Genomic DNA, 69,356 nt, shown 5'->3' on the forward strand with positions numbered 1-69,356 from the left:
CGGAGAACTCAGGATTTGATATAGATGATATGGAAACAAAGCTATTCTGACATGAGAAGAGCTGGTGTATGTGTAGTTTCAAAGGCCTGTGAGAAGAGAAGAAGAGTTTTCCCAGATCAGCCAAAGGGAGAGCTGGGTGGGAGGTTGCTGTATAGAGAATGCCGTGTTTGAGCTGGGCCTAGTAGAGGGAGTAAGAGCTCATCCCATAAATAGGGTAGGGGGGGTGGGGGTGGGACTAAGGGCTGCCAGTGCTAGTCCTATCGAGGGAGGGGTCAGAGGGCAGCATTGCCAGAGTGAAGGCTGTGTTGGGGCAGGGGGGGCAGTAGGCAGGTTGTGAAGGGCCCTGTGTCTGTGCTTTATCCTGGTGGGGGTGGGGTCCTGCAGAGTCTGGAGGTGATTAGATTCCTGCCTTGCCTTAGAAGGACTAACGGCTCCTGAGGAGGAAGGGCTGGAGTGAGGCTAGGGTGGAGGCAGGGAGTTCTATTAGGAGAGGGCAGAAGGGCCCAGAAAAGGCAGAGTGAGGGTCTGAACAGAGGATGATGAGGAGGGGAGAGGGAGGAGGCAGAGAAATCACCCTGAGCTGCGGACATGAATGGAGGTAGTTTGGGGCAGGGGTAGGGAGCATAATGTGGTTCCAGATAGGTGAGTTTCAGGTGCTGGCAGACACCTTGGTAGAGACATTCACAGTTGGAAGAAGAGTTCTGGAGCTCAAGAGACAGAGTTTGGTGTTGGCCAAGGGAGACCTCGGGAGCAGGATGTCCCCAGGGAGAGAGGAGAGAGGCTGAGAACAGAGCCCTGGGAACACGGCTTCTTAAGGAGTAAGAGGAGGAAGAAGAGCCTCCCAAGAGAGGAGAGGCCAGAAAGGGAGGATTACAAACCAGGTTGGAGGAGGCAGTGATGGGCAGCTTGGGCTCTGCTGGGGGATCATGGAAGGCCAGGACCAAGAAACACCCACGGGGCTCAGCAGTGAGAGCAGTGGCTGAAAGTTGCCCGCCATGGGGCTGTAAATCACAGTTTGGGAGCGGCTTCAACCCAAATCATCGGATTGTGCAGGATTTTTAAGCCACTTTTGGCAACAGAGCTGGTGGTTGGATTGATCTGGGGCTGGGGATTGTCAGGGTGGGGCGCTGATGGGACGGCGGAAATGGCATGGGGTGCGGTGGGAAGGGAAATGAGCTTGGGCGGGTTGCCCTGGAGAGGCCTGTACCTACTGACTGAGTAGGTGGAAAGTCAGGTTTCCCAGGTGAGTGAATGGAGAGGGAGGGAGGGAGGAGCTGTGATCCGAGAAAGGTTCCTGCAGGCTCTGGTATTCTAACCCAGGATAGCTTATGTGAAATGGGTTCAAACTGTCAAGTGTCATTCGCTGTTGCGAGTCTATTATTAGGAGAGCTGTGTCTAAAAGGATTTATGCAGCACTGGATGTAGAGAATGGAGTGAAAGTTGGGGCGAGGTGAGAAACCAGCCCCCAGCTCGCAGGAAAGAGCTGAGAGTCTGGATTAAGACCGGAGGAGGTGCCGAGGAGGCTTCAGGATTGAGGGGGGTGCAGAGGGGTAGTCTCTAGAGTGGATAGTGACACTCCAGTTGGGACAGCCGTCCAGGAGGAACAGCGGACGTGAGAGTGCTGGGCTTGGACCTGTCGAGATTGGGTGCTGTGGTGTTGGGGTGTAGGGGTGGGAGGTTGGAGGGCGCTGAGGCTCTCCGGGCGCCCCCAGCACACTGACCTGTCTCCCGCACAGGGCTCGTGGGCTTCCAAGAAGGAGCCGTACTCCCGGGAGATGCTGGCGATCTCCTTCATCTCGGCGGTCAACCGCAAGAGGAAGAAGCGGCGGGAGGCGCGGGGGCTGGGCAGCAGCACGGACGACGACTCGGAGCAGGAGGCGCACAAGCCCGAGGCGGGGGCGCCGGCGCCGGGGGCCCAGGACCGGCCGGAGGGGCAGCGGCCGGGCGCCGCCGCCCTCGAGGCCCCCGGGCGCCTCAGCCCCCCGGCGGCGCTGGAGGAGCGGCCGGCCGCGGACACGCGCTCCATCGTCTCGGGCTACTCCACCCTGTCCACCATGGACCGCAGCGTGTGCTCGGGCGCCGGGGGCCGGCGAGCGGGCGCGGGGGACGAGGCGGACGACGAGCGCAGCGAGCTGAGCCACGTGGAGACGGACACGGAGGGAGGCGCGGGGCCCGGGGGGCTCCCGGAGCGCCAGCCCTCGTTCAGCTCGCACCACCTGATGCCCGGCGACACCCTGGCGCGGCGCCGCCTGGCCCGGAGCCGAGCGGACGGCGAGGGCGCGGGCGCGGCCGTCGGGCTGCCGGGCTCCGCCTCGTCCAGCAGCCAGGAGTCGCTGCGTCCCCCGGCGGCCCTGGCGGCGGCGGCGGCGGCGGCGCTGGGCTCGCGGCCCTCGCGCCTCGAGGCGCTGCGGCTGCGCCTCCGCGGCACCGCGGACGACATGCTGCCGGTGCGGCTGAGGCGGCCGCTGTCTCCCGAGACGCGGCGGCGCCGGAGCAGCTGGCGCCGCCACACGGTGGTGGTGCAGAGCCCGCTGACCGACCTCAACTTCAACGAGTGGAAGGAGCTGGGCGGAGGGGGCCCCCCGGAGCCCGTGGGCCCGCGGGCGCACAGCGACAACAAGGACTCGGGCCTCAGCAGCCTGGAGTCCACCAAGGCGCGGGCCCCGTCGACCGCCGCCTCGTTGCCGCCCGCGCCCGGGGACCCGGGGGCGCTGCAGAGCCAGGCCCCGCGCCGCTCGGCCGCCTCCCGCCTCCATCAGTGTCTGTGACCGCCCCTCCCTCCCCGCCTCCCCGCCCCAAGCGCCCCTTCGACCCACCCGGAGCCCCTTGGTTTCCCAGGAATCGCCTCTGCTTGCACCTCCACCCTGCCTTGTTGCCCCTGGGAGCATCCGGGTGCAAGTGGGAGGCGCTGAGGCCGTGTCTCTGGTTTGTGCGCTGGAATTGGTAGGGGGCGGGCAGAGGAGAAGTCGCGACTGGACGCAGAGTGTGAGTGGGAGGGAGGGGGGCCCCGGGGCTGAGGAGACGGAGAGGGGGTAGGCTGCTGGGGCTCTGTGCAGGGCTCCTGGTTGTGGGCGGGGGGGGGGCTCTGTCTCTTGGATAAGTGACAGAGTGTGCCCTTCTGGGCCTTTGTGTCTGCACTTAGGGACCCTTGTCGGCCATGAGGTGTGGATAGGGAACCCCTAAGCCTCAGACTAAAGAAAAGACAGTGGGTGATGCTGGCTCTTCACTCCTTTCCTCTGCCCACCTCCCCCCAGTTAGCTCCTAGCTGCCAGCTAAGGGAGGGCGGTTGTGTATGTATGTCTGGGGAGAGGAGGTGTAGGGTGGTGGTGTCCTTGGGGGGAGGGGCGTGGTGTGTGCGAGTGTGTGTAGTCACTGTCCCAAAGTGTTCCCAGTAGCAACTTCTGCCACTCCTGCCCCCTTCAAACCCAGCTCCCACCGGGGCTCCCTGCCTTCAGTGCACACAGGGATCCTGCCTCCCTGCTGCTTGTCAGCGCCAGAGAAGGGGGTTGGGACTTCTCAACCTTCTCAAGAGGCAGGACTGAGACTTTCGCCAGGGTTATTCCCCGCCCCCTCACCTTTTTCCAATCTATAAATCACACTCCCCAAGCGCTTTGACCACAGGGAGCTGCCTGTTCCCCAGACGGTTTGGGGAGGGTCCAGGGTCACCCCTGCTAGACCTCTTGCCCCTCTATTTGTTCTTCCAGCTGTGCCTGCTCCTTCCAAAGCTCAGGCACACAGGCCCTCACCTTCTTCCCTTTAGGAGGGGGCATAGAAAACATCCCTGGTGTCTGTCTGTCTCTCTCCCCCCACTCATAACACACACGCACTCGCACGCGCAGGCGGACACACTGATTGATGAGCTCTCAGCCGGGCTGCTCCTTCTGGAAGGGTGGGTGGGACCCAGCCCCCTCTTCTCCCCACAAGTTGTAAATAGACCTCAGATCACAGGCCTCCCCACACACGCCCTCACTCATTCCAGGGAAGCCCAGGTGGGGTTGTGAACCCACTGCCACGTCTATCAGTCCTCTTGTTTTATGCAAAGATTTGCTGTAAAGTAGATTTCTCGCTCCTCCCTCCCTCATCCTTTATTGTAAATATTGTCTCTAAATGTGTAACATATTATAAAGAATTTATAAGGATTTTTAAAGATGTTTTGCTCATTTAAAAAAGTGTTGTAACAGTGTTGGATAAGCCTCTGCTCCACGTCCGCATGTCTCCTTTCACTGTGTCCTTGACACACCTCTCTAGGCGACAACTAAGATTTCCTGCTTCTGAAAAGTCCTGTCTGAAAAGTATAGTCTATATCTTGGAAATAAATGGCCTTCCTCGAGGCGTGAGTCAGCTGTCTCACTTGTTTGGAGGGAGGAGAGGGCAAGAACGGGGCTAGGATGGGGGAAGGGTGAGGTACCTGGCCCACCGAAGGAGGGCAGTGGGGCTGGACCAGGTGGTGGCAGATGGAGACAAACCTTTGCTTCCTGGTGGCTTATAGGTGTCCTGGGAGACTGGCCTGAGCAATGACTTGGGCACAGAAACAAGATGGAAGGGCACTGACCCTCATTGCTGCAGGAGATTTTCATGCACCCGTTCTCTCTTTTCCTGTAGAGACCAGGAAGGTGCACAGGCACCTTCCTTCTCAGGTCTGTCTGGAACTTCAGAATGGTCCAGAAGTGCTGCCGAGCAGAGAGGAGGCTTGGGCAAGGCCCAGGCCACTGATGGGGTCCATCCTGAACAGCTGTCATCATAGGCATTCCAGATCCAGGCGATATCCCAAGAGGACAGTATGGGTTTTGCCCTTTGTCTTATTCACATGTGTAGGCCTTACAACCTGGGATGGGCTTCCTTCCATGTCATGTCTCTATAGTTGCCCCTGCCAGCTTCCAGGCTGCCTGTGATGAGCCTAGTAGCCACCTGTGGGAAAAACAGATGACAGTTGTCAAAGAGAACCTAGGGAAGAGCCCTGGAGCTGGGAAGTGAGCTAGAGCCAGTGTTATTGTGGGCCCACACCAGCCCCAAGGGCTTTATATGTCCTAAGCTAATCCTCCAACACTCGTTGGGGCTCTGGCCACAACACTGTAATCTCCATTTTATATATGAGGAAACTAAGGCACGGAGAGGTGACATACTTGTCCAAGGTCACACAGCTAGTAAGTGGTGAAGCCAGGATAAATCTAAGCCCTGAGAAAAGACATAAAGACAGGGTTACTGCCAGCTGGGCCACCTTCAAGCTGTAGTAGGTTTTGGATGAGAATGGATCAAAACCTTGTGTCCTTCTTCAAAAACAAAGAGAAATGAAGACATCTCCAGTAAAGAAAAACAGAGAATTTGTCGTTAGCAGACGTGCCCTATAAGAAATACTGAAGGGAGTCCTGCAAGCTGAAGTGAAATACACTAGATCAGGGGTCTCCAGTCCCCAGTACAGGTCCGTGGCCTGTTAGGAACCCGGCTGCACAGCAGGAGGTGAGCGGCAGGCAGGCAAGTAAAGTTTCATCTGCTGCTCAGCATGGCTCACATTACCACCTGAACCATTGCTCGAGTTAACTGCCTGAACCCTGAACCATTCCCCCCCCCCGACCCCCCAACCCCGCCGCAGTCCGTGAAAAAATTGTCTTCCATGAAACCGGTCCCTGGTGCCGAAAATGTTGGGGACCACTGCACTAGATGGTAACTTGAATCCACACAAAGAAATAAAGAACACCAGTAAGGGAAACACATAGGCATTATAAAAGACAGTATAAACATTTTTATTTGTAAATCTTTTTTTGTCTTTAACCCTTTGTCTTTTTTTTAGAAATATATATTTTTAATATATATATATTTTAAAATTAATTAATTAATTTGTTTTTATTTTTGGCTGTGTTGGGTCTTCCTTTCTGTGCGAGGGCTTTCTCCAGTTGCGGCAAGCGGGGGCCACTCTTCATCGCGGTGCGCGGGCGTCTCACTATCGCGGCCTCTCGTTGTGGAGCATAGGCTCCAGACGCGCAGGCTCAGTAGTTGTGGCTCACCGGCATAGTTGCTCCGCGGCATGTGGGATCTTCCCAGACCAGGGCTCGAACCCGTGTCCACTAGCATTGGCAGGCAGACTCTCAACCACTGCGCCACCAGGGAAGCCCCTTTAACTCTTTGTCTTTAAAAGGCAATTGCATTAACTGATAATTACAAGACTGTGTTGTCAGGCTTATAATGTATAAAGAGCAAATTTTTATTTGCTCTTTATAGCATGAAGGAGTCAGGAGGGAATGGAGCTATAATGAAGCAAAGTTTTTGTACACTATGAAAATTAAGTTAATATTAATCTGAACTATACATATACATATATATATATTTTTGGCTGCATCTGGTCTTAGTTGCGGCATGCAGGATCTTTGCTGGGGCATGCCGTATCTTCCGTTGCAGCATGCAGGCTCAGTAGTTGTGGCGCACGGGCTTAGTTGCCCTGCAGCATGTGGGATCTTAGTTCCCCGACCAGGGATCAAACCCTCATCCCATGCATTGGAAGGCGGATTCTTAACCACTGCACCACCAGGGAAGTCCCTGAACTATATTGTTTTAAATTAGGATGCAAATTGTGATCCCCAGGGCAATGGCTAAGAAAATAACTCTCCCAGGACTTACCCGCTTGCTGAAACTAGAGAAAGCCTGCGCCCAGCAACAAAAACCCAATGCAGCCAATAAATAAATAAATAAATAAATTTATATTAAAAAAAGAAAATAACTCTCCCAAAATATTGTAAATGAAACAAACATGAATTTAAAAGATACACTAGAAAATATCTATTTTACACAAAAAAGGCAAGAATCACAGACTAGAAGAACAACAACAAAAAATGATATATTTAAAAAGAAAAGCAAAATGGCAGGCATAAATCCTACCTTATCAGTAATTATATTGAATGTAAATGGAGTAAACACCCTAATCAAAAGGCAGAGATTGGCAGAATAGATTAAAAAACATGCTCTGACTACATGTTGTTCACAAAAAATATACCTGAGATTCAAAGACAAAAAATTGTTGAAAGTGAAAGAATGGAAAAAGATATGATGAAAAGAGTTACCAAAGAGAGCTAGAGTGGTTATACATGTAGCAGATAAAATAGGCTTTAAAGACAAAAATCATTACTAGAGACAAGAAGGACATTTCATAAGAATAAAAGGGTCAATCTATCAAGAAGACAACATGATTATAAATATATACACTTCTAACAACAAAAACCTGAAGTAAAAACTAACAGAATTGAAGGGAAGGTAGACAATTCCAAATACTAGTTGGAGGAAATTCCCTGGCGGTCCAGTGGTTAGGACGCCACACTTTCACTGCTGAGGGTGTGGGTTCAATCCCTGGTTGGGGAACTAAGATCCTGCAAGCCATGCGTCTCAGCCAAAAAAAAAAAAAAAAACCCAAACAAAAAACCCCCAAATAATAGCTGGAAATTGCCACTTTCAATAATGGCTAGAGGGCTTCCTTCGTGGCGCAGTGGTTTAGAATCTGCCTGCTAATGTACGGGACACAGGTTCGAGCCCTGGTCAAGGAAGATTCCACATGCTGCGGAGCAACTAAGCCCATGTGCCACAACTACTGAGCCTGCGCTCTGGAGCCCGTGAGCCACAACTACTGAGCCTGCATGCCACATCTACTGAAGCCTGTGCACCTAGAGCCCATGCTCCACAAGAGAAGCCACCGCAATGAGAAGCCTGTGCACTGTAACGAAGAGTAGCCCCTGCTCGCTGCAACTAGAGAAAGCCTGTGCACAGCAGTGAAGACCCAGCGCAGCCAAAAAAAAATTAATTAATTAATAAAAAAAAGATAATGGCTAGAATAACTGGGCAGAAGATCAACAAGGAAGTAGAAAATGTGAACAATACTACACACCAACTAGACCTAACAGATATCTAAAGAATATTCTACCCAAAAACAGCAGAATAAACATTTTTCTCAAGTATACATGGAACATTCTTCAGGATAGACCAAATGCTAGGCCATAAAACATGCCTCAATAAATTTAAAAGGTTTGACATCATACAAAGTTTGTCCTCCAAACACAATGGAATTAAATTAGAAGTTAACAACAGGAGATTTTGTGAAGTTCACAAATATGTGAAAATATAAAAGCACACTACTAAATAACCAATGAATCAAAGAAGAAATCACAGGGGAAATTAGAAATACCTTAAGATGAATGAAAGCAAAAACAACGTATCAAAGCTTATGGGATGAAGCTGAAGTGGTGCTTAGAGGGAACTTTATAGCTGTAAACATCATATTGGAAAAGAAGAAAGATTTCAAGTCAATATACTAACCTTTCACCTTAAGAAAATAGAAAAAGAAGAGCAAACTAAACCCAAAGCAAGCCAAAGGAAGGAAATAATAAAGAGTGGAAATAAATGAAATAGGAAATAGAAAAAATAGAGAAAATTAATGAAACTAAAAGTTGGTTCTTGGAAAAGATCAATAAAATTGACAAATATTTAGCTTTTTTTCTTGGTCAGTCTAGCTAAATGTTTATCAGTTTTGTCACTCTCTTCCAAAAACTAACTTTTAGTCTTATTAATTTTTTATTAATGTTCTCTATTTTTCTATTTTCATTGGTCATTAAAGAAATGCAAATCACAACCACAGTGAGATACCATTTCACACCCAGCAAGATAAATTAAATCAAGAAAATAGAAAACAAGTGTTGGTGAGGATATGGAGAAATAGGAACGCTGGTACATTGCTGGTGGGAGTATAAAATAATACAGCCACTATGAGAAACAGTTTGGTGGTTCCTCAAAAAGTTCAACATAAAATACCAATGACCCAGCAATTCTACTCCCAGGTTTATACCCAGTAGAAATGAAAAGATATTATGTCCCAACAGTAACTTGTATGTGAATGTTTTAGCAGCATTATTCGTAATAGCCAAAAGGTGGAAATAGCCCAAAGGTCCATAATGGATAAACAGATCATTGTATATACATATAATGAAATATTATTTGGCCATAAAAAAGAAGGAAATCTTGGCATTTTGACAACATGGATAGACCTTGAGGGCATTATGCTACGTGAAACAAGTCAGATAGAGAAGACAAATACAGTATGCTCTCACACTTTTATGGGGAATCTAAAAAAAAAAAGAAGAAATCTCACAGATACAGAGAACAGATTGGTGGTTGCCAGAAGTGGGGGGTGGGGAATGGGGCGAAATGGAAGAAGGGAGTCAAAAGGTACAAACTTTCAGTTATAAAATAAGTCCTGGGGATGTAATGCACACCGTGGCAACTATAGTTAATAACACCATATTGCATATTTGAAAGTTGTTAAGAGAGTAAATCTTTTCCTTTGGCCGCACTCTGAGGCATGTGGGATCTTAGTTCCCCAAGCAGGGATCAAACCCATGCCTCCTGCATTGGAAGGGCGGCGTCTTAACCACTGGACCACCAGGGAAGTCCTGAGAGTAAATCTTAAAAGTTCTCATCACAGGACTTCCCTGGTAGCGCAGTGGATAAGAATCAGCCTGCCAATGCAGGGCACACGGGTTCTATCTGTGGTCTGGGAAGATCCCACAAGCCGCGGAGCAACTAAGCCCGTGCGCCACAACTACTGAGCCTGCAAGCCACAACTACTGAAGCCCGCGTTCCTAGAGCCTGTGCTCCTCAACAGGAGAAGCCACCGCAATGAGAAGCCTGCGCACCGCAACAGAGTAGCCTCCGCTCACCACAACTAGAGAAAGACCATGCGCAGCAACGAAGAACCAACACAGCCAAATATAAATAAATAAATAAAAATTAAATTAAAAAAAAAGTTCACGTCACAAGAAAAAAATTTTCTGTAACTAGGGATGGTGACAGATGTTAACTAGACTTATTGTGGTGATCATTTCACAATACATACGAATATTCAATCATTATGTTGTATACCTGAAACTAATAGAATGTTGTATGTCAATGGTACCTCAAGAAAAAAACTTTATTGCTCCTACCATTTTATTTCTGTAAGCAATGAACAATTTAAAAATGGAATTAAGAAAATAATTCTATTTAAATAATAAAATACCTAGGAATAAATTTAACAAAAGAAGTGCAAAATTTGTACCAAGAAAACTAAAACATTGTTGGAAGGAATTTTAAAAGATCTAAGTAAATGGAAAGATTTTCCATGTTGCAGAAGACCTTTTGTTGTTAAGATGGCAGATTCAACAAAATCCCCATTAAAATCCCATCTTTTTGTCTTTTTGGCAGAAATTGACAAGCCGATCCTAAAATTCCTATGGAAATGCAAGGGACCCAGCACAGCCAAAACAATCTCGAAAAAGAAAACAAAGTTGAAAGTTCCCAATTTCAAAACTTACTACCAATCAAGACATGTGGTACTGGCATAAGGATAGACATCTATTTCACAGGAAACATTTCTCTGGAAAACTCCAAATCTTTTTGGGTTGAACTAAGAGGAATAAAGATTTTTCCTTGACGTGGGCATGATGGAGGCCTGAGCTGAAGCGGAGAGTCTGTGGATTTTGAGTGAAATTTCTGGCACTGTGGCCAGGGGAATGGGATGGAGCTTCCTGCCAGGTGTCATTATGAGCGCTGTCAATCATTCGGCATCAGGGAGTGTCAGGGGAGCCTGTGTCAGCTAATGGGCATGGTGGCCTCGTGGCCAGGGCCCCAGCGCTGTGGATGGTGCTTAGCTACCCTGTGAGCTCCAGGATCGCTTAAGCCACTCAGAGGTCAAAGAGGAAGAACACACCCAGAGGACTCAGAGATGTGCAGTGAGGGAGAGAAGATGTGGGTTTCCCACGTTTCTATTTGTAAAGCAGCCCCTTTTCTCCTATGAATTAGGATCCGGCTCTGAGGCTAACCTGAGGTCAGTCAAATCCTTTACTCAGTCACTCTCCCCATCAGTAGACTGGAGGTAACAATACCAATAGCCCACGTGATGAAGATTAAACGAACACTTAATAAGCGTAGTGATGAGTATTATAAAGCACTAAGAAAGCGTGGCTATTGGGAGAGAGAAGTCGTGGGTTTAAGTCTTAGCTCCATCACTTTGTAGCTACAAAGTCTCTGAGATTCAGTTTCCCTCCCTCAGCCCTCAGACTGTTTGCTTTGAGTGAGTCCAGGGAGTCGTCATCTGTACCTGCCCCTAAATAACAGCCCTGCTCTCACTCCTGCCCTGCCCTCGCCCCATCTCATCACGCCACAGCCACAGGTAACTTCTGAAACAGCATCAGATCACGTCACTTTCTGACTTGAAACCCTCCTATTGGTTCAACGGCTCTGAAAAGAAATCCACTTTCCTCCCAACATTCACCCAAGACCCCTTTGATGGGGCTTTGCTCACACTTCCATGTCATGTCGTGCCCCCTTTCCCCTTCTCAATTTCCTTGGGTTTCATTCATTTTCTAGAACCCACAGATGACTTCCCATCTCAGGGCCTTCTGTGTGGGACACTCAGCCACCAGCTCCCATACAGCCACCCTGTCCATTCTGAAGATCTCCCCACAAACGTGACCTCAGGGCCTGGTCGCACTCTCTGAAGTGGTCCCCATTACTCAAGGCCACAGCCGTTGCACGCCTGCTTCCCTGGGGCACGACCCACCGTCTGCCTCGATTTTGCTCAGGTATTTGTGTTTTGGCTGAGCCCCCTCCTAGGCGCTCAGCCATAGTCCCAGTGAGTCAACGAGCAGCGCCGGCAAGGAGGAGACAGTCGGGAGGCATTTGAAGGACGAATGAAGTGCCTGGCATAGTTCCTGCCATGCACTGATGGTCCCATTTATTACTTGATCTTGAACTGTCAGTGACTGAGGTGATTCTAGAAGATGAGGGGGTTTTGGCTACTGGCCCAGCTTTCTGGGAATAGAGTGGGAGAGAGAAGGCAAGATCTGCTGACATTTAAAAAGGGACAAAAGGGATGAGGTCTGGCTGAGAGTCTGAAGGGCTGCTTGGTAAGTGGGTGACCCATGGAGTGGGGCATTGCCTGCAGACAGCGAGCACATCCTCACCTCAGCCTACAGTGAGGCCTGGAAGAGGGTGGCGTAGGCCATTGATGTTACCTCATGGGATGGAAGGGATGGTTTGCGGGAGGCGGGGGTAGAGGAGACCCAGTAATACCCCAGGTCTCAGCCAAGCTGGATAATGCCTGGAAGGGCAGTCTCAAGGACCCTTAGAACATGCTGGGACAGTGGCACAGCCTTCAGAATTCCAGGAAAACCTGAAAAACCCAAGCAGGACGTCTGGCCCACTCGATGGCGGGGCAGGCTAGACTCTGATGTGGTAGCCTTGGAAGGGGCCAGGCAGCTCACTGGCTACAGGGCCAGGGTCCAGGGCTCCCACCCAACCAGAATCGAGGGTAAATCTCCTCTCAGGGGTCTTTTAATCTCATAGGCGACCATGGAGTAAGTGGAGCCAGTAGGCCTTTGAGAAGGACAAAGCAGAGATGCAGCATGATTGGGGCTAAATCTTCAGGCGAGTATTTTTCAAACTGTAGGTTCTAACCCATTCAAGGGTCATGAAGTCACGATTCATGATTGAACCCAATTCAGTGGGTTGTCACCAAATGTTTAGACTATAACAGAAAATAGCAGAGTACATTGTATATAGTAGGTGCTGTTTCACTAAATACATGGGTGTTTGTGTGTGGACATGTCTAAATCATTGAGATGTAAAATGGATTTCTTTCTTTTTTTTTGGCTGTGCCACATGGTATGCAGGATCTTAGTTCCCCGACCAAGGATCGAACCCGTGCCCCCTGCAATAGAAGTGCGGAGTCTTAACTACTGGACCACCAGGGAAGTCCCTAAAATGGATTTCTTACTGTGAGCTATAGTTTTAAAAAAGTTTGAAAGCTGATGTTCTTGATAGGATGGGTGGATACCATTAAAGGGTCATCCCACCCAAAGGGCAGGAGGCCAAGACCCGATCCAGGGGACTGCTGGAGGTAAGCAGACCCGACTTGGCTTTGGGGGAAAGCACTGGGTTTGGAGTCGGGCAGAGCTGGACTCCAATCCTGACTCTGCATCCAACTAGTTGTGTGACTCTGGGCAAGACGCCTAACGCCTCTGGCTTTGTCACTTGCAGGTGTAAGTGACGCCAGTACCTTCCTCGCTGATGGTGGAGAGCTGGCGCCCCGTCGGTTAGCGGTGCTCTTCTCCAGCATCTGGATGAGGTCGGTTCTCACGGGCTCTTGCAGGCAGCAGCAGCCCCAGGGCCCCTGTTTCGGCCCCTCCCTTTTCGCGCTCTGCCAGCTCAGCTGAGGGGCAGTGGCTGCCAGGGATTCCCCATCCTCCATCCCACCCACCCCAGCACCTTCTAGGATGAAGATGAGAAATAATGAGACAGCAGCCTCTAGGAAGGAGATTCAGGAGAGGAAAAAGAAACAAGTTTTATTTAAGCCCCAAACACTCGGCTAGAAAAACCGAAAAGGAAAGAGAGCAGGAAAGTGGGAGAAGAAAAGGGACATTAAAAAAGAGAGACAGAGAAAACACAGCAACCCTTTTCCATTTAGAAATTGTCAAGTTACACTGACAGAGGTCACAGAATATCCACAGAAGCCATCACTGCTACACCAACACGGGCCCTACAGGGTGGACAGGGCGGGGTGCGGAGCCGGACTCGCCCTGGGGGGGTCCCACCTGGGACCCCTCTCAGAGCCTCGGGCCTGAGGCTCCTGGGGAAACAGCATATTGTGGAAGGGGCGGGAGAGAAACCCCCCATGCGAGTAACACAGCACAGTGGGCAGGGGCTGGGGGGACCAGCTACAGGGGTTCCCCCAGACGTCTTGGTTTTCTCTTGGTCAAGCACACACTGATGGACAGAGCAGCGAGGCGCATGCAGCTGGGGGGGCCTTGACGTGCTGGGGGCTTTGAGAGGGCCCAGGGGCTGGGGGCTTGGGAGGGGAGCCGGAGCGAGTGGTGCAGGGACAAGGGACCATACACACAGGCGCTCCCACGCGCGGGGTCTACACGCATGTGCACGTGCATGCGCAGCTCACACGCCCCTCCACGTACACCCTTCTGTCCACACACATACAGGTCACACATTACACGCGTTCTCACAGGCCAAGCTCCTCCACGTCAATGTGCAGGTGGGCACATGCCAATGCCCAGGCCAGTTACATGCACCGCTGTGTGCACGCCTCCCTACACACGTGTGGGAGGTCACGCCTGTGCACTCTCATGCTTCCTTCCCTCCGCACACTGGTGAATGGACTTGTGCCAGTGGATACACACACACACACACACACACACACACACACACACAGAGGCTGCGTACAACTCCTCCTGTAAATGTGCAGGCACCAAAATGAAAGATGCAGATTCCACTGGGCTCCACGTGAGTGGGTGGGGTGGGGCACAGGACTCCCTCCATTTGCTCCCTTGTGGATGGACACGCCCTTCCTCCCCCGCCACCCCCAAGAGACATTCAACTCAGGACAATGACGGTGGGGCAAACGTTCAGGGCACAGGGTTGAGGGTGGGAGGTGCGGCAAGGGAAAAGTAGCAAGCAGAGAGTAATGGAGTGGAGGGAGGAGGGGGCACCACTGCCCACTTCCCTCCCAAGTCAGGGTGTCTCTGTACAGCCGAATCAAACCAAACCGTTTCACTGGACCACAGAAGCCAGGCCAATGTGCCCACCCTCTAGCCCCCTCCCCTGCCAAAACAGCGGCCAGGGAGAGAGTGCCGTGGTTTTCTTTTTTTTTTTTCTTTTTTAAATATTTATATATATTTATATTACGTATATTATATATATATATATAATATGTAAATATATTTTTAAAACAATATAAAATGTTAAGACACTTCACTTAAATGTAAAGAGTTGCCTGCAATTAAAAGTAATTGCATCATTTATGAGGTCCCTTTTTTTTTTTTCTATTTTCCAGGGTTTTTTTTTTTTCAGGACGGATTTTTTTTTTTACCTCTTCTTTTGTTATTTTTCAAAAAGGCTTGCTTGCCTTTGTACAAAAATGATCCAAAGCTAGAAAACAAGGATGAGCCAACAAAAACAACAACAGAAAAAGAAAGAAATGAAGGAACACAACCCAATTCCCCCTCCCGCCCCAACCCTCAACAGCTCCCCCTGGCTCTTCCCAAACGCCAGGCTCCGGGGTCTAGGAGGTTCTGCCCCTTCGATGGCTCCTTCTTTCTGTGCTTACTTGGGAACACTAACCCCAACGCCCCCTCCCCTGTGCTTACCCCACTTTGTGCTCCAAATAGGAATCCTGCTCCCTGGGGACCCCACGCCCTCTTCCTCCTCCTCCCCCATCCACATACTCTCCCGGCTGGCCTCTCACTGTGCCCTGGGGGGAGCGGGGCTAAGAGCCAAAACTGGTCTCTCCCGCTCCTTCTCAGGACCCCACTAAAAGAAAGCCTCACTGCCCACAGCCTCTGCAAAGCAGGCGCCCACAGGTTGGGGGGGTGCTGGCTGGCTGGTCAGGCTTCAGGGACCCTCGAGGATCTCACCAGGGGTCCCCAGCCCTTCCCTGAAAACCCTCAAATCTCAAAGAGGATGGTTGAAGGTCAAGTCACCCCACCTGTGGGGTCAGAGCTGTCCTCGCTGCCCCCCATGAAGCCCCTCTCTATTGCCCCCACTTCCCTCACAACCAGCCCCTCCCCACCCTCCAGGCCTCAAAATCTAATTTGCTATAGGCCTTTCATTCTTGCCCACCCCACCCCCGTTAAATAAGTTAATGTCACTTAAAGTGCTAAATTAGGAAACTAAAAGTACCAAATACCCCTCCTCGGGGCTGCCCTCTCCCAGGGCAGTATCCCCAGTGTCAGGCTGTCTGCTCAACCCCCCATCCACCACCAGCAGTCCAAAGGTGCCCCCTCCTCCCATCAGCGCCAGCCAGGCAGCTCCTCACCGCAGGAAGGTGGTCCCGGGAAGCCAGCTCCTCTCCGAGGACACACAGATTCCACGGCCTCACACCACCCTGAGGCCCCTCCACCTCTGGCCTCCCTCTCCAGCCCGTCTGTCTCGACTCCAGGCCCACCAGGCATGAGTGGACGGGAGCAGAGAAGCAGCGGTGTTGAGACACATCCCGAGGTTGGACAGGTGGGGCGCCTCCAGGGCCAAAGTCTCCCTACGTCCCATTTTCCAGCCTGATTTTGGGGTTGGTCCAATGTCCAGGTTTTCCTCCAGGAAGGCTCCCAAGGAAGGGGAGAGGGGGTGTCTGGCTGCTCCAAGTCTCCACGGCGCAGAGTTTGTTTGGAGTGCTCTGGGGAGGAGTGTGTGGGAGACGAGGAGGTGGGGCAGGGGTGCAGGAACTTCAGGACGGACTTGGGAGGGAAAGCGGGGAAAGAGAAAAGGAGGCGTGATGACAGGAAGTGTGCCATTCTGGAACAGGAAATCAAGGGAAAGTGTCATGTTTTGGTTTTTAGTTTTACTGGTTTGCTTTTTCTTCTTCTTTTTTTTTTTTTTTTTTTTTAAAAAAAAAGATAATTAAAAGTGAATCATTAAAAAAACCAAAAACACCAACAGGGGATGGGCAGAGAGAGCTGAGGACGGGCCCCCTTCAGGGGGTCTGGAGAATGGTGTCGGGGTGGGGTGGAGATGAAGGGAAGCGAGGGGAGAAATGGCAGGGAGGAGGGAGGGGGCAGGCGGGGGTGGGGGGTAAGGGAGTTTCTAGAAGGAGATGGAAGAATTCCTCGCCCCAAAGGAAGTCAATACGGGGATGGAGGTTCTGGAAGCCGAGGGCTTTTCTGAGACTGGGCTTGAGGTCTCATTCGACCCGCTCATCTCTTTAGACGGTTTAGTGGCCTGGAACAAAAACAGAGGTCAGGGGTCAGAGAGAGGAAGGGGAGCCTTCGTGCTGGCCCCCAGTTACAGTTTTAAAAAGTGAAAAATCTCCACAAATTCAAGAGAAAATTAACTGCAAACAGTAGAAATCAGAGGAGGATCTGGAGAGAGTGAGTGGTCCCCTGAGACAGGGGAGGAGGGAGGGCCACAGCAGGGGCAGAAAGGGGGCACGGGGTTGGAACAGAGGGCCTGGGGTGGGAGGGTAGGTCCACGGTTACTGATAGGAAAGAGAGAAGGCAGGAGAGAGAGACCAGAGAAGCACAAGGGAGGGCAGCCCAGGGCCAGGATGGGGACCAGGACAGGACCAGGAGCAGACGGGGTGGGGAGCAGGGAGAGGGCAGGAGAAGGGAGGAAGAGGTGAAACGTTAGCTGTCAAAGGGGAGGCGGGAGGGGGGCAGCCCAGGCTGGGAGTAGGGCCCAACCAGCCAGCAGCCCAGTCAGGGCCCCTTCCAGCCTCAGCAGGTCTTACAGGGGCAACTGAGGAATGAGCTTGTCCTCCTGGGGGGCGCTTCTTTAAAGACCCTCCCCCCGCCGCCTCCTGCCCCACAAGTGTTCCTCCAGCTCTGAGCTGTGCCTTGTGGGTAATGGGAGGTCACCCCCTCATGAGGTATCCGGCACTCACGGGTCACCTCTGACAGAAACAGCTGTGCCCCCTCCTCACCTCCAACAGACCCCTTGCATTTACACTGGTCCTGGAGGGGATGGCCTGTCACAAATGCAGACTCCAGGGCCCCGCCCCAGGGTCCATCTCTAGCGTGAGCTCAGGAATCTGCATTTTAGGCAGGAGCCCCACGTGATCCTGAGGCACAGAACTCTGAGATCACTCGATTAGGGCAACATAGACCAGGTTTTCTCTCTGTAGTTGTATCCACCGTCCCTCCTGGCCTTGCTTAGCTACCGACCCATCCTGGTGAAAACAGACAGAAGGGATTAGGACCAGAAGCAGAGTGCTGTGGCACACTGACAGAGGCCTCCTGCAGGCCAGGCGTGGGCACGGTCATGCCCTTTCTCCCCGACCTACATTCTCACCCAGCTGCTGGGCAGCCTCTATCAGATGCTTCGCAGGGGGAAACCCAGACGGTGCCTCCCGCAGCCTGGAAGGGAACCAAGGAGACCGTATGTACCTGACTGGCTGACAGTGAACCCGCCCTTGAGGTTGCTGGTCACATTTCTTCTTCCACACGTGCACAGCAATCCATCTCTGGGTTATGCTCACCACCCTGCAGTCTGAGGTCTACATTTTCCCCTTTATGAAAATCTAGGCAAGAGTTCCCCGTTTGGGTCTTCTCACCCCACTCGTCGTGACGGGCTGCTCATTCCTTACTCAGAGGGGTTCCAGGCCCGCAGCCCCACATCCTAACAACCACTCAGCCCTTGGCCGAGTGCCACGTGCCAGGCATGGCCTGTGTTCGCAGGGTCCGGGTACCCGGGCCTGGAGACAGACTCATTTAAAGACAACCTAGAGGGGACTTCCCCGTTGGTGCAGTGGTTAAGAATCCGCCTGCCAATGGAGGGGACATGGGTTCAAGCCCTGGTCTGGGAAGATCCCACATGCCGTGGAGCAACTAAGCCCGTGCGCCACAACTACTGAGCCTGCGTGCCACAACTACTGAAGCCCGCACACCTAGAGCCCGTGCTCCGCAACAAGAGAAGCCCCCGCTCGCTGCAACTAGAGAAAGCCCGCGCACAGCAACGAAGACCCAACGCAGCCAAAAATAGAAATTAATTAATTTAAAAAATAATTTTAAAAAATACAGCAACCAAGAGCTCTCTTCCTCCCTTATCACTTACTTTGGGCTCCAGTCCCACCCCTCCCCACCCATCATTTCCCGTTTAGAGTTCTTTCTCCCAAAGCCAGGTGGAAGGGGAGCACATCCGCTTTCTCCTGTGTCCCTTCACATCCCACTGCGTCCCAAGCCAGCTGTTGGTTCCCTCCTGGCTGTCCTCTTTGGTCTCAGCTCGCCTCTCTAGTTAAAAGCTTTTTCCATTCCTTCCCTTTAGCATTTGTCAAGAGCCTCGGTCTACTCTGAGCTTTGGTCTTTGGAACACCCACCCGCCTTCTGGCTTGTGCCGCCACCTGACTCCTGCATTCACTCAGGTGATGTGTCCTCGCCTAGGCGATGTCCCCCTTCTCCTACAGCCGGTGCAAGGCCTTTAAACTTCAGCAAGCAGCAGCGTTCACCGGCTTACGTGGATACCCCCCTTCTGCATGGAGACCTCTTATACTTGCTCTGTGAGCATTTGTTTTGTTACAACTTCTCAGGCCATCTTCCCTCCCAGGAGACTGGCCGCAGCAGCGTCCAAAACCCACTCTTCTGAAGCTGAGGGAGCATGTCCAACTGTGTCCAGTGACCATGTCCTGTGCTGCTCAGTTCTCAGTTGGCACAGCTGCTGTCTCTGAAGGTTCTCGTCGCTTCCGTGTCACCAGCCAGTCCTCCCCCCGTTGCTCTTAATTATGTACAGAGAAACAGAGCTTTGTCACCTTTGTGACAGGCAGAAACCTCATAGATGGTCAGCTTTAGCTTGGGGAGACTGGAACCGTTCGCCAGACCCAAAGGGCTGAACCGCACACCCCTCCTCTTCCTGTGGGTCAGAGTCTAGCCCCCTCTCTGCGCCCTGAGCCTGCTGACCTGTCCCTCTGGGCTATGAGGCGCAGATTTCCACACAAGCGTAGGTCATCTTGATGCTGCCAAACCTGTTGGCGCCTCCTCCAGGGCCATTCCCAGGGCCACCTCCTCCTGCCCATATGCCCTTCTTCCTAGCTATTTGCCTGAATCAGACACTGGGCTGGCAGAAGAGGTGGGGCTTCCCCCAGCCCAAGGGGAATGGGTCCTGATAAAACCTATGGCAATTCAAGCCGTTCCCTTCTCCTAGCCAGTGACTGATCTAGAGACAGGCAATGAGAAGAGAGGGGAGGTCAGTTGGGGGCCTCTGGGGAAGGTTCTCCTGCTCCTAAAATGATCTGTGTGCCTAGGAGCCCTGGAACGAAGGCAGATGTGTTCGGGTGGGGTGGGATGATGGGCCAACAGAACAGAAATACGGAAGGAACCCTGGTCTTGATGTCCTTGAGCTGCTGAGTTCCCCAACCCTGGAGCCTCCCTGATTCTTGTTTCATTAGCTAATACCTTTCCTTGTCGTTTAAGCCATTTTGGAGTTTCTGTTATGTGCAGCTAAAACCGCTTAGACTGCTACGTGTGAGGCCCACCATTGTTCCCCTAATGTTTTTGTCAACAGCGTTCCCGTCACAAGTGCCGTCTCCCCAAGGGTTGGCGGCGCCCACGGAGTTACGCTTCCCAGCAAAGCAGTAGAATCCAGCATCAGGACAAGCAGAATTTGTATCTGGCAGACCTGGGTTTGAGTCCCAGCTCTGTCAGTTCCTAACCGTGTGACCTTAGGCAGGTACCTCTCTGGGTCTTCGTGTCGTTACTCGCAAAGCAGGGATAACAGCACCTACAGCACCAGAATCACGTGAGACGATCGATGCACACAGAGCACGAGGCCCAGTGCCTGCACTCAGGACGCAGGCAATAAATGGTAGCTATTATTATTATTATTATTATTATATAATTAGTATATTAACATTTCAAGTCTGCATTGTCTAGTTCCATCTGGACTGGGCCTAATCAGTGGCAAATTCATTCATTCATTCATCCATTCATTCACCTAATCAACAAATATTTATTGAGTGCCTATGCGTGCCAAGTACTGTTCTAGGTGCTGTAGGGATGTAGCAGTGACAAAGGGGTTAATGCACAGATTTTTAAAGATATAAAGTTGCGGGCTTCCCTGGTGGCGCAGTGGTTGAGAGTCTGCCTGCCAATGCAGGGGACACGGGTTCGAGCCCTGGTCTGGGAAGATCCCACATGCCACGGAGCAACTGGGCCCGTGAGCCACAACTAACTGAGCCTGCGCGTCTGGAGCCTGTGCTCCGCAACAAGAGAGGCCACGGCAGTGAGAGGCCCGCGCGCCACGATGAAGAGCGGCCCCTGCTCGCCGCACCTAGAGAAAGCCCTCGCACAGAAACGAAGACCCCACACAGCCAAAATAAACATAAATAAATAAATAAAATTTTAAAAAAAGATATAAAGTTACGAGGATTAAATAAGATACTTAAAATTAGTACAGAAGAGGGGTGCTATTTTCTATTTGCCTCTCCATCCCCAGATCTGATTTCTGCCCTGCTCTGCACCCTGGTTGGCTGACCCCACCATACCTTGGCTGGCTGGCTTGGCTGGGTTTGCCCACTGGGGATTATGACAGGGCGGAAAGAGAGAGGGGGTAAAGTTTCTTCCTTACTCCCTCCCCACTTGGTGCCATGTCGCTGGCATGCTGTGCCCTCCATAACTATAGCACCTACTGTCCAGCTCTCACAGACTCCCTAAACCCTATGTCCCCAGACCCCTCTCCCCAGGGAGGTCCAGCTTGCTGCTCTCACTGGTCCCTGAGTGCCTCAGCATCTCTTGCTGGTCCCTTCATTACAGTCTCTTCACTGGAACCAATGGAGAAGATACACTAGGCGTCCAACAGTTGCTTAGCCCTAGTAGAAGAGGGGGTGTCCACAGTTTCATGCCTGCACCAAGCCCTTGATCCTTGTCCCCTGGGAATCTGGCTCTCATCCCAGCCCTGAATCTTGAGCACAACATCCAAGAGCTTTTCCTCAATCATTTCCTCTGATTTCTCTGTGGTATCAGGCACTGTGGCACCCCCTCTTGGAACTTTCTCCACTCCTCCACCCCTATTTCTCTGTCTGGTCCTGGCACTTCTATTCTCCTCCCCCTCATCATTGTCAAGGCAGCTTCGAGCTCCTAGCGTCAGAACCATGAGATGAAGGAGAGGCCTCTGTCCAGCCCTTGGCCCTGACAAAGGTACAGTGCAGCCAAGCATGGTGGTGACTCCTTCCCTTTGGAGAGCGCTCTGTGGCTTTCGAAGCTCTTTCCCACACACGGTATCGTATTACATGAACTCAGAAGCCTGCCTCTGGGTTTTTGTCCCCATTGTACGGATGAGGAAAGAGCCTGCAGAAGGCAGAGGACTTTGACCAGGGTCACAGACTAAGCTGGGATGGAACGGTGACCTGGCCTGAGGATGGAGGGCCAGGTGATATGGGCGACTGGAGCAACTGGAGGGACTGGGCGGGGGGGGCGCGTGCAGGGAGAACAGGGCTGAGGGAGCCGAGGTTGGTCAGGAAGCGCCAGGGCGGCCACTGAGGGAGTTTTGATTTCCTTACCCGGCCAGGGCTGGAGGGCACGGGTGGTATGCTGGGGGAGTGATAAAATCAAATCCGCATTTTACAAACAACGCTCCCCACCCCGCAGGTCTGGGAAGATAGGTTAGGGGTCACAGAAGTTGCAGGGAAACCTTAGAAGGGCACGCACTGGGGTACCGAGGAGGCACAGGATAATTTTTTCCCCTGCTGCTTTATAACATTTCTTTACTTTAAAACATTTCTGCAAAGAACGTGTAATACTTCATTAGAGAGAAGATGCTTTTTTAAAGGAAGGTTTCTAGAAAAGTGAAAGTGAGAGAGATACAGCCACACCAGTCATGTGGGAAGAGAGAAGCACCATGTAGCTGGGGAAGGTGAGGGAGGGGGGAGCTCAGGGGACCCCTCAGCATCGGTGGATGGCCGGGGCGGACAGTGAGCAACAGGGGCGGGCGTGAGCTCAGAACAGAGACCTGGGCAGGGACAGATGGCGCCTGGCGCCCAAGGAGAGGAGCACGTGGTGTGAGCAGTAAAGAGGCTGTGGAAGAAGATGGACGAGGGGGAGTGAAGAGGTGGGCAGAGGAGAGGCGCCCAGGAGGGCCAGCGAGGGACGACAAGGGAGGAGAGGATGCCAAGGGGCGGAGGGGCCCACGGCCCCCCAGTGCATGTAGGGGGGGCAGGGTATGTGCCCAACATGCTGCAGAGAGGTGGGTAGAGCACGGTGCAAAGAGGCCATTTGGAGGCCACTGGAGACCTAGCCAAGCCCAGGGGTGAGGCTGGAAGGAAGCAGGAGGAGGGGGTGGGTTGAGGAATGAATGGAGGAGAGGGCGTGGAGGCGATGGAGGTGACTGGAGGGGCAAGAGAGAGGGCAATAGGCAGAGGAGCTGGGTGCTGGGGGAGCTGGGAGTCAGGGTGAGAGGTGGGGAGCATAATTCCAGAGGAGGGAGGCGCCCGCTGAAGAGGCTGAAGCAACTCTGTGCGGGGCTGGGGCCTGGGTGTCAGTCTGGATGTGAACCCTGCTCCAGCACTTGCCGGCCCTGTGACCTTGGGTAAAGCCTCAGTTTCCCCATCTGTCAACTGGGGATAATAAGGCCCATCCTCAGAGTAGTGAGTGTGCAATGAATTAATGTGTGTGTCTGGCACAAGTGAACACCCCGGGAATGTCAGCAGCCATTCTAGACACCGAAGAGAGACCAGCCTGGACGGGATGAGGGGAACTCATCCTTGGCGGTGGCAGGAAAAAGAGCTGGGGGTGGGATTGGCAGGATGTGTCTGGGGGCCCATGAGGAAGATGGTTGGCCAGCAGGGAGCTAGTGAGGGGCCTGGCCGGCCCGTCTCCACTGGACTCTCCAGAGGACCAGCAGGCAGGCCTGTGTGCCCAGGGCTGGGCAGAGCCATGTGGTGGGAAGCGCTTCGGGATCCCTGGGTCCCAGTCCTGGCTTTGATGCCACCTTGCTCTGGGCCCGTGGGAAGTCCCTTTCCTTCTCTGAGCTGTCCCCTCATCTGTAAAGGAGGTGGCTAGACTTGCCCATCTCTCACCTCCTGCCTCTGAGCCTAGAACCTTCTTCAAGTCACAGCATCTGGACATTTCATGACCCCCACTCCCACCCAGCACTCAGAATGGACCTGGCATACAGGAACTGCTCGGAAATATTTACTGAACCAAATGAGTGCGCTAAAGGTCTCTCTAAACATCTAGGTCTGAGGACCATCTGCGTCTTCCGACCGGGTCACAGGTGAGCCACAGGGCAGAAACATCCACGGGTGAGGCTGTCAACTCTATATACCGTCCCAGGCCCACTCATTAAATCTGAAAGAGGGTGCGGCGCCTCCACCACTACTATGGCACCCACCGGGGGGCCGGAGTACTTCTCCTCTTTCTCCCCCTCCCCATTAAACACGAGACGGAAAAGCAGATGCAAAACTGGCTTCTCGCTTAGTTGGGAGGTGGCCTAAGAGCTAAGAGGGAGGCTGAGATGAGAGTGGGGACCCCAAAGAGCAGGTGGGACCTGAGAGCAGAGGGAAGGAAGCAGAGGAGGGGAGTGGAGTGGCAGGAAAACAGGCATAAAGGCCCCTTCCACACCCCGGGGCCACCAGCCTTAGCAGGGTCTTGTCCAGGAGCGGCTGAGGAGACAGCCCTCTCTGGTCCTGAGTGAGGGGCCTTCTGAGAGAGGAGCCATCTGGCTGAGAACCAGATCCTGAGCACTGGCACTGGAGAGAGGAGGAGAAGGTGGCTTAAGGGACCGGTGGGGCAGTCCTGGCAGGGAGGACCTCTCTGGGCAGCCGGCAGGAAGGTGGTCACAGGAATACTGGCAGGAGATGGCCAGCACACAGCAGGAGCACACAGCACTGCCAGTGGGGAGGGGGAGGGGGAGGGGGAGGGCGTCTGGATGGGGCCCAGGCCCCGCCCCCGTGGTGCCCAGGCTTACCTGCTGCTGGGCCTGGATCCTCATGTACTCGGCCCTCTGCTTGCCATGCTTGCCTTTGTCGGGGCTGCCTGCCTGGCCCTGGGCCGCCTTCAGCCGAGAGGTCCCCAGAGTCACCACCTTCATGGGAGGCACACTGCCACCGCCACTCTGCAGGAAGAGGAACAGGGTCAGGATTGGAGGTGGGCTCACACAGGCACCCCAGGCGCGGTGGGGGCCCTCTGAGACCCGGAGAGCCCTCCCTGGCTCCACATCCCCACCCAGGAATCAGGCCCACTCTCTGAGGCCAGGTTTAAGGCCTCCCTGCAGGAGAGGGGACGGGGCCCCCGACCAGGTTCCCAACAGCTCCTGGGTGAGAACCCTGGTGGCTTCCTTGAGTAGCCCGGGGGCAGCTGGTGGTGCCCTTCTCGGGGGCCATTTTTAAGGTGAAGGTCCCTGGCACCACCACCACCACTCCTGGCCCGAGAGAACGTGCCTGAGATTTGGGGGAGGGGCCTTTTCAATGGCAGACAAAGTAGGATTGGCAGCCCCAGGCCCACATCTTCCTCTGAACGGGAGGATGGGGGCGAAGTCTCCCTAGAGATGGACAAGTCCAGCCCCCTTGAACCACCCCAGGGACCAGGCCCGCCCAGAAGGGCTCTGGGGATCCAGAGGCGCAGGCAGAGAAACAGCAGAGACAGAGAGAGTCAGACAGGAGCGGAGGAGGGGAGTGTGGGGATGCAGAAGGGGGAAAGAACTTTATTGGTCGGTTTACAGATACAGAGCAGAGGGGAGAGGCCCTGGTCCCTGCCACGGCTGGTTAGGCTGATCCCTGGGCAGGCCAGCTTCCCAGCCTGCCAGGGGCTCTGCCTGCAAACCCAGCCTGGCACCGGGCTCCCAGGAGGGTGGCGGGGCTGAGAGAAGGCCAGCGGGAGGAGGGGGCTGGCGTGGTACTCCTGCAGCCTCGCACTCCCTCCAGCTCTGAAGACTGGAGCAGGAAGATAAGAGGAGAGGATGGGGCAGGAGGCAGCCACCTGGGGACCAGGGGGCAGGGGTGGGGGGCTGCCAGGGGATCCCACGGCAGGGCCCGTGCCCATCTGGCTCAGGGTGGCTTCCAGCTCACGGAGCGTCTCCTCCAGGCTGTCCATCCGCTGGGTGGTGGCACCGCGCCCCGTGCAGCCCAGGCCAGCAGCACGCTGACCCCTGCACTCCCCGCTGCAGGGTTGGGCGTCGTGTCCAGAGTCCTTGAGGGTCTCCTCTGGGTAGGTCTCGGCAGTGGAGGGCTCCTGGGTCCTGTCTGGGGCAGGTCCCCGAGAACAGGGGATCCCAGCTCCTCCCTTTTCTGGGTTGCAACTCCCTGTCCCCTGTCTCTTCAGAGCCTCCCCTTCCTTCTCCAGCATCGAGCTGTTCCCGGGCTGGGAAACCTCAGCCATTAGGCCTGGCGGGGCCCGTGGATTAGCCCAGCCCCTCCTGCTACCAGCCAGGGTCCGGGGTCTTGGGGTAGGGGTTGTCCTGAGACCGGGTTCCTCAAGCCTGGCCTCTGGTGGAGAGGGAGGTTTGGGGGCACACTCTGTCAAGATGATCCGGGGGACGCAGAAGGGCCTGGGGCCTGTGGCAGCCTGCGGAGAGAGGAAAGATGAGGGAGAGTGTGATCCCTGCAACCAAAGCACCCTGAGCTGGGATGGGGGGGTCACATGTGGGTGAGCCCAGCCCCTTCCTTTCACAGATAGGGAAACCAAGGCAGGGGAGGGTCCTGACTGAGTTTACCCAGCAAGTTAGAGGCAAAGCTGGGACTAGAACTCAGGCCTTTTCCCACCACACCCTACGGTCTCCCACTTTCTGGCAAAGATGCCAGTTTACCTAGAAGCACAGACACATGTTTACATCTCATCACCCACGTTAAACTCTGAGAGCAGCTCTCATGGTTACTGCCAGGAGTTTACCCATCTGTGCGATGGAGTCACAATAACGTGAGGCTGGTGGAGGATGGAGTGAGCTCAAGTGGGCACATGCTTGGAACAATGCCTGGCACGGTGTAAGTGCTCGATAGATATTAGCTATTTGTTGACTTGAACTGAATGTCCGAGACCCGCAGCCCCGTGTGGGTGGGGACCAGGTGTTGGCCTCTGGCCTCGGAGGGTGGGTCTGCCATCCTCATCTCAGGCCAGAGACTCCTGGTCCCTACCCCTTACTTCCAGAGCTTTCTCTGAGGGCTTCACAGCCACGACGGGAGGGGCTCAGCTAAGTCCCTCTTCCGCACAGGCTTGGGCAAAGCTAGAGCATCTGCCTCTGTGTGAGTGTCCCGGGCTCTGGCTTTGGTGGGGGCACAGAGAGAGGCCCCCAGTCACCCCTACCCCACTTGAGTGAATTCTGGTCTAATTCTGAGCAGAGTCTTATACCAGAAACTGCCATATACGCCTTCATCTTTAATCCTTTCTGTTGCCCGTGAAATGGCTATTACTCTCATCACTTTACAGATGAGGAAACTGAGGTGGGGGGTGTCATGTAATCTACCCAAGGTCACTTACCCACAGCTAGCTAGTGGCAGAGCCAGGATTTGAACCCAGGCAGTCTGACTCCAAGTCCAGTGCTCTTTCCACTAAAAGGAGCCATGGGGAGATGCGTGGGGGGCAGCAGGGACCCCCAGCCCCCCCGCCCAAGGCAACCCACCCAGCCCTGCCACCTGCTTACCTGGATGTGGGAGGTGCAGACTGGGAAGGCAGAGAGGTCGACCCGTGCCCGCCCGGCTCCACTGCCCGATGGCGCCTCAGGATGCAGAGGGGCAGCCAGCCCAAAGGGCCAGTGGAGGGGCTCTGCCCACTGGACCCCACTAGGACTGGCTTCCAGGGCCAGAAAGGTGCAGTGGCTGGGTGCAGCGGGCCAAGGCGCCGAGGGCACGGCCAGGCTGGGGCAGCCCTGCCATACTGTTCACCCCCAGACAGCTCCTTGGACTGCTCTGTGCCCATCCTCTGCCCAGCAGACAGCACTGTCTACCCGTTTGTTGCCTATCTGCTCCCCCCCACCAGGGAGCCAAAGCACCACCAGGTCTCAAGCCAGGCTAGAAATCAGGTGGCGGCCAGCACAGAACCCACTGTGGGCCGAGAGAACCAGATGAGGAAGGTGAACACGTGCGTGCATGGGAAGCTCCCCTCTGCAGAGCAGACGCCCTCCTGCTACAACCTAACTGGGCAAAGGGAGAGATTCCCAGACCACCGCCCCGCAACTCCCCATCCCCAACCAAGCGCAGCCCCCTGGGGTGCAGACAGCAGGTCACCCTCAAATTCCCAAGAAAAAATAAAAAGGAAATAAGTGCAGCAGGACAGCAGCAAGGACTGAAGTTAGAGAGAAGGAAGAAATTCCCAATGTCGAAAGACAGAACCGGCAGCCAAGGAAGGGCATGGGTTGCTTCCATCCCAAGCTCTCTGCCCAGATGGGGCCATGGGGTGGAGAGAGGCTGTAAATGAGCCTTCCTCCTGGGCATCCTGGTGCCCAGTGCAAGGCATAGATTCTAGTGGGAGAAAGAGCCCCCACCTGGCACAGGCAGCAGAGTAGGGGAGATGGGGGCAGGGACTAGGCAAGGGCTCAGGACAGTGTCAGACTTCGAGTTGGGCCTAAAGTCATGTAACAAGCAAGATCCAAACTCCAATCTTGGACTAAGACAAAACGTGGGCTTCGGGCCAGACCTAAACTCTGGCTGCAGATAGGAACAAAATACCCAAGCCACCACAGGCCAGACCTGGAATCAAGCCTGTGAGGAAATGCAGACCCAAGGGGGCCACCAGGTACCAGGCTGCTGGAGTCTGGAGAGGGAAGGAAGGGTGATGCACCCGTCCCTGGGGCGGGGGAGGGGGTGAGGCCGTGGCAGTGGCGGGACTCAGGGATGTGACTGGCAGGTTCTAGCGGGTGTTCTAGCGGGTTAGTGTGAGAAGTGAGGAGAGGAAGCGTGGAGGCACAGGCAGAGAGAGCGCCGTGAGAGGTGGGGGGCAGCCCGTTACCTTCCATGTGGGGCCCGGGGCTGAGCCCCCAGGAGGCCCCGGGTCCTGGGGGAACAGCAAGGTGGGGATCGGCTGGCGGCAGGGCGTGGGGGGGAGGGGAGACACTGAGCTTCTCTCAAACACCTGGGGAGCAGAAGGTGGGGGCAGGTTTGGAGGAGGGGGTACAGGGAGGATGGGGGTGCTGCGCTCTGGCCCAGGCACTCATGGGGAGGGGGTGGCCTGGGCTGGCCCTCCTTGGCCCCTCACCATGGCCACTGGCCACCAGAGGCCCTGGTGGTCCAGGTCTTCAGCCTCTCGGGGAGGGATGCTGAGAACCACTCGAGTCTGGGTGACTTACAGCACTGGGAGGGGGTCAAGGTATATGGGTGAGTTTGTTAGCGCTTCTGTTCTCAGAACACTAGAGGATGGGGGTCTCAGAGCATAGGAGGTGTCAGGGCAGTTGCGGGGAGTCTCAGACACTACCGTAAAAAACTCACACATGCGGGGAGGGACTTTAGACCCCCTCCCCCATTTTACAGGGGAGAAGAAACTGAGACAAGAAGGAGAGGATCCTGAAGCAGCCTCAGTGGGGACCCAAGAATCCAGTCCCCTGTCGTAGTCCGGGCACCTCACCCTGGGGTCAGCTTGACAGGGAAAGGGAGCGGCCTGGCTGATGATTCGGGGCCCAGGTGCGCCCCTGACCCACCTCCAGCTCTGCGATGATGCGGTCCTCGTCGTCCTCATCCTTGATGGCAGAGGCCATGATGGGGGGTGTGGAGGACGGGCGGGCCACCTCGGACACGGCTCGGCGCAGCTTCACTTGGGGCTTCTGCACCTCCAGCTCCTCAGACTCGGCCTTCTGCAAGGGCCCGGTCCCCATCAGGACCAGGCTCTGGCCCCCTCCAGCTCACCTCCTAGGCCCTATCACTTCCAGACCATCTCCCACCTGCCCCAGCTCCTCATCTGCCAGGATGGCCCCTTGCCATGGAGGAAGCCCAAGCCAGAAGTAGAGTCACCACTGGCCAGCCTCCTTTCTTTCCTTCCACTTCCTCTGAGAGAGGGGACCACCCCAGAGAGTCTCCAGAGGTCATCTCAGGCATCCCCCCAACTCAACCCCCTGACCCCTACCCCAGCAGTGGTGGTACCTTGATGAAGGCCGAGTCCTTCTTGCTGGTGACCACGACCTCTCCAGTGCGCGTGGTGGTCAGGCCATGGGAGGAGGGGAAGCTCCGGCGGGGAGGGGGCGGCGGGGGCGACTTGGAGGGCTTCTCCGTGCGGTATCGGGGCACTGTCAGCTCATCTGCGGGCAGCCAAGGGACTGGGGGTCAGGGGACTCGTAACCCTGGAGTCTGTGCGCCACATCTGACTCCAGGGTTAGGATAAACCTGGCTTCCTCCTCCAGGGAGGAAGGGAGAGGAACGCGCAGGGGAAAGGACACAGGCCCCCTCCTCCTTCTCTCCTACCTCCCCATGCAATCCAACCCCAAGCCCTGTTGCTCCTCCCCTTACAGCACTCTCACCCCTTGCTACTCAAGGTGTGGCCCGTGGAACAACAGCATTGGCAGCACCTGGGAGCTTGTTCGACATGCAGAAGCACAGGCCCCACCCAGAGCTGCTGAATCAGAATCCCCGTTCTAGCAGATCCCCGGGTGATGTCACGTGCACATTCAAGTTTGAGAATCGCTGCTCTAATCCATCCCTTTCCTGCCCGCCCCTCAGCCCTGCCCCGCACAGATCTTCATCCTTTCTCCATCAAGAGAGAGTGGTTATACTATTCTGAGAGTCTGACCCCACCCACCAGGCTCTCCTTTCCCCCAGTTCTTCCCGGGGTGGGGGCTGCTTCCTGGGCAACCTGCAGAAAAGTCACTCAAGCCTGACATTCCTCTGCCTTTGATCCCCCAGTGATTCCCCATGACCCCAAACCATGTTCAAGTTTCTTGGCCCAGCACCCTCTGTGCCTGCCAACCTTTCAGCTTCAGCTCTGCTTACTACTCCCTGGTCTGGACTCATCTGGGCAACACCAAACACACACCTCCAGCCATTTGTATGTGCTGTTTCTCCCTGGAATGCCCTCTCTCACTGGCCAGGGAAATGCAAGACTCCAGTGGAAAGTCCCCTTCCATGGGAAGCCCTTCCAGCCCTTGCAGGGCCTCCTCTAGGACAGCATTTAGTACCTGAATCCTATTTCTGGTTTACACACGAGGTATGGCCTGGGACAGATTACTTAACCACACTGAGCCTTAGTGTCCTCATCTGTAAAATGGAAATAATTACTATATCTGCCTCCTGGGATTGTTGCAAAATTATAAGGATTGATACGTAGAAAGCATCTGGAGCAGTGCTTGCTGCACAGTAAGTGCTTGATAAACACAGATGTTAGTATTATTCTCCCACGAAATTTTAAGCTCTTTGAAAGCAACCTTATCTCCTTATCCCCAGCACCTAGCTGATAGTGGGTGCTTAACAAATATATGTGGCAGGAAAGAATAAATGCGTGAATGACAATTGCCATTTCTGGTTCGGGTTTCTCACAGGCTCAGGGAGCACAGGAACCCTGTCCGTATAGCTCAGCGCTGCACCCCGCACCCCGTCTCACCACAGCCTCGCTTCTGGCACACACACTGGGTCAGAACGTGCAGGGGGATGACCCTCCGCCTGGACTTGCTCATCCTCCCTGCATGGTCCTCTCAGCAGCAGTCAGAGCAGTGGGGAAAATCCCTGGATGGAGTCCAGTGCTATCCCGTCCCTCTGGGTCTCCCTTCGTGGATGAGGGGCAGGCCAGCACCTCCCTCCTCTGGCAGCCCGACCGCAAAGATTCTCACTCTCAAGCGCCTCCCCCCGTCAACCTGAGAGCTCCGAGGCTGGGGCTCCCCTCCTCTGGGCTCTTGGCCAGCCCCCTACCTGCCCCCATACCTGAGCCTCTCCTTCCGCTGGGATCCGTTCGGGGGGTTGCCTTCTGGCCATGGGGCATCTTGGGGGGCTTGTGGTCAGGGGTGGAGGCTGGGCCTGGGTGGGCCTTGCTCCCACAATCCAGGTCAGGGATGGCCTTCAGCAGCTCTGCCTGTGTCTCCTCCAGAAGCCGGTTGATGTCCTTGGCGCTGTACTGGGTCAGGGCTGCCCGCTTCTCCTCCCAGTCCCGCTCGGCAGCCTTGAGAGGAGGAGTCGACAGTCAGGACTGAAGCGGCTGCCCTGCTCTTGGACCTTTGGGGCCTCAGCCACACATGCAAGGAATGGAAAGGAAGCCTCCCATTTGGTCCGAGCCTCGGGCTTCTCCTTGAGTATTACATGCTTTCCCTGTGAGCCTGGAATACCACCTTCATTACAAACTACTCCTGCGATAAACTTAGACCTGCTTTTAGACATTCTATTCTGTTTCACTGAGCACATAATCTACTCTTATGCTAACACCACACTGTTTTGATTATCGTAGGTTTATAATATGCTTTTCTGTCTAGCAGGACTAATGTCACCCTCAGTATGCTTCTCAGACTTCCTCGTCCCCCAGGAACAAGTCCCCACGTGTTGGCACTTGCCAATCTAGGATGGTGGTGAGAACATGTGAGCCTAGTTCTGGCCCCCCCATGCCGGGCCCAGCACCTCAACAGACACAGCCTTGTCCACGCTTCTCTTGCCAGGAGTGTCCAGGCCTTTGGCGGGGTTGCCCGCCTTCGGGGTCGGAGGGGCTCCCTCGGTTGGCCCGCTCATCTCGTGGAGCTTCAGTGGAGGGCTGGGGGGTGGCATTTCAAAGTCCAAGCTCTTGTTGAAGTCAGTCTCGGCTGTCACCTTCTTGGGGGACTGATTCAGGAGGTTGCTGGGGGGTGGCCACGCACCTTCGTCCACTTGCCTGGGGTTGGGAGAGTTGGGAGCAGCTGTGAGGCCTGCAGGGTGGTGGTCCCGTGGGAGGGAAGCCTGGCCTGGGGGAGGTGGGGTTTGAGGAGGGCTCTGGGATCTTGCAGGACAAGTGGAAGGGCCTGGGGAGGAGTGACTGCATCCGGCAAATGGGAGGGCCAAGGCTACAACATGCACGGGGCCACAGGTCAGAGCTGAGGTGCAGATCCAGTTGGCACACCAGTGAGCTTTGTGGGAATTGGGATAAGGGGTCAGGGTGACCTATTGATCTAGCTCAGTATGTGACCCCACTGGGAAACTGGAGGTCAGAGATAAGAACTCAGGGACAGAATGACCTTCGGATCTGGGCCAGCGTATCTGTGACCCCACGGCAGCGCTTGAGTAGCCCATCCAGGCGCTGTGGCTCCTCCTTCAGGAACTTCACTGCCTCCACCTCCACACGCAGCACTACCCGCATCTTGCTCTGCAGGCCTGGGAAGTGAGCTGAGGGGAAGGGAAGGAGTGAGCTGGGGAGGGAGCAGCTCCGAGGACTGGGAGGACAGGCAGTGGGGTGGGGGTAGGGGTGAGCCCCCCAGGCTCACCCTTGAGTTCAGTCAGCATCTCTCCGAGCTGCTTCAGCACCAGCGCCTTCTCTTCCAGCTCGGGCCCAGGCACCAGTCGGTGGTTGTGGGACACGTCCCTCTGGATCTTCTCCACCGACTTCTCCAGGTCACTGCAGCCACAGAAAGACCCTTTCAGCCCCTCTGGCCCCAGCCCAGCCCCCTGAAATTGGGCAGCTGGAAAGAAATCAGGCAACCAATCAGATCAAAATTAAAAGCCATCCACCAGGCCACAAGCCCAAGTGAAATCAGAAAGCCAAACTTCAGAGATGAGACTTCAGAAGCACTCCCTAACAGGTGCCCTGGGTCCCCTCTTTGAAGTTCTGATCTCTAGCAACATCAATCCAAATCTCCCTCCCGATAACTTGCATCCTCTGATTCTCATTAAGCCAAGGACACAGCAGAGAAATTGGCAGCTTTTCAGAGAACTGGAGGCAGTTGCATGTGCTCCTAAAGAGTCTCTTCTTTTTCAGGGTGGTACCACGTCCATCTACCTTTGCTCAAGCGATCCAGACACTCAGCCTCTTTCCTCGATGACAAAGCTGCTTTCAATTTTCAGATGGTTTATGCTGAGCTTGTGGGGTTTTTTTCTTTTTTTAAAAAAATTTATTTATTTTTGGCTGCATTGGGTCTTCGTTGGTGCGCTCAGGCTTTCTCTAGTTGCGGCGAGCGGGGGCTACTCTTAGTGGCGGTGCATGGGTTTCTCACTGAGGTGGCCTCTCTTGTTGCGGAGCACAGGCTCTAGGTGCGCAGGCTTCAGTAGTTGTGGTGCACGGGCTCAGCAGTTGTGGCTCACGGGCTCTAGAGCGCAGGCTCAGTAGTTGGGGCGCACGGGCTTAGTTGCTCTGCAGCATGTGGGATCTTCCCGGACTAGGGCTGGAACCTGTGTCCCCTGCATTGGCAGGCGGATTCTTAACCACTGCACCACCAGGGAAGCCCTTGTGTCGTTTTAAAACCCTCCATATTTCTAAAATGTAAATCAGACCACCAAGGCACCACCGCCTGTTTTGAACCCGAAATGGATCCCAACATTTTGAGGCTAAAATCCAAACTCTTCAATGTAGCCAAGAAGGGTATGAGGGTAGTAGTTGAAAATTTGGCTCTGGAGTCAGACAGATCCAAATTCCAATCCCAGCTCTGCCCGACCCAGCAGAGATCTTAGACAAGTTACTGACTGTCTCCAGGTCTCAACTTCCTCACCCAGAAAAATGGGGATGGTAAGAGTTCCTCCCTCCTGGGGCCACTGTGAGGATTAAATGAGCTAATGCAAGGGGTCAGTCCCTGGGAGCTGCTCTTATTTTCCCTCCAGCTACATCCACTGTCCTCCTCATCTGGCTTGCTTCTGTTTAGAACCATCCAGAATTGCTGAGGTCCTCGTATGTGCTGGCTCTCCCTGGGCCTCTATAGTGCCATTTCCTCTGCCTAGAACACTCCATTTAGTACACCCCCCCACACACACATGCACACACATGTGTGACTAACTCCCACTCGTCCTCAGGTCCCAATGGGAACGTCTCCCCCCTTCCCTACACTTGGAGTTGGGGGTCTGCTTCCTCCCTGGAGCTCCTGTTTGCTGGGCTAAGCAACTCTAGGCAGGCAGACACCATGTCTTTCTGATTCATCTCCGATTTCCAGTACCTGGCATGGTGCCTGGAGCAGAATAAATGCCTGGTAAATAATTATGGAAGGAATGAATAAGTGAAAGAAGGAACTCTGCCCAGGTAGGTCATCTCACTTCTGTACGTGAGTCACGGATGTCCCTGACCCACATGCGGGACTCTACGTACATTCCTGTCAAATCCCATCTGTTGGATTTCAGCTCCACAATCCATGTAGGAACAACTTTGGAATCTCAGTTCTACCATCCAACAGATTTGCTCCCCCTCAAAGCTCTGTGTCATCAGCAAATCTTATCAGCATGCTTTATACATCTTCATCCAGCTAGTGGGTGAAAAGACAGATCACACTGGAGCCAAGGACAAAATCCTGTGAGTCAGCACTACCAGTTAAAGATCTATCTCGTACTAAGTGCTTACGGCCTGCCAGGTGCACATTCATCTCCTCACTTTCTTTACCTTATTTAATCCTCACAACAAATCCTGTGAGTGGGAACCATTATTACCTCCAGTTTACACACAGACAAATAGTAGCTTAGACACTAGACTACATTTCCCAGCTTCCCTTGCAGGTAGAAGTGGCCATTCGACTGAGGTCTAGCGAATGGAATATGAGTGGAAGGGGTACATGCTGCTTCCAGACCTGGCCCCTAAAAATCTCCCATGTAAGCTCCTCCATGCTCACTTCCCCTTCCTGTTGGTTGAAAGACAATGACCCTGTGGATAATCTTGGAAGACACATATTGAAGATGGCAAAATCTCCATTAGCCTGGGTCCCTCAATGACTGCATGGAGGAAAGCCATTCCGCTAACCCACCAATACTGTTCCATGAGAAAGAAAGGTATATTGATTACTTTTGAACCATTATACAATTTGTTACAGCAGCTAACCTAACTAATTAATTAGCTACCCTAACTAAGCTACCCTAACAATGGGCTTTGGCATTAAAAAAAAAAAAAAAAGAGGCTCAGAGAGATTAACTAACTTGCCCAAGGTCACGCAACTATTTTGTGGCAAAGCAGGATCTACTCCTGTCTGACTTCAGCCATTGGGTTCTGCTGCATCTCCCTCCCCCACTGGACAAACATCACCCCACACCCACCCACTGTCCCACCCAGCCTTCACTCCACCACACGCAAAAGAACAACTCTCTTTTGATGTGTGTGATACCTGACTGGCTCAGGGTGGGCCAGTTTTGTAAAATGGTCACTCCCAAACATCGCTCTGCAGAGGAAGGGACCTTCATTTAAAAGAGCACTCAGGTAAGCCTTCAGGAGGAAATAACACTGCAACTCTCAGGCAGAAGGGACGAGGCCCCCCTTAGGCTCAATTAGCACCTCGATTTTCTGATCATACCATCTGCCAAAGTTTGGGGGCCCATAACCTGGGCAGGCTCTGCAAGTGAGTCCAGACCAGCCCAGGTCTAGACACTGGGATCAGAAAGTAGTGGGGTTTCCAGACCCAGGTTTAGTTCTACAGGAGTTGAGAGGTAAGGGTCAGGACAGAACCAGCGATATAATTTGGGGGTCCCAAAGCAAAATGAAGATTTTGCCCCCAGTTTAAAAATTAAGAATTTCAAGATAGTGACAGCAGATCATTAAACCCAGCATGGGCCTTCACAAGTGTGGGGCCCTGTGCGATTACACAGGTCACATGCTTACAAAGCTGGTCCTGGGTTGGGTCACATTATGCTCCAGAGGCCAAAAGGTCTCAGAGGCTTTCCCTAAGGGCAACGTCTAGACAGAGCTCAAGGGCTTGGCTAGAAGGACAGGTGAGTGAGCCCAGATGAGTGAAGCACCGAATCAGCCTTTACTTCCAGCAAGATGCCAGGGCAAAAGGAAGGGGGCAGAGTGAAACCAAGCAAGAGCAAGTGTACAGGGGCTGCAGCCAGAGCAGGGGTAATGATGGGCCTGCTGGCTGACTTAATGCCAGGAGGCTATGGGAGCTGGGCAGGGACGTCCCCCTGGCCTAGCCGAAGCCACTGCAGTGCTGGTGTGCAGCCCAGGCCCCACCCAAAAAAAGGTAGGAACTCCTTTCGAAGTAGATGGAGAATCCTGCCGGAAGCATATATCAGCCCCCCAAGCTCTCTCAAGTGAGCAGTCTGAGCAATGGGTTTGATAACAGGGCAGCGGGTAGGGAGTCTGTGTACTCCTGGAGAACTGAGGCCCCCCAGGAAGCTGAGGACCAGACACTCATATGACAGGAGCATAAATACATCCTTTCATCCCTTCTGCCTCTGTACTTTTATATTTCCTTTTATTTTCCTTTAATGTCTCAGTAAAGTTCCTTTTGAAAATTCCAACCCCCCTCCTCTGTGCTGAATAAAAAGGGGCAAAAAGGGGACAGGAAAGTTGGGTAAATGGAATTCCGCGGCTAAGGGGGTTGGCAGCCATCAGTCTACTTGGAGATCTGACAAGGGTTGTCACTCAGCTGTCACACTAGGGGTGATGCAGTGGCTGCCACCAGCTTATTTCCAAGTGGGATGGCCCCTTATTTCATCTCAGCCACAAGGGGTCATGAGAATCTTTGCCCCGTGCATCACTGAAAAGCACATGTACTTATAGGCTGTGAGCCCAAGACTGAGGAGCAGGGACCCTTTTCAAGTAGCCCCTTGCAAGTGATACAGCCATTTATGACCTTGGTGAGAAAGCTGGGCTCCTCTGAGCAGCCTCCCCGGCTCCGAGTCACTGACCAGTAGAATCCAAGTCCTCTCTGGGAAGAACTGCGAAAATCTTAATACTGGGCACAGGTGAGGAAGCTGAAGTGCAGAGAAGGGCAAAAACTATCGTGATCGAACAGCCTCTCAGTGTTGGAGCTGGACCTCAGGCCCCTTGTGCCCTGCACCACCAAGAAGGAGACCAGATGGAGGAGCAGGGCCTCTGTCTCAGACCCCAGGGACTGACCAGGGAAGGCTGCAGTGGGCTGGGGCTGCTCACTCAGTGGATGGGCTGGGGCTGCTCACTCAGTGGATGGACAGCGGCAGGCAGCTTCTCCCTTCAATGGTGCCAGACAATCAAATCTTGGCCAGACAACCATTTGCTAAATTTGGAGCAGAGGACTGTCTTCTGTTAACCCTTCCATGTCTAAGCATTTGGGGGTGGGGTGTTCTCTATTCCTGGAGCCCTGTTTCAGCTGCACTAGGACGGGAGGAGGGTTCTCCTTGGCTACACGTGGTCTCAGAGATCAGAGACTTGGAGTGGTGGCAACTGTAACTGGTCAGCACCAAGCTGACCAAGCTGGCTACACCTGAAAGCTCCACCTGAATACTCGAGGGTCAGTTTGCACGGGTCACAGGCCAGAATGAAAGCAGGCAGAGGGCAGAGTGACATCGGGCAGCTGGACGCATGAGAGTAAGGCTGCAGGCCACGGGGAAGCCAGACTGTGGACCGTTAGGAAGCAAGACCATAGCAAAAGCAGGCATCAAGCCAGAAAAAAAGAAAACAGGAATTGTGCCAGATGGTCAAAGGTTTGTGGGTCACAGAGAAATCAGGCCACAGAGGAGAAGGAAATCAGGCTTCAGAACGTCACCTGTGATTCAGAAGGAAGGGAGCTTCGCCTCCCCGTGAAACCAGGTTGCCGGCCACCCAGGCCGCACCCCCAGCCCTCCCTCCAAAGCTGGGCCCAGCCTCACTTGAGCTGCTGGGTAATGAGCTCCTCGTCGTTGAGGTAGCGCAGCCGCTCCTCCTCCACTAGGGTGCGCTGCCGCTGCAGCGGGTCCTCCTGCCGCCGCGCCGCCTCCGACACGCGCATGCTCAGCTCCGCCTCCGTGCCCTTCAGCAGCGCGCGCAAAGACTCCAGGTTCTGTAGCTGCGGGACGCAGATGGACCGATGGACGGGGGTGGGAGGGAACGGAGGCGCGCAGCCGGGAGAGGGCTAGGAGGAGGCAGGCAGAGGAGAGCCCGACGCGGGGCAAGCTCCACGGAAGACACCAATGCTCGGCTGTGGCCGTGAGCAGCAGTGAAAGGGTGGGATGGTGGGGGGCACAGGCCGAGGGCTTAGTTCTGGGGAAGAATAGAGGCAGGATGAGAACGGCCTGGGATAGTGGAGGGAGGAGTGCCAAGTTGGGCCCTGCAGAAGGTGCAGCTGCATGGCTGTGGCAGTTAGCTGCAGCGAAGGGGTAAGATGGTGGGGGTGGGGGAGGACAATGTTTCGTTCTGGAGAAATATAGAGGCAGGAGAACGGGGTAGCGGATATTTGGGGGGCAAGGGGTGGCCCTACGTAGGGCCCTGCCCACCTTGCGGCTGCATGGCTATGGCTTCGATGAAGGACTCAAGCACTGGGGTTTGATAGAGCTTCCGTGGCTGGGCCGGGAAAACCGAGTTCTAAGGCCCAGTTGGGGCAAAGGTGGGGGTGGGCGAGTTCTTACCCATTGCCCAGATGGCAACTCTCTGCCCCCTCTCCAGCCTGTCTCTACTCATTATTCTCACCTGACGGGCCCTGGGATACTCTCGAGGAGCGGGCACAGCGATGCCAGGCTCCTGACTGGTGGGACCATCTGCCAGGCGGGGCAGGCCCGGGAAGACTGTGTGGGCTCAGGAAGGGAGAGCTGAGGGGATCTGGGGGAAGGGCTTCCGCCCAAGGGAGGGGAGGGGGTAGAGAATGCGGGGCAGGAAGGGACAGGGACTGCCCTGAGGGATACTGACCGGAGAAGGGGGCTCAGTGAGGTGGATTGGGGCTTCAGGAGAGCGGTGAGGATTCAGGAAAGGGGCAAGAGGGCTCAGTGAGGGGGACCCGGGCGAGGGATGGGGGCTTGGTGAGGGAGTAGAGACTCAGCGAGGTGGCGAGAGTTCGAGGAGGGTTTCGGAGAGCACCCCAGTGAGCGGCGGAGGGCCTCGGGGATGGGGCAGACTCGCGGGAAGGAGTTTCGTGGGCAGGTTCGGGCGGGGCGGGGTTTGAGGGGGCGGGGTACAGGGCGAGGCCCCGGAGAGGGTGGTACCTGGAGCTTCCGCAGTTGCTGAAGCTGGCTGCGCAGGTCATTGGTGCTGTTCTGCAGGCCACGCAGGTGTAGCTGCATCTGCAAACGGTTGATGGCAGTGGGCTGCCCCGCAGGCGTGCTGCTGGCCGAGGGCGGGGGAGGGCCGGACACTGGGGTGGCCCCGCTGCTCCGGCTGCCTGACCCGCAGGCTGCAGACAGGGACCACGAGGACGGGAGAAAGGGAATAAATCGTGAGCCTGGGGTAAAGTCCTCCCCACTCCTGACCCCACACAGCAGCCACAGAGAGACGTGGCTCTGGCTCCCTGCCCCAACTAGTGGTCAGCCCTCTGCGAGGAGCAAAGCGCCGGAGCGAAGGCATCTTGGTCTAAGGTGACTGCTCATTTATCCACTGAAGCCTGGTGATGTAGCCACTTTACAGATTAGGAATCTGAGGCTCAAAGAGGGCAAGAACCTGTGGGGGAGGGGAGAAGGGTCACTCACGTGCTGAGGGGGTGGCTGCTCCATTGGAGCCTTCAATCTTCTCACTGTGGCACAGGGAAAAGATGGCCATCAGGGGGTCCAGGCCCCAGACTGTCAAAGCTGGGTGAGACCTTAACATAAACTCCTCCGGTCCCCTGATCTCAGGATGGAGTCCCAGAGAAGGGAGGCGATTCACCCAGGGCAGAATGATGAGACACTGGCTGAGCTGAGCCCAGGGCTCCTGCTGTTCACTCTCCCTCCCTCTTGCCCAACCACATGCCCTGGCAGTGGTGTTGGGAGAAGAACCTCACCTGGGGGTCTCTGGCTCCGAACCTCGCAGTAGGGCACTCTGCACCAGGCCGGTGAGGCTGGCAATTTGCTTCTCCATGGCCTCCATGCGCTCCCTGGGGAAGACGGTGGCTTTGAACAACCCCATCTCTGGGCATGGGGTCCCTCCTGCCCAGCGCCCCATTCCTAAGATTGATAATTAGAGGAAATACCATTCCCTCCCCAGCCACCAGCACACAGACAATTCAAAGGGTCCCACTGCCTAAGGATCCACAGCCTACCCCCAACATTGGAAAGACCCTTCCCCATCTGACAGTCACCCCCTCCCTCTCCAGACTCATCTCTCATCACTGGCTCCCTAATGGGCCCCACCCAGGCCACTCTGGGTCTCTGCACATGTATTCCCCCTGCCAGCATGCCCTCCTCCTTACCCTCTTCTCTGAAGCCATCCCAGAGTCCCCAACAGCCTTGAGGAGTACACCCTCCCAAGGGAAGAACAAGTATTTTTTGCTGTGTCTCCCTCACTAGGCGGGGCAGGAAACGTGTTTGCTCAGCTTGGCATAAACAGTGGCCAGTGCAGTGCCTGGCACACAGGCCACAAGAAAGCTGTATGAATGAATCGTTTCTTCTCACCTCTTAGCAGTACTGCTTGAGGGCAGAGGGGGGCAGCTCAGTGCCCTGGTTACCTCCTCCAGCCTTGCACCCTTAGCAGGGAGCTGAATGATGGGCAAGAGTTCCCCAGCTCGGAGGCTACTTAAAGAAATGTGCCTCTCTCCCCATCCCCACTTCTTACCAGCACCCCCTCCCCAGTGGACTTCAGCCGGCCCTGTGCTGGACAGCTCTCATGGCGGCACATTCTATGTCTGAGCAGGAAAGGCACTAAATAAAGAGTTCTACATCAGCCTCAATTTTAGTTGGGGAAACTGAGGCTCAGGGACCGGATGCAAACCCAGGTCTCCGGGGTCCTTGTCTGGGGCCCTCTCGTCCAGCTCTCAGGCCTTGCAGATAAAACGTCTTTCCAGTGCCTTCCCTGCCACGGCCAAGATACTCTGGCGACCCCTCAGGGCTACTCCGGGTCTACAAGGATTCCCGGGTCTCAGAGTCCAGGACACAATCTGCCACGGACTCTGCCGTGTCCCCTCTCCCCACCCCACCCGCGCAGCCCCGGGCCTCGCCAGCGTCCCTCACCTGGTCTCCGTGTCCTTGGCTGGCACAGGCGGCCCGAACCCAACGAGCGGGCGCTCCCCAGGCCCGGGGAAGAGCTCGGGAGGGGGCGCTCCAGCCGTCGAGGAGCCCCCGGTGCTGCGGGTCTTGCCTCCGGGGCTCTCGGCGAAGACCGACGAGGAGCCTGAGTCCTTGCGGAAGGACTGGCGCACCGGCGAGCCGCGGCTGGGCGGCCCCGAGTAGGGGCTGTGCGGCGGCGGGGGGCCCCCGGGGGGCGCAGCCACGTCGGCCAGCTTCTGCGGCGACGAGGGCGGCAGGCGGAAGCCGTAGCCGTCGCCATAGAGCGGGCCGCCTCCGGCCGCCGCCTTATACAGCGAGTCCTCCAGGTCGGACTGCAGCGCGGCGGCCGAGTAAGTGCTGAGTGAGCGCACCGAGCCGCGCTTGTACAGGCCACCGGCGCCCGGGTAGGCGAATGGGTCGCCGGCGGCCGCGGCCAGGCTCAGGCGGCCCTCGTGAAGCAGCCCGTAGGGGTCGGCGTAGAGGCCTTCGCCCTTCACCAGCACCATGCCGCCCGCCTTGCCCGCCAGGTCCTCATCCGGCTTCACGTCGCGCCGCTCCAGGATGGCGCTGGGGCTCGGGCTAACGCCCGGGGCGGCAGGGGCGCTTCCCAGCCGCTCGGCCGCGTGGTGCACGGGGCTGCCGGCGTAGGAGGGCGGGCGCCCCCCGGCATACGATAGGCGCGAGCGCGACGGCGAGCCCGACGGCAGCCCCGACGGTAGCCCCGGCGGCGGCGAACCGGAGGCTAGGTGCGGCGCCGGCGACAGGTTGTTGAGGCGCCGCGTGGGCGACGACTCCCGCGACGCATACACCATCTCTCTCTGTGCAGAAGACAGCCCCCGAACCCCACAGGGCTGGTCACAAAGGGGGATCCCTTGCTTCTTACTTGAGGAGCCAGCAGCTCCCCCCCGACGCTTACGAAGTCCCTTCTGTTCTCTGCCTTCCCACCCTCCTGCTGCATCTTGGGCCCCTTTCCCTTCAGGGCTCCCAGCACGGAGGGAGAAGTGGTGGAGGGAGAGGCACCAGAGGAGCGACCCCCAGCCCACCCTATGGTGGGGGATGGGAAGCGAAAAGGTAAGGGGTGGTTCCTGAGAGAGGTCTCCTAGAATATTTAGAGGCGGGTTCGAGAAATCTGACCGGACAAGAGGGGAAAGTAAGTGGCAGATGAGGGGAAGGACTCCTCCATGACTCCACAATTAAGGAAGGCCACCCTCTGCTTCAGCCTCCACATTCCCTTCTCCAGAGCTGTCCCTGGGGACAAGTGACTAGACTCTGTGCTCCTGGACCCCATCTGCCCAGCCTCCCCAATGCCCGGGGCCTCCCCAGCCATACCCGGAGGTCCCCGTTGGTGAGGTGTGAGCCAGGGAAAGCGGCGTAGAGTGGCTCCTTCCTATAGATCTTGATAATACTGCGGTCCTGGATGTCCCTGGGGGAGGGAGGGGTGCAGAGGGTCACCATCCCCCAGCCCTGTGATGAGGAGGGGAAGCTACTCCAGGCAGACGGAAGAGGGGTGGCCAAGAAGGGCCACGAGCCCCAACCCCTTCCTAACTCCTTGCTCAGTGGATCTCGTGCCTCGGGCTGCCTGCCAACAACACACACACACTCAGCAGCTTCCACCCCGTACACCTCCTCGGCCTCACGAGCCATTTTCAGGTAAGCTGAAGCCAAGGCCCATCAGCAGGGGTGGATGATTTAAAGGGAGGGGGTGGGGCCGGGAAGACCGAAGAAGGGGGCGGGGCGGTAGGGCTCCGGGAGGAGAGGGGAAGGGCTGAGGTTGGGTCAGGAGGGGGCTGGGGAATGACCTGCGGCCTCGAACCCCCCTCAGAGGAGGAGTATGGGGAGGCCCACCCCATCCCCCCCCGGGGCCACGCCCACCGGACGTCCTCCAACTCGTAGAAGACGTTGCGAGCCTCGTCCTTGATGAGGATGGCTGTGTTGGGCGACTTCAGCATGCCCATGGTGAGCTTCTGCGGGAACATGTGCGCGATGAGTGCGTGCAGCGTGTCCAAGCTGCTGACCTCGTGCGTGATGTGCACGCGCCGAGTCTCCTCCCCGAACTGCAGGAACAGCACCCCTGCGGAGGAGACGCCGCCCTCGCTGTCAGGGCCGCTATCACCACCACGCCGGCGGCCCGGGGAGCCCTGGGGAGCCGCGCTGGTCCCGCAGAGGCAGGGTCTGAGGCCGGATGCCGCCCCGGAGTGCAGGTGCACCCAGGCACTCCTCATACTGCCGGCCCCTTAAGGCACCTCCTCGACCCCAGGCAGGTTGGAGTCTGGACGAGGAAATGGAACTGGGGGCAGGAGCAGGTGGGGCAGAAACTGAGAGTGAGTGGTTGCTTTGCGGGGGGAGAGGTGAGACGGGAGAGGATGAAGGAAAGGGGGGCTGCTGAAGGGGGTGAGAGAGAAGCCTAAGGGAGAGAGGAGGCTTGGAGAGAGAGGGACAGGGCAGGGGGTGCTGAGGGAGAGAGAAGTGAGGGAAGAGAGAAGTGGAGGAAAGTTGGGAAGGGAGCCGCAGAGGGAGAGGCCTTGTGGGGAGGAGATTGCTGGGCGGAGGGGGGGAAGATGGGTATGGGGGAAGGGAGCCAGAGGCTTACTAGAAAGATGGTTGAGGAGAGAGGGAGTGATAAAGGGGATGGAGAGGGTTCCAGGGTAAGCAGAGCAGAGGGAGGAGCCAGTAGCCTGGAGGGAAGATGGACAAGCAGTACCTGGTGAGCGCAGCTTGGTCTGGCTGGTTGAGCGGGAGAGGGGCAGGCTCTGTCGGAAGCGGTTCATCCTACTGAAGCCCAGGGGCAGCTCCGCCTCCGACATGGTCTCCAGTGACTCAGCCGAGGCGTACGACAGCTTGGCCGCCTGGTCTGCCAGCCCAGGCTGGGCTCCCTGAGTGTGGCGCGAGCTGCGGGTCTGCAGGGGCAGGGCGGGGCAAGAGGAACCAGGAATGACCCCTTCACTCTGCCCCCTGCCCCCATCCAGGCCCAGGGAGCCCCAGCCAGCCAGCCAGCCAGCCAGCCAGACAACTCAGCCGAGGCGTACGACAGCTTGGCCGCCTGGTCTGCCAGCCCAGGCTGGGCTCCCTGAGTGTGGCGCGAGCTGCGGGTCTGCAGGGGCAGGGCGGGGCAAGAGGAACCAGGAATGACCCCTTCACTCTGCCCCCTGCCCCCATCCAGGCCCAGGGAGCCCCAGCCAGCCAGCCAGCCAGCCAGACACACACACACACACACACACACACACACACGCGCGCGCGCGCGTGCACGCGGGAGGGTCTCCTGGATTCCAGACTCGCTGTGTGGCTGCAGGAGAGTTCCCCAACCTCTTGGGGCCTTGGCCTCCCCGGGACACCCAGCAGATAAGGAGTGGGCCAAGGACTCAGGCACCCTGGGAAGCCAGACAAGAAACCATCTGAGCGGGAGCCATGGGCACGCCTGCTATTTTAAGCTTCCAAAGAACAACAACACAAATTTGTCACCGAGGTGAGCAGCAGAATCGTTGAGCAAATCAGGGCATTAGTTCCAGACATTAATTAAGCGGCGGATTCGCGAGCGATGAACTTATCCTTCGTGGAGTTCAGAGGGTTGGGGTGGGGGCGGGAAGCAGGGAGAAAGGAGAGAGCTAGGGACCCCAGGATCCCAGCTCTGGGAGGTATGGGCCCTCACAGAGCTGGGAACAATGTCCCAGACTTAGAGTGACTGGGTGAGCCACCCCAAACCTCCCAAAGCCAGGTGGACCCCAGCTTCACGCAGACTACCTGCCTAGTACATGCAGTGCACATGCTTAGCCCACACGAGCACATGGCATAAGTGCCAGGCCTCAGCCCCTCCCTGCATGGCACATGCTGCCACACAGCCAACCTGCCTGGCTAGCCTCCCAGAAAAGCCTCCTCCAGTACCAACATAGCAGCCCCTTGCCCTGAAGCCACAGCTGAGGGTGATATCTGGCTGTGGCTAGGGAAGGCTGTCACCCAGTGACCATTCCCTGCCCCAGGGACAGCTTGATTACTCTCTCCTTGGGAGATGGGACACCCTGATTTCAATTGCACTTCAAGAGCCTACTTCTGGCTGAAAGCTGGGGCTGCCACTCAGGGCCACAGCTCCTGCTAGTCTGCCCCAGCCCCTCCCCTCAAACCTGGTTGCTGTCAGAAACCCATCTATTTAAGGGAGAAAGATACTGAATCAGATCTACATCATTCCCTGTTATGTAACATTATATATATATTAGATGTATCACACATATACATGTTATCAAGAAAAAAATCATGTTGCCCAATTGTATTTTGCTATAAAATGCCTATCTTCAACAGCAACAAATCATTCAAAACCATTAACATTGGTTATCTTGGGGTTGAGACAGAGCATTCCCTTTCTACTTTCTACATTTCTCTGCCGGGTGAACTTTGCACAATCAGAATGTATCATTTTTATAATTTTTTAAAAAACAGTAAAAGTATCTCTAAAAAGGAAGTATTTATTCTCCTCCTCAGCTCCCTCCATCCCCAAGTCCTGATTAACCCCTAATTCATCTCCATCTTCATATTAACTCAATTTAATGTTCCAGTCGGATTAGCACTCTCAAAAAGAGAGAGCATCTTCCTCTGATGGACAGTGTGCCCAGCTGTCCCCAAAGTGTCCTCAAGGGCTTGGAGATATAGCAGGTCACATTTGGCGACATTAGCGGGGCATCCAGCCTCAAACACAATGCCTTGACCAGCGGGTGGGCATGGTTCTGGGGAGGAGGGAGGCAGCGTAGCAACTGGACCCACTGCGGGGATGCCTGTGCCCAGACTTTGGACCCTGAAGCTCAGTTCTAGGCTGATCACCAGTGCCGGCCTACGCCCTTCTCTCTTCCCAGTGTGGGGAACCAGGCCTGGTCTGGTGGTCATGAGGTTGCCAGGCAACTGGAAGGTCAGTGGTTGCCAGGCTAGTATGGATGAGGGGCTACAGAATTCAGGCAAAATGAGGCAGCTAGCAGGGGTGAAGAGTAGGGGGCGGCCACAGTGCCTGGGGGGCACAAGTGAGTTGCCAATAAGAAGATGGAACAGGGGCCAGAATGAAAGAGGGGCAGGGATCCTAGGGACTGAGAAGGCAGCCCAGGGAACCCTGCGAGAAGAGATGCCCACATTCCCTGCCCCACCAGTTCCTGTCTCCATCCTGGCCTCCTGGGCACCTTTCCATTCTCACAGCCTTTGTAGAAAACCCTCTTGAGAAGAGAGAAAGCCCATTAGCATGTCTCTCCAGCCCTGGGCTGGGACAACAGAGCAGAAAAAAAGTGAGACATCCAGAAGGACTTCCTGACTAGAGGGAGATGGCAAGAGAACAAAACAGTAATTTAAGCGGAGCTCTCCAAAGATAGGAAAGGGCTTCCCAAAGATCGGAAGCAGTGAGCACCGGTCCCTGGAGATGCTCCAGTGAGGAACCGATGACTCCTGGTCAGAGATCAGGCAGACGGAACCCTGAGTGGGGCAGTCAGGCTAGGATCTGAGATTCCCAAAAGCTGTCCACAGGCTAGGACAGAGTCACTTGGGAGCTTTTAAAAACATTCTTTCCAGTGCCCCACATTCACTAAATCTGAATCTCTGGGGCTTGGAGCCTGGGGTTCAAGGTTTTTGACAAGTTCCCAAGGTGATTCTGAGTTGGGAGTTAAGTCGGTATCCAGGATGCTAATAGCTAATGAGGTAAGGCTCACCATGAGCCAGGCACTGTGCTTAGGACATGCAGTCTCGCGTTTCTTCTACCTTTACAACAACTCTATGATGTAGATACTGTTCCATTTTATGGAGGAGAAACCAAGGCTCAGAGAATTATGTAACTTGCCCCAGGTCACCCAGCTAGTTAGTAGCAGACTGGAATTCACCACCAGGCAGCCTGGCCCTTGGCCCCGTGCATTGAACCACTACGCTCTACTGCTTCCTCCAAAAAGGCTATATGCCTGATGCCACGACTCTACAATTCCGTGATTCTCTGATTCAAGGACTTTTCTCTGGGAGGATGCATGCAAACAAGATGCTCGGAGCAAGATGACACTGGGGGGAGTCTGGAATGCGTACCTCCCACCCCCTGTCATGATGCCCAGGATTTGAGGGACCGGAGACTCCAGGACGCAAGCAGCAGTCTAACTCAGTTCGGTTCTGAGCCTGGTGCCAGAGAAGAGGAGGTCCAGGAGCGTGCTCCCTTGGGGGTCAGCAGGATGCCCTTGGAGGGGACAGACATCTCTCCAGCTGTGGATGGTCCAAACTCTCCAGAGGAGGCAGGAAGGCACCATCCCTGAGCCCAACCCTCCACTTGGGCAACGGGTTTGGGGGTGTAAGTCTGTGAGTCTCTTGCCTGGCACTGACCAGCTCCCCATAGTGGAATGTAAGAAAGGGATGAGGGGCCCATTATAGGCACAGGGCCTCCCTGGAAGATGAAGTCTGAGTTCAGAGAACAAGGCCCTCAATAAGATCATGGGGTCCACTTCCCTCCCCTGGAGCCGGCAGTCCCTCCAGGCTGGGGAAAATGCCTCTCTCATTCCCAAATGCTCTTTACATCCTGGGGAAGCCTGAGCATCCCCAGCCCATATCCCCAGCAGGGGTGGCACAAACTCCCACACTGGATCCACAAGCCCCTGGCAGGCGAACCCAGGCTCTCTCAAAGCAGCAGACCCAGCCTGCAGTCCCAAGGCCCACCACCCACACCAGACGGTCCCTTGCAGATGCACAACTGTGTGCAAAGCATGTGCAGGGAGGGGCAGGGGCGGGAGAGCACATGCGGTTGTCACGGACGCAGAAGCACCACACACTGACCTTGAAACTCCAGTAGTTTGGCTGCTGATGGAAATAAGAGAAGAGATGGTTATGCGGGGGCGCTGGGAGGAGAGAGTAGGGCCAGGGGCAGGTTAGAGACCCTTGGCGCTCAGCACTCAGCCCTGGGACGTGGGCCCTCCACCCTCCCGGGAACAGGAAGGAAGCCATGCCTGGTACATCCCATTCTCTACGGAGGCCCGGAGGCCCGGGATGGCCCTGAGAGGGCTCCAGGCCTGCTGCTGGGGGAGGGGAGAACCATCATCCCAGACGTTTATAAGCCACGTAACCTAGTCACAGTAACTGTCCTCAGAGAGTTACAGGCAGGAAAAGATGCAGATGACCATGATACAGGGAACACGTGAGACACTGGCAGAGCTGAATTGGAGCTGCAGGGTCAGAGAAATGGCATCTGGTTGTGGCCGGCCAGGGAAAACTTCCCAGAAGAGGTGGCATTTTTGGTGAGTCTTTAAAAAAATGAACATTTTTGGTGGGTCTTTAAAAAATGAACATTTTTGATGGGTCTTTAAAAAATGAACATTTTTGGTGGGTCTTTTAAAAAATGAACATTTTTGGTGGGTCTTTAAAAAATGAACATTTTTGATGGGTCTTTAAAAAAATGAACATTTTTGGTGGGTCTTTAAAAAATGAACATTTTTGGTGGGTCTTTAAAAAATGAACATTTTTGGTGGGTCTTTAAAAAAATGAACATTTTTGGTGGGTCTTTAAAAAATGAGCAGCTGGAGGTTGGGAGGAAGGGCCTGCTGAGCAGAGGGCCTGGGGAGGCACGTGCAGGGTGTGTTGAGGGAACAGTTCGGTTTGGCTGGGGCACAGGGCCTGGGAAAGTAGCAGGTTAGGCTGCGAAGAAGGGCCTGGGGCCAGAGGAGCGCCCTTAAATGCCAAGCGAAAGAATTGAGACTTAACTGGGTGGACAAGCAGAAAGCATTTGCGTGAAACTGAGTGGGATGGGACTGGACCCCAGGAGGGCTGATGGGGCGGGGAGTGGAAGAGGTAAGCAGGGGGCCAAGGCCAGGGCAGGGAGGCCTGGGTAACATGATGGACCTGGGTTACAGGGAAAGTGGACAGATGCCTATCATCCCACAGCACTGGGCAATGGATGGGGAGCCATGGGCAGCAAGGGAGTGTCGGCAATGTTCTGTGGCTGAACAGATGAGAGGGGAGGGCTCCTTGCTCCCCTAGAATGGGGGCCTCAGGTTCCTCCTCATTCACAATAACCTACAGTCACCCTGCCTTCCCTGGAGACCAGAAGGCCCCTCCAGATGGCTAAGGACAAGGGAGGAGTGGCCTGGAGGCCGGATGGGTTCTTGGCAAAGCTGAGGGCACCCTGCTGACCGGTGCCAGCCTCAGCAGGAAGACAGAGGCAGCAGATGGCCTGGCCCTGGGGTGCCTGGCACCAGCAGACAAGATTCCCTAGGCCTCAGAGCCACTGGCAGAGGAGAGTGACACCAAGGGTCCCTGATGGGGGGAGGACACCATGGCGGGGTGTCCTGTGCCGCCTGAATACTTTAGTGGCGGAAAGGAGTTGGAGAGGGGCCCTGCTGGGATGGAGGCTTCGGATCTTTAGGGTGGGGGTGATGCCAGGCTAGGGCTAGGATGAAGAGGTTTACTCACCAGGACCATCCCCTCTGGGCCACAGTCCCCACCTCTCCCCCCAGCATTTGCTCCAAGAGATGCAAAAAAATAGTCACATGCCAGGCAGAGGAAGGGGACAGCAAAGTCTGTGCCGTAGCCAGTGCCTAGAACTACCTATGGACCCATGCCACCCCCTGGGTGTCAGGGGGTGCCCACAGGTGCTGAGGGGAGGGGAGGTGGGGGACTGGAGTATCAGGCTCCAGCCACAGCTGCCTGTGGCCTTGGGGAGGGGAAGGAGGGCAGAGAGAGTGGACATGTGATGGCAGGGGGTGGGGGGCAGGGCAGGCAGAGCCAGGCAGAGGGCAGGGGAAGGTTTATGATGAGAGTCATGTCTGCAGCCCCAGTGGTGATGGACGGCTCTGCAGAGAAGGCCGCCGTCCCTCATCCACCACCACCATCACACCGTGTACACACAGGCCACCCACAGCACCCTGCAACGACAGGCCCCACACGGAGAGCTGCGTACAGACACGCAGACATCCTCCAATAATGACATCGCCACAAACACAGCCAGAGCAACAAAGACACGCCCACAAAGGGACACAAACACTTGGAGAAAAGCCCTCCATGGTCAGAAACAACCCCAGAAACAGAAACTCAGAGACAGAGCTCTTCATACGTGGACCAACCCCATTCATACAAAACATGTACCCCCGGCCCGCCCGGGACACTGACCTGCTCACACACTCCCACAAGCAGAATCACAGAAGCCCCCCCCGGCCCCTAGGGAGTCACAGAAACAGACAGAGACATGATGGATACCCATTCACACATATGCACACACGTACACGCACACCAGCTGCAGAGACACACAAAGCAGCACACACACATACAAAGAGAAAGTCTCACCCCTCCTTCCCCCCACTAGCCAGGTCATGGCGCCTCTGGCCACCTCGGTCACTGTACCATGCCTGTGATGTCCCAGACATCATGTGGCAGGTAGGTGAACTCCTGATTCAAAAGAAGCAGAAGATGCCCCACCCCCACCCCCGCCCCAAATGTCAACACATCGGACTCAGTATGTGCAGACAGCTGGAGCCCACCTCATGTCTCAGGGAGGGGGACAGGGATGGGGCCTGGTTACAGCCACACTAGCTATGCCCTCAACCTGGGCCTGCCTCAGGCAACGCTGGGCACATCCATGGGGCAGCCAGACCTGGAAAGGAGGGATCAGTAGCTGGGGCCAGGGGAGAGGACTGGGTGGCATCAGTGCCACAGAACAGGCCAGCCCAGCCCCGCTAGAGGGTAAAGATGGAAGAGATGCTGTTTTTGTGCTTGGTGAACTTGGAGTGAGGCTGAGATCGGAGTCCTGGGACTTTGGGCGCTGGCTGGTCGAGTACACAGAATCCTGCCCCTCCGTCACCTTGGAAAGTGGGAAGGATGATCCTCCTTCATGTTCGCCCCACCAGGAGTGAGACACAGAGTCTCCTGGCAACTCAGTGTCCTTGGAGGGGAAAAACCATAGTAGGGAGAGGTCCTTGGGGATGCTGTCTATCCCGCGTCTCTGTCTCTTTCCAGGGTGTTAAACCCATGGGACAGCCTTGGGTGCCTAAGAGCAGAGGGCTCCTCTGTTTGCTAAGGTAAGACTCTCCTCCTCCAATCTCCAGCACCCTTTACTCCTCACCCTCTTCCTGGTTGTCTGTTCCTCCCTCCCTGCCCCACACAGTGCCTGGTATACAGTAGGCTCTCAACAAATACTTAGCCATGAATGAGTGTCAAGAAAACAGGACCAGCCACAGGTGGAAGGGGGTATCTCTACATACTCTTGTCTGGCACCACTTTCCATCTCCTGGCACCCAGTACAGCTCAGCCTTCCATGTCTTTTCCCTGGGAATTTCCCAGCACCAGAAACCCCCGGAAGGAGGGCAGAGGGCAGGAAGGGCCCAACAGAGGTCTGGCTCCCCAACCCAAGTGAAAACCTCCAGTATTAGGGCAAAGCTGTCTCCCTCCCCCATACTCAGAGAGGGGGGGTCTCAGAGGACAGTGAGACAGTGAAAAAAAGAAAGGGCTGAGCAGGAGAGACCCTTCCAGGTAATCACTTGTAGGGAAGAGTCTTACAGGAGCTGGGGCAAAATGAGAGGTGTTCTAGGAGGATAAGATGGAAGCCAACCCATCCACTCTGTAGGGACCAGGCTTTCAGAAATGCGAGAAGGGTAGCTTCCTGGAGACCCAAGGAAGCAACGCCAGGGGGTCCTCAAACTCCCTGCTGAGAAGAGGAAACAGCTTCTTCCCTCTGGGGGCTAAGGAGTTAACTCCCTCCCTCCTCCACCCTAGGCGCCCTTGGTGGGGTTCTTCCCTCCCCCCTGCAGCTGGTCCTTTCTCCCCCACGCAGTGAGCTGGGAGGGCGGGGCCGTGTCCCCTGGGAGCCTTAGCCCAGCCAGCTGAGGTCTCTCCCCTCCCCTGGGCAGACGTCCTCTGTAGGCTAGGTGAGTGCGTGACCCCTCCCTGACCTCGCCCCGAGGACGACGAAACATCCTTCGGGGAGGGAGGGCAACCTATGGGTCGCACCCTCGCTCTAGTCCCCTGGCTGTGCGTGCACCGGCGCACACACCCACCTTTCAACTCTTGTGAACACGCGTCCACGTAAACATTCGCCTCCCCCCTCCCTTGCCCCCGCCAGGCTGGGGCTCCTTAACGCCCCCCGAGGGCGCCAGCCTCCCACCGCGACGCACGTGCCCTCTCCCCTGTGTGCCCGTCGACACGGTCACCTCCTACCCCTTCCCAATGCAGAGTGTGTGTGTTGGGGAGGGGGGGGTGCGGCGGGACCCGCGCTGAGCGGGGGGCAAGGGCGCACCCCGGAAAGGTCATGACTTTCTGAGGCTGGGGGAGGGGACGCCAGCCGCATTTCGGGGTGGGGGCCGGGCCCCTGCGGAAGGCTGAGAACGAGATGGGGGAGGGGAGGGGGCGTTTCTCAGGGATCCGTAACCGCAACGGCCTGCGAGCCCCCCACCCCCAGACCGCCCCTCGGAGTTGTGGGAAGGGCCCCCATCTCCGTGCCCCCGCCCCGCGGAACCCGAGGCGGCTACCCCGGCCCCCGCAGCCGCTCCCCCTTACCTGCGGCCACAGGTGTATACGCGGGGTTCTCAGCCCCAGGTCGCGCGTCGGGCGGGGGAGGGAGGGCAGCCCCCTACTCCCACCCGCCCGGGCTCTCCCCTCCCCCGGCCGCCTCCGCAGCCCCCGCCGCCGGTGCCCTTTGCTGCAATGAGAGAGGCGCCGCCGCCGCCGCCGAGCCGGCCCGGGCCCCGGTCGCCCCGGTAACCGCGACTCCACCTGGCGCGGCACGGCGCGCCGCCGTGCACATCCTCTCTCTGGCCCCCTCCCCGGCGCGGCCCCGCCGGCGCAGCCCCGCCAAGGAACGGCGGAGGCTGGTGGCTGCGTCGCCGCGGTCACCCGATACGCCGGCCCGCCGCCCGGGACTCGGGTTGCAGCAGGAGGGAGGGAGGTTAGACAGCCTAGTGGAAGCGGGGGAAGGGCTGTGGCTTGGAGTCTGGCCTCCGGTCCCCTCTCAGGGTCTTCTTCAGGCCCCAACCCCCAAAGGTCTGGCCTAGGGTGTGTGTCGGGGGGGGGAAGGAGAGTGGCCTGCCCCCCGACCGGCCGCTCTCTGAGCTTACAGTCTCTCCCTACCGGGGTCTCCGCTGTGCACCGTTTCCGTTCTAGCTCTCCCGTGACTCAATTCCCAGCCAAGTCTGGGAGGCCTCGGATGCCTAAATTTCCTCCGTGGCCTCTGATCCTGCTCTGCTGTGTGACTCTGGCATGTGCTGAACGTCTCTGGTCCTGCACTTTACAAAAAGGAGCCTCGTACCCAGCCATGGGGAATGGGAAGTGTGATAAGCACTAAGTATAAAGTGATGACAAGATCCTGGGCACAGCCACTTTTCTCTGTACTTCAAAGCCCTGGGGTGAAGGTCCCTTCAAGCTCTCCTCTTTCCTCCATCAGAGTAGATTCCAGATGTGGACAGGCCTGGGACCCCACAACCTGGGACATCAGAGCTCACCAAGTCCAGCCTCACTTCCCTCCATCACCCCAACTCCAGAGGCTCTATCTGCTCTATCCAGGGAGCGCACGCGTCCTCTGCCTCATCACCATCCCTGTCCTAGCCCCACTCTGACCTCCACCGCACGTGTGGCCACTCAAGATGAGTCCATCCCACTTGCCATCTAGCCTTGGGTGCAGACACATCTCTGTTCCCTAAGTCCAGTCAGTACAGGGCCAAGAGCTGGGAAAGGAAGTGGGCTGGGTGCCATGAGAGTGATGCCAAGCCTGCCAATCTCTTGCTAGACTTGAGTTACACACAGCTAAAAGTACCGTGCTCTGGAGCCTTGTTTTTTTCCTAGGCTGTCACATTTTTCCTTCTCCTAATTCTTCTTGAAAAAGTCAAGGCTTGCTGCCCCTCTCCAGGGGGGGCAGGGTATGCAAGGAAGAGAAGATGGCACCCACGCGACTCATTGGATTCTCTGCCACTACACCTCCTCTGCCACCCTCAAGTCAAGGCCCCCTCAGGGCTGCCCCTGACCTGCTGTAACTCTGACTCCCTGGCCCCTCCTCCCCTCTGGGGCTTCAGATGACTGTTTTTCTCCCACAGCAATGTCCAGGCCTGAGCTGGGAGCCTGAGCCCTTAGGATTCTGTTCCAGGGTGCCCCTGTCCATCTTCCCATCAGGGAAACTGAGGCATATGAAGAATCAGGAAATCAGTTCAGAACAAATGGCTAGAGGCCAAGGTCCTCTCCACATTTTGAAACTAAGCAGTGGACATAGCAAGAAGTGTGGGAGAGAGATATCATGAAGAACTTCCTGCTGGTGAGACATCAGGGGAAGGTTGGGTCTGCTCAGAGATGGAGGATAGGGTGGGGATAGAGGAATGAGATGGTCCACAGTGGCGGTGGGAATTGGGTACAGGGCACAAGAGATTCCTGAAAACCAGTGGGGTGAGGTACCCCTGTTTAAGGAGAGAAAGATTTTTTTTAAAAGCACAAGAGATTCCTGAAAACCAGTGGGGTGAGGTACCCCTGTTTAAGGAGAGAAAGATTTTTTTAAAAAAGGTTTTGTCACCTGACTATTCCCCCTCAAAAAAATTCCCTCCCCAAAGCCAAACTTTGGCACAGGTTTGGGGAGGTAGCGGTAGGAATTAGACTATCACGGGGAGAGTACGGGGCATATAGGAGTCTCCTGAAAATGCGGGCTCCTACGTAAGAGAAAGGGATGCAAAATTAAAATCCTGGATATCCCCCCTCCAAAAAATATCCTCCCCAAAGCCCAAGTGTGCCATGGGTTTGGGGGGTGGGGTGGAGGCGGGTGACTCACCTGGGCCGGCTGGCCAGCCCCGGAGGGGGCGGAGTCGCCATGGAGGTGGGAACACAGGGAGCTGAGGAGGCACACGGGGTCCACGGTCCAGCCGCCAACCTGTGTGTGCGAAGGGGGGGACACCCCATTAGGGGGAGCGGGCAGGAGCCGCTGGGGGACTGTGACGGGGTGGGGAGGGCATTCCTGCGGCAAGTCTGGCACAGAGCTCACCCCGCAGGGGGGCCCTGCGACACTGGCTAGTCCCTTACGAGGCTGGGTCTCTATGCAGGGCCCTGGGCCTGTTGCCGGGTCTTTCTCTCCGGTCAGCCTGGGGGCTCTTGGAGCCCAGGGCAAGGCCTTCCCCAGCGGATACTCCTGAAGTCCTTGCCTTCAATTCTACTGCCTCTCCGGACACTCTGCAAGGGGGCTGTCCCTCGCATGTCCCTTCTTCCAGCTCTTCACTCCCCCCTCGCTGAAGCTGTTGGGAACCATTCCGCAGCGGGCCTCAGCCCAGTGTGCCTCTGTCCTGACAGCACCGCTTTCCTCCCCGCCATCTCACGGAGGTGACTTTCTTCTCCCACACCACACCTAAGGCCCGAAACCCATCCCCTCCTGATTCCTCCAGGCCCTCAGCATCCTCAAAGTCATCCGTCTCTCATTAGGTCACCCCACTAACGTACTGAGCCAGCGCTAGGCTTAGGCACCGAGAGTTCAATGTAAGTGAAACAGCCCTAGATCCTACCCACTTACTCCCCAAGGCAGGGAATGAATGAGCGAATGAATGAAGGAATGAATTTGTGAGTGAGTGGCCGTGCTTTGACTCACTTCCTGAGCACCTACTCTGTGCCAGTGAAGGTGGCAGACACATAGGAGGCCCTCAAACATGCCCACGTGCTCTCTTACAGGGCTGCTGCCCCTTGAGGCCGCCACCCCGGCTGTCTTCATGTTTTTCTGGCCAAACCTCCCCAGACAGATCTGCAGCCCAGGGGTCCTGTTCCCTCACCACCTCCAACCTCCTCGACCCCTGACACTGGCCGCTACCTCACCGCAGCACCAGAAAGGAGCTCTTGATACCCTCCAGACCCACAGATCCTGGCCGGTCCCAGTGGCTGTTTCTCTCTCCCATCCCTCCAGACTTCAGAAGCGCAGGGGGCCCTCCTGCTGGGCCTTTGTCCTCTTCCTCAGGGCTGCGGGACATTTCTGGTTCCCCCTCCCCATCTGTCATGGGCCCTCGCCCTTCTCAGACTCCATGCTGCCCTGGTGACCAGGCTTACCCTGGGTCCCACTTCCATTTCTGCCCACATCGTGCTCAACCCCCCTTCTGAAGCTGTGGTCCCTTCAGAGTCCTGAGTTGTGTATTCAGTGCCTAACAGACTTCTGCGGGAAACCCCTACCCCCTCCTCAAACTCATCTCCCCTATTCCTGTCCCCCACTCCCCCAAACGTTTCCCTCCCATCCCTCTTATTTCCCCCCAAGGCACCAACATGTCCCCGTCACCCAGGTTTTTCTGTCTTTGCCTCCTGGATCCAGGCAGCAAACGAGGCTTGTTCATTTTCCCTCCACCCCCACCCCCACCCCATCCCTTTCCCTTCATCCTCCCTGACACACTCTCTTCCTCCTCTCCTTCCCCTGCCTCCAGCCACTCCCTCTTGACCCTCCTATTCACCATCCAAGAACAGCCACGGCCCCCCTAGTCACCACCATCTGGCCCCCACACCTCTCACTGCCTCCCACCCCGAGCCCTCTGCATCAGCCAGTTGGACCTCTGTGCCAGTCCTCAAACCAACACAGACCTATGCCCACCTCCCATCTCCCTACCTCCTAAAACAGCGTTCTCCTCCTCTATGACTATTCAGACCCTTTTCATCCTTCTAAGCCTAGTTTAGGTACCTCCTCCTCCAGGAAGCCTTCCCTGACCAGGCCGGTCCACCTGATCTCCCCTACTCCAAACCCTCTTCCAACTGACTGTGCCCCTTATACTTAAGTTTAACCATCCTTTCACCCCATCTAGATCACAAAGGTCCCTGTCCCCTCCCCTTAAGAGAGAGCACACAGAAGGAATCCACTGAGAGGGACCCCTGAAGGGGAGGGCCAGATCTCCTTCTGCAACTCTCCCTTATTTTAGTTGGAACTCTGCTCCCGGGAGGGCTCCGGAGCTGAGAAAAGGTAAAGGCTGGACAGAAGTGGAGGTGACGTCAGGGGCAGATAAGGTACCAGAAATGCACCAATGTGTCCTTGTTCCCTACAGTGAGGATGGGGATGGGCACACTCTCCCCCCTCCCCAGCCACACCCAGCAGTACTTGGAAAGGGGGACAGAGCCAGACAGCTGCGAGAGCAGGGACGGATACCCCAAGGCTTGATTGAAAGGATGCTGATGGGATGAACCACCCTCCCCTCAGCCCTTTCTCCCAGAGTGGACAATGCCTGGGTCTCAACAGCTAATGTGCTGCAGCTGTCAAGGCCCCTACCAAGGTGGGACTGTAAGTAGAAGGCCAATCCCAAGAAAGAACTTTCCTACGAACAAGAAGGGCATACTTGGATGCAGAGATGCATCCAGGAACCCAAGGATCTGGGAGAGCTTTACAAAGGAAGCTTCGCACCGCATAAAGAAGGAGACAGGTCCTGGACCACAGGCAGGAGCCCTGACTCCCGTCTAAGCCCTACTGATGACAGGAGAGAAACCAAGGCACAGAGACAGGAGTCCTCTAGCTCAAAGTCACACAGCGAGTCTTGGAGGGAAGGAACGGGGTGGGGGAGGAGGGAGGAGGTAAAAGGCCCCAGGAATTCTGGGCTCTGTTCTTGCAGGGCTGGGGCACAGGAGACCCAGCCTCCTGAAGCTCCCAAGGCCTGACCTTCCCTTAGGGGCCATATCACAGAGGTGCCGACCCCAAGGTCTCAACTCCACCGCTGGATGGACCCTCAGACTCAGAACACTCAGTCCACGACGAGGCCGTCCCCCTCCCTCCCCACCACGCTCTTGTCTCTCCAAGACAGCCTTCCTCGGCTCAGTCCAACAGCCTGATTAGAGGCTGGGCTCTCTCTGTCCAGTCCCACGCTCCAAATTCCAGGGCTGCAGGCAGAGGTCTGGGTGCTGACCCCCCACCCCCTTCCTCCCCAGGCTCCAGGAGAGGCCGACCACAGCAACGGGGCATCCGCTTTCCCCCTCTGCCCCAGACACCTCTCAGAATCAGGATGAGCCTGGGGACAGGGGAGCACAAGTCACACCCCCTCCCCAGCCCGGCCCCACTCACCTGCTCCCGCATCCTGTCTTGCTGACTCCGCAGGGCTAAGGCGTGCTGGGGGTACTTGCTCTTCAGGTGGTCCATGAAGGCATCGCGCTTGCGGTCAGCATCGGCCTTCTGGAGCCCGCTGAGCGCCTCCAGGCTCTGGGCCGCGATCACCGTGTGCCGCCGCTCCGATGTGTGCACCAGCCCCACGTTGGAGAAGCGCCGGCCCCCGCTGCCCCCGCCTCCGCCCCCGCCCCCCAGGGTCCGGTACTCCCGAGGATACTCGGCATCGTCTGCAGAGAGCATGGGGGGGCTGCTCCGCTCCGGATCTGCAAGGGGGGAGAGGGGGGACGGCAGGGTCACCGTGTGCCCGGCCTGGGACTGCCCGTCTCCCACTGGGATCACTGCGAGGAGGGGCTGGCCTGGGGGGCGGGGGCGGCACGAGGCACCTGGGGTGAGGCAGGGGCTGCCTGCCCCGCACTAGGAACAGAAGAGGCAGAAGGGGTGGCTCCAAGGAGGGTGGGAAGCCAGGGCAGTGTCCAGCTTCCTGCCCTCTGCCGGTGGGTCTGGAGGATAATGACTGTGGCTGAGGTGCTGTCCTTTGAGGCCAAGGAGGGCTTGGAAGCAGGGGTCCTGGACACCTCTCTAACCACACATCCCCTTTCTCCTTCCTTATGCTGGGCTCAACAGGGGAGGGAAGGGGAGTTTCCTTTTAGATGCTTCCTGAAAGCTGTGGAAAGGAGCCTGCACTGTCTTTCTTTCAAGAGCATCTTCTAAGGAGCGGGGCAGGGGCTAGCTTCCTCCCTCAGACTAGCATGTCCAGGACACACTTGTCTTTAGGCTGGAGGTTGGCTTGGAAAAGGGTCAGGACTAGGAAACAGGGGGGAAATGAGGGCAAAGATCACACTCGGGATTCCCAAGAAGATGGAGGTCCAGGGCCTGGGACATGGGAGCCCCTTTCCCTTCCCACCCCAGAGACAGACAGACAGACAGACAGACAGGAGAGGCTGGGCACAGAGGGGACAGTGAGAGGTGGACTGGGGACAAACTCAAAGCAGACAGAACAGCTCAAGCTTTCCCCCCCGGGGACCCTCCCCTCCCCACTCCCTTTCCTCAGGCTCCCTTCCCAAAACACACACAAACAAGTTCCAGACCTGTAAGGGACGCACAGGGGACAAAGGACAGTACGGAAGCAAAAAAAGGAGAAGGCCGGGGGTTGAGGTCTCCATGCAGATCTCTGAAGCCCATCCCCACATGCCCATCAGCCTTGAGCCCTTGGCCTCCCATGGCCCAGCTCTGCTGTCTCCTACCCTCCAGCCTCAACGCTGACCTTCCCGAAGCCCAGCAGGGACAGCGGTTCCACAGTGTCACCCACACCAGGGGTGGGAGGAATTGCTGGGGCTTACCTGAGTCATATTCCTGTTGGTAAAACAGATTTGCCCTCCCTCATCTCCAGAAGTCACCCCCCTTGAGAGACAAACTTGGTCTCCCCAGCATACCCCCAGCCTCACAATCCACTAGCCTCAAAGCAGCACCCCTAAGTGTAGCCTAGCTCTGGGGGGAATCAAGCACTGTAGCAGACACAGGCACCTCGATGCAGGGGCTAACTCACAGGGCCGACTGGGGCAAAAGAGGAGGGGCTGAGAATTCTGTGACCCAGCCACGTTCCATCCAGCCCAGCCCCCGTCAGGCCCCTCCCTCCACACATCCAGTGTTCATCAGGCCCACTGCCAGGCCTGAGTCGCCTCCCGTCCACCACAGGAGGAAAGAGGTGTTTCAGCCACGTTCTAGGAAAAGCCACCCCTCGCCCAACACACTCACACACTCCTCCCTGGGCTATGGCAGAGGCATGTACATTTCGGGGGACTGACCCCTCGATGACCCAGCACCGCCCACCAAAGCCAAGGGAAGAATGGCTTCCGTGGACACAGAGCTCCAAAGCATCCAAGGGCCTGACTGACTGCCGTTACCACAGCCTTCAAACCTCCTGTGTGTGTGGTGGTGGGGGAGGGGGCGTATTACTGTGGCCCCATTTCAGAGATGGGGCCACCCAGGTCAGAGAAGGCCAGTGACACACCCAAAGCCACAGTCAGTGGTAGAGGCCAGATTGCACCCCAACATTTATTAGGTATGCCTCACCCCCTCCCACCACACCTCCCTGGCCAGAGGACAATTGTTTATTGATGGAAAAATGGTACCACCTCCTTGTTTGCCTGCTGTCTCCTCACCCTGGCGCTGAGTCTGGGGTCCCTCCCTCCTCCCTCCCGCAGGCAACTGTCCTTCTCACCACAGTCACAACCCTCTGTCGTGCTCCCCAAAGTGAGGTCCAGATACCCAAGAGATGACGGGGGGAGGAATATTGTTCCATGGCTTAATAGTTATACCTTTATTTTCAAGGATTAAAAAGAAAAAAACAAGAAGGCCCAACCACTGATTTCATGGGTACTGTCCCTTGGGATGGTAGTGAGATAAGGTTTTCTTTAAAGTAAATTTATTAAGTTCAAAGTGAGTTAACATATTGAGTTAAGACGGTAAGAAGGTTCCCTGGTAGGGAGGAAATTCCTGAAGCTGGCCCCCAACTGAGGCTGGGAACCCTGGGGCCATCTAGGTGGGTCCCAGTCCTTGTCCTTGAGGAGCTGGTGGTAACCCACGGTGGCCAGTGAATATGGCCGAAAGGGAGTGACCTGATCATCATCCAGAAGAAGAAGAGCTGGAATAGGGGTTGCCCTGGGCACAGGAGAAATAGCCCCAACCGGAGTCAGGGGGCCGCCTCCCATGACCCTTAAACTCTCTCTTCCACTCACCCTCACCACCTGCTGGAGGTCTGCAACCTCATGGGGCACAACTGAGCAGGAGGAGACCCTCCCTGGCCGAGTGCCCTGGACACTCCGTAGTCCTCCCTTTGCCTAGGCTGGGGCAGACAGTGCCCAAGGCCTGGCTGCCGGAAGCCCAGCTCTAGAGCCCAGCATGAGCCCTGCCTGAGCCAGAGGGCCCTCCCCAGTGCCAGCCAGCCAGGCTCGCCGTGCCGCCTAGGGCTCCGGGCGCATACAGGTGCCCTGGGAAAGGTCTCCAGTTCACATCTGCCCTCCTGCCCTTCCACCCTCCTGGACCCAGAAGAGATGCTCAAGGCACACTCGCACCCGCCATGCCAGCACTTCCTACCCTGGCTCCTGGGGCGGGGTTCGGCAGAGCCTCAGTGCATCCGGAGTGGGGCAAGCAGTATGCCAGCCTGAGAGAAGCAGGCACTGTGGGGAGGTCTGGGGTCACCCAGGCTCTCCCAGGTCGATTAAAGGGGCGAGGCGGGTCTGGCAGGGAGGGGTCCCGGCTGCTAGAGAGGGCAGCAGGGAGGCGGAGGCTCCAGACAGTGGGTGACTACAGCCCCATAAATCTCACAAAGGTGGGCAGCAGCGGTGGGGAGAGAGCTGCTGAGCAGGCCCGAACAGAGAGTGGAGCAAGGACCAACTCCTCCCTGCCTCCTCCAAGTCAGGGCTCACCCCTCAGGTGCCTGGGCGCGGGCAGAGGCCGGGGTCATGGGTGAGACAGGAGTTGGATTCTAGGGGGTGGCAGAGAGACAGGAGGGGGTAGGAGAGACAACCTGCTATCTCTGAGGGGAGGTGGGGCTTTGATTTGAAAAGCTTTAGAATCTGTTTAAGAACCTGCAAGACCTTTGGCTTTGTTTAACAGAGAAACTAGGCTCAGGGAAAGAGGGTGAGGTGCCTGCGTAACGCATGAGTTCTAGCTCCCTGCTCTGTGCTCTGTGCAGATTTCTCTCCACTCTGGGGCCCCAGTGGACCGGGACAACTGGCCTGGGATTCTGGGTTGGGGGGGGGGGTCCATCCTGTTGCCCTTGGGAGAAAGAGGCCCTTGGGGGCTCTGAGGGCTCAGGCATGAATTTATCTGAGCCAGCCCTGGGCGCTTGAAGTCAGAACACTGGGAGGAAAAAAAACACAGGCCAGAGACACCCTGGGCTTAGAGTCAGCTCCTTCCCTGAGGGGCCCCGGGTTAGCCATTCCTTTAGTTACCCATTCGATCAACAAGCCTCTTCCCTCTTGGAGCCTGAGGGTACTAATCTGTAAAAGGGGGACGTCCACCTCTAAACCCTGCTTCTGGGCACTGGGTGAGAAGCCGGCAAGATGATGAGGAGAAAGCACACTGCTTTGAGTTAAAGACACGCCTGGCACGTGGGCTGTCGAGACAGCAGGACAGCCTTCCCATGACTCCTGTTCCTGCTCTAGCCACCACTAAGGTCTTGAGTGACCCTGACCCTCCCCAGACTGAGCAGCCCAGTGAGAAGCCCAGGAGATCGATTCCAATCTAGCAAGCAGTAGGCTCTCAGACAGGAGAGGCTGGGCACAGAGGGGACAGTGAGAGGTGGACTGGGGACAAACTCAAAGCAGACAGAACAGCTCAAGCTTTCCCCCCCGGGGACCCTCCCCTCCCCACTCCCTTTCCTCAGGCTCCCTTCCCAAAACACACACAAACAAGTTCCAGACCTGTAAGGGACGCACAGGGGACAAAGGACAGTACGGAAGCAAAAAAAGGAGAAGGCCGGGGGTTGAGGTCTCCATGCAGATCTCTGAAGCCCATCCCCACATGCCCATCAGCCTTGAGCCCTTGGCCTCCCATGGCCCAGCTCTGCTGTCTCCTACCCTCCAGCCTCAACGCTGACCTTCCCGAAGCCCAGCAGGGACAGCGGTTCCACAGTGTCACCCACACCAGGGGTGGGAGGAATTGCTGGGGCTTACCTGAGTCATATTCCTGTTGGTAAAACAGATTTGCCCTCCCTCATCTCCAGAAGTCACCCCCCTTGAGAGACAAACTTGGTCTCCCCAGCATACCCCCAGCCTCACAATCCACTAGCCTCAAAGCAGCACCCCTAAGTGTAGCCTAGCTCTGGGGGGAATCAAGCACTGTAGCAGACACAGGCACCTCGATGCAGGGGCTAACTCACAGGGCCGACTGGGGCAAAAGAGGAGGGGCTGAGAATTCTGTGACCCAGCCACGTTCCATCCAGCCCAGCCCCCGTCAGGCCCCTCCCTCCACACATCCAGTGTTCATCAGGCCCACTGCCAGGCCTGAGTCGCCTCCCGTCCACCACAGGAGGAAAGAGGTGTTTCAGCCACGTTCTAGGAAAAGCCACCCCTCGCCCAACACACTCACACACTCCTCCCTGGGCTATGGCAGAGGCATGTACATTTCGGGGGACTGACCCCTCGATGACCCAGCACCGCCCACCAAAGCCAAGGGAAGAATGGCTTCCATGGACACAGAGCTCCAAAGCATCCAAGGGCCTGACTGACTGCCGTTACCACAGCCTTCAAACCTCCTGTGTGTGTGGTGGTGGGGGAGGGGGCGTATTACTGTGGCCCCATTTCAGAGATGGGGCCACCCAGGTCAGAGAAGGCCAGTGACACACCCAAAGCCACAGTCAGTGGTAGAGGCCAGATTGCACCCCAACATTTATTAGGTATGCCTCACCCCCTCCCACCACACCTCCCTGGCCAGAGGACAATTGTTTATTGATGGAAAAATGGTACCACCTCCTTGTTTGCCTGCTGTCTCCTCACCCTGGCGCTGAGTCTGGGGTCCCTCCCTCCTCCCTCCCGCAGGCAACTGTCCTTCTCACCACAGTCACAACCCTCTGTCGTGCTCCCCAAAGTGAGGTCCAGATACCCAAGAGATGACGGGGGGAGGAATATTGTTCCATGGCTTAATAGTTATACCTTTATTTTCAAGGATTAAAAAGAAAAAAACAAGAAGGCCCAACCACTGATTTCATGGGTACTGTCCCTTGGGATGGTAGTGAGATAAGGTTTTCTTTAAAGTAAATTTATTAAGTTCAAAGTGAGTTAACATATTGAGTTAAGACGGTAAGAAGGTTCCCTGGTAGGGAGGAAATTCCTGAAGCTGGCCCCCAACTGAGGCTGGGAACCCTGGGGCCATCTAGGTGGGTCCCAGTCCTTGTCCTTGAGGAGCTGGTGGTAACCCACGGTGGCCAGTGAATATGGCCGAAAGGGAGTGACCTGATCATCATCCAGAAGAAGAAGAGCTGGAATAGGGGTTGCCCTGGGCACAGGAGAAATAGCCCCAACCGGAGTCAGGGGGCCGCCTCCCATGACCCTTAAACTCTCTCTTCCACTCACCCTCACCACCTGCTGGAGGTCTGCAACCTCATGGGGCACAACTGAGCAGGAGGAGACCCTCCCTGGCCGAGTGCCCTGGACACTCCGTAGTCCTCCCTTTGCCTAGGCTGGGGCAGACAGTGCCCAAGGCCTGGCTGCCGGAAGCCCAGCTCTAGAGCCCAGCATGAGCCCTGCCTGAGCCAGAGGGCCCTCCCCAGTGCCAGCCAGCCAGGCTCGCCGTGCCGCCTAGGGCTCCGGGCGCATACAGGTGCCCTGGGAAAGGTCTCCAGTTCACATCTGCCCTCCTGCCCTTCCACCCTCCTGGACCCAGAAGAGATGCTCAAGGCACACTCGCACCCGCCATGCCAGCACTTCCTACCCTGGCTCCTGGGGCGGGGTTCGGCAGAGCCTCAGTGCATCCGGAGTGGGGCAAGCAGTATGCCAGCCTGAGAGAAGCAGGCACTGTGGGGAGGTCTGGGGTCACCCAGGCTCTCCCAGGTCGATTAAAGGGGCGAGGCGGGTCTGGCAGGGAGGGGTCCCGGCTGCTAGAGAGGGCAGCAGGGAGGCGGAGGCTCCAGACAGTGGGTGACTACAGCCCCATAAATCTCACAAAGGTGGGCAGCAGCGGTGGGGAGAGAGCTGCTGAGCAGGCCCGAACAGAGAGTGGAGCAAGGACCAACTCCTCCCTGCCTCCTCCAAGTCAGGGCTCACCCCTCAGGTGCCTGGGCGCGGGCAGAGGCCGGGGTCATGGGTGAGACAGGAGTTGGATTCTAGGGGGTGGCAGAGAGACAGGAGGGGGTAGGAGAGACAACCTGCTATCTCTGAGGGGAGGTGGGGCTTTGATTTGAAAAGCTTTAGAATCTGTTTAAGAACCTGCAAGACCTTTGGCTTTGTTTAACAGAGAAACTAGGCTCAGGGAAAGAGGGTGAGGTGCCTGCGTAACGCATGAGTTCTAGCTCCCTGCTCTGTGCTCTGTGCAGATTTCTCTCCACTCTGGGGCCCCAGTGGACCGGGACAACTGGCCTGGGATTCTGGGTTGGGGGGGGGGGGTCCATCCTGTTGCCCTTGGGAGAAAGAGGCCCTTGGGGGCTCTGAGGGCTCAGGCATGAATTTATCTGAGCCAGCCCTGGGCGCTTGAAGTCAGAACACTGGGAGGAAAAAAAACACAGGCCAGAGACACCCTGGGCTTAGAGTCAGCTCCTTCCCTGAGGGGCCCCGGGTTAGCCATTCCTTTAGTTACCCATTCGATCAACAAGCCTCTTCCCTCTTGGAGCCTGAGGGTACTAATCTGTAAAAGGGGGACGTCCACCTCTAAACCCTGCTTCTGGGCACTGGGTGAGAAGCCGGCAAGATGATGAGGAGAAAGCACACTGCTTTGAGTTAAAGACACGCCTGGCACGTGGGCTGTCGAGACAGCAGGACAGCCTTCCCATGACTCCTGTTCCTGCTCTAGCCACCACTAAGGTCTTGAGTGACCCTGACCCTCCCCAGACTGAGCAGCCCAGTGAGAAGCCCAGATCGATTCCAATCTAGCAAGCAGTAGGCTCTGGGTAGCAGTGGTCCTGAGCAGATCGATGCTTGCTGTTTACCAGTAAGGGGCTGGTGAGGGGTGGGGGTCTTGGGGAGGGTGGGGGATGGGGGGCGGATGGGACAGGGAGGCCTTGAGGGGGTAAGCAGGACTGGGTTCTACGGGGGCAGGGACATGGGAATTGGAAGACTCTGTAGTGGAGAGGCAGAGGCAGGGGGCTCTGAGGGCAGGGGAAAAGTGGGGAGACCCTGGAGGGGAAAGCAGAGCGGGGGTACACTGCTGGAAGGGGCGCTGGGACTGAAGGTCCCTGAGGGATGGGGGCTTGGGGGATTCAGAGAGATAAGTTGGGCCTGGAGGGTTTGCCAACTCCCCAAGTATCCTCAGTGTGCAAGGCCAACTATAATTTGCAAGTCAGAGATTCAAGCTGCAGGGAAGATGCCCAGGACTGATGAAATCCAGCTCAGAATGAGGGAAAAGGAAAGTGGGAAAGGGGGCCTCGGGTCACCCTCAGCTCACCCTTTTTGGCCTGGGCAACCAGTAAGTGAACCCGCCAGAGGCTGCGATGACCAGGGAGCAGTGGGCGCCCCCCAGTGGCCGGCTGCGGATAAAGGCGCAGGTGCTTGGGAAGAGAGCGACATTGTTATTTGTTCCACCAACTCCAAATTCCACGTTTATTTATGAGCCCAATTTATTTTTATCCTCACTGCATTCTTTTACATGAGATCACTGTAACTCAAGATGAGAATTAAGATCCCAAGGATTCAGTGACACTCTCTCATAAGCCGTCCAGCCCCACCCCACCTGGCGTCTTTACCCCAGCTGTCACCAGCGGCTCTGTCCTCTGGCTGTCACTGGGCAACATCCACCCATGACATCATCTTCAGAGGAAGAGAGAGGGGAGAAGAGGAGAGGGGGAGGGAGAGGGAAGGAGAGAGAGGAAGGGGAGGAAGTAGAGGGGAGAACAAAGCTACGAGCTACAGAGAAGAGAGGGCTCTCACGGGGGTGCCTGATGTGAGGACCCGGGAGTTCAGGACCGTGGCTCCCTTTCCCCAGAGACGGGGAGGCTGGACAAGGCTCCTCCCCTGGGGACCTGAGAGACCTCACAGGTGCGCCCCCATCCATTGCCTGGGCAGAGGTGGTGGCTGAGCTCAGGGAGCACAGAGGACCCAGGGGCTAGATCCCAGTGAGGTCCGCAGGAGGGGCAAGGGGCCTGGTTCATACCCAAAGTGCCTTGCCCACAGATACACACACACACACACACACTTGAACACATGCGGTGCAAGGCTCCCCCAATCCCGCCGTCTGCAGCCAAAGCAAGAGGAGCCCAGGTCACCCAGGAGGAGCCCCAAGGCGACTGCCACCATCGACTGTGCCCGACAAGTCCATCCTGCGGGCGGCTGCTGCAGTCAGGAAGTGCACTGTGCTGGGAGGTCAGAGGCCAGAGGACAAAGATCAAGCTTGGCAGAGGCTGCAGGAACTTGAATGAGGTGAAGGGATCATCCCTTCGCCCCCACCTCCCCCCCACCCCGTGAAGTAGCTGGCCCCTCGGTCTTTGGGCGCCCCTGGCTCTGGGCGCCCTGTGTGCCCATGGCCCTCAGTCCGCTGTCTGTCCGTGGGTCGTTGGAGCAGAAGCCCGTCTGTGTCGATTTTGTAAAACCATCTTTTCCGCCCCATACCACAGCAACCGAAATCATTTTCCGGGCAATTGCCTTTCTGTAAACATTCCTGTGTAGTATCCCCCCAAACTGCTAATGCCCAGCACCCTGCTGAGTCTTCCTGTCACTCCAACCGGAGCCTCAGAGGTGGAGGTGGGCGGGCGGGGGGGGGAGGAAGGGGGGTTGGAGGGGAGGAGGTGGCCGCACCGAGGATTAGGGACAGGGCTTCAAGTCCAGCTCCTGGCATGAGCCTCCATACCTGCCCCCGTGTTTCCTCAGCCCCCCAGCCCAGCCCCACCGCCCGCCCTGAAGCTCAGGCCCCCTCAGGAGAGCCTGTCTGCTCCGGGAGGGATGACAGAGAAGAGGGGGAGGGGATCCCATGGAAGGGAGGCCTGGGAGGAAAGGGAAATGACTTGAAAGCATGGGGGTGGCGGGTAGTCAAGAAAGGTGACTCCCTGGAACCTGGGAGCACAGGGGCAAGGCAAGTCATCACTGGGTCCCCAGGGAAGGCAGCTCCCTCTGTCCCTGAGGTGTGAGAGGGAGGACCCAGAAGCGGGGAGAGGCCCGGTGGAGCCCATCCCCACGATGGACCACTACCCAGGCAGCGCAGTGGTAGGGGAAGGTGGGCAAGGCGAGAGGGCATCAGAGGCAGAGTAGTCCTTGGCTGGTGACACGGATGCCCCCTCCCCACCCCCCAGCACTGACCTACAGAGTCACCGTGGAGGACGGACTGGGGTGGGTCGATTCTCCTGGCAGTACAGCAGGGAAACTGAGGATCAGGGAGGCTGAGAGAGTTAACAAGTCACTGTGTGAACTCCCTTCCCCAGGCTGCGGGGGGAGGAGGGGGAAGAGGACTGTGGCCTGTGACCCCCTGGACTCTTCTACCCCCACGTCCAGGAAGCCCTGCTACCCCCCAGCCCCCACGGAAGCTGGGCATCTAGACCCAGCTGGGGAGTCGGGCGGAGACGACAGAGCCCGGGAGGGAGCCAGGAGGCAGGGGAGGGTGCAGGGCACTGCCAGTCACAGCTTCATGCAGGCAGAAAAACACGAGCCAATCTGCGCAGATTTAAAACCCACCAAAGGCCACTTGGTAAACAAGTCGGAATCAATGAAAGGACCTAGTCAGGGCTAGGGGAGGGAGCGCTCACCTGCCTGGGTCTTGGCTGCTCCGAGCAGAGCTTCTGGGGCTTTCCCCAGGGAGAGAGAATTTGAGAGAGAGAGGGGGCTGGGCTCCCGGGGGATAGGGCGGGCACTGCCCCGGCCAGATGCCTCCTCTGCCAGCTCTTGCTGCTCACCGGTCCACAGGCTGACTCTGTCCTGCAGCTTCTGTCCACTTGCTCAGACTGGGAGCCCCTGCAGGGCAGGGCCTCTTCCCTGAATCTGGGCACATCGCAGGGCAGGGCCCAGGCCTCCTCCCTCCGATTGGGAGCCTTTGTCTCCCCCCCTTAGACTAGGGACACCCCAGAGCAGAGCCCCTGTTTCTTCTATGAGACTAGGGGTTCGCCTAGGCCAGAGCCTTGTCTCCCCCTCAGACTGGGCAGGACCTGTGCCTCCTCTTTGAGGGGCACTAGGGAGGGGCGGGTCCCTGTTTACCTCTTTGGATCAGAAGCTCCCTCAGGGCAAGGCGCTTGTCTCCTCCCTCAGACTGGGGCCTCCTTGATGGCAGAGATACCGCTCCGCCCACACTGGGTGGTCTTGCAGGACAGAATTAGGTGGGGTGAAGAGATTCACAAGCCATCTCAGGAGTGGGATGGGGGCCCGGGGACAGTCAAAGATGCCAGGCTTGGTCTCAGTGCCATCT

The 69,356-nt window shown here is 56.4% G+C and overlaps 2 protein-coding genes across 4 annotated transcripts in view; one reads left to right on the plus strand and one right to left on the minus strand.

The window, feature by feature from the left end:
- The window catches only part of ARHGAP23 (Rho GTPase activating protein 23), a 77,025-nt gene extending 72,676 nt beyond the window's left edge, over positions 1 to 4,349 (plus strand). For all 3 annotated transcript variants that reach the window (XM_024130044.3, XM_055089880.1, XM_055089881.1), the window contains one exon: positions 1,737 to 4,349. In XM_024130044.3, coding sequence (XP_023985812.1) covers positions 1,737 to 2,768 — 1,032 coding nt within the window. In that variant the 3' untranslated portion in view covers positions 2,769 to 4,349. The remainder of the gene's footprint in view (positions 1 to 1,736) is intronic.
- Positions 4,350 to 15,664: 11,315 nt separating this feature from the next.
- SRCIN1 (SRC kinase signaling inhibitor 1) lies at positions 15,665 to 58,574 on the minus strand. The gene is made up of 19 exons (XM_028499637.1): positions 58,275 to 58,574; positions 55,044 to 55,142; positions 48,092 to 48,115; positions 44,025 to 44,220; positions 43,196 to 43,394; positions 42,653 to 42,746; positions 41,288 to 42,141; positions 40,123 to 40,215; positions 39,833 to 39,876; positions 39,353 to 39,540; positions 38,048 to 38,223; positions 32,782 to 32,912; positions 32,536 to 32,683; positions 31,949 to 32,195; positions 31,265 to 31,499; positions 29,498 to 29,652; positions 29,059 to 29,211; positions 24,403 to 24,549; positions 15,665 to 16,731 (listed from the first exon to the last, which is right to left on the minus strand). Exons 1-19 carry the CDS (start codon positions 58,554 to 58,556, stop codon positions 16,597 to 16,599), a joined length of 3,600 nt encoding a protein of 1,199 aa, XP_028355438.1. The 5' UTR covers positions 58,557 to 58,574; the 3' UTR covers positions 15,665 to 16,596.
- Positions 58,575 to 69,356: the final 10,782 nt, after the last annotated feature.

Source organism: Physeter macrocephalus, chromosome 14, assembly GCF_002837175.3.
Source record: "Physeter macrocephalus isolate SW-GA chromosome 14, ASM283717v5, whole genome shotgun sequence".
Classification (NCBI taxonomy): Eukaryota; Metazoa; Chordata; class Mammalia; order Artiodactyla; family Physeteridae; genus Physeter; species Physeter macrocephalus.

What these genes read in the sequence shown, in the direction of transcription:
- SRCIN1 (XM_028499637.1), bottom strand. Translation starts at nt 58,556, where the DNA reads ATGCTCTCTGCAGACGATGCCGAGTATCCTCGGGAGTACCGGACCCTG. An exon ending in GGGCTGGCCAGCCGGCCCAG is followed by an intron (nt 48,116 to 55,043) that starts GTGAGTCACCCG and finishes TATTTCCATCAG; the next exon opens with CAGCCAAACTACTGGAGTTT. An exon ending in CTCATTACCCAGCAGCTCAA is followed by an intron (nt 32,913 to 38,047) that starts GTGAGGCTGGGC and finishes CTGTGGCTGCAG; the next exon opens with TGACCTGGAGAAGTCGGTGG.